This window comes from Cydia fagiglandana, chromosome 5, assembly GCF_963556715.1.
Source record: "Cydia fagiglandana chromosome 5, ilCydFagi1.1, whole genome shotgun sequence".
Lineage (NCBI taxonomy): Eukaryota > Metazoa > Arthropoda > Insecta > Lepidoptera > Tortricidae > Cydia > Cydia fagiglandana.
Window position 1 is genome coordinate 7,835,832 of NC_085936.1, and position 57,587 is coordinate 7,893,418.

Below are 57,587 nucleotides of genomic sequence, written 5' to 3' on the forward strand. Positions count from 1 at the left end.
ACCACATAATCTTGCATTGTCATCCGACTTCCATATGTATGCAAATTTTCAGCTTCATCAGAAGTCGGGTCAAATTTAACAAACAGAAAAACGGGACAAGCGAATCTAAATAAAAGCTTGTAAAAAATCGAAAAAGTGAAACAATAACATAGGTAGATTATGATTATTAATATAAGTACCTACATTACCTACAATAAATTGTATAAAAATATTTCTCATTTCTCAAGCTCTGAAAATCTCTTATTGTTTATCTATGAAACAGGCTGAAAGGGCTGGCTTAATGGCTCCTCTACACGATCGGCCAACGCCGACCACTCCAAGGGACGCAGCCATGTGGTAGAATGAGATAGCAATATCACTTGCTCCCTCTAACGCATAAATGCGTCCCTTGGAGTGGCCGGCGTTGGCCCATCGTGTAGAGGAGCCATAAGGGTTTCTGGTGAAAAGCATCCATTCTATTCTGACTCGAACTATTTTAGCTTTCACTTCGTTCGAGCGCCAAAATACCTTGTCAGAAATGGATGGCTTTTCAGCCCTTGTGTAACAATTTACCATTCCATGATGTTAATATCCAGAAATTAAAACGGGATTACGCTTTGTATGGTAAAACGGTCGTACACTATCGTTTAAAATAAGTGACATACTTATGTACAAATAAATAATAAATATTATAATGTGCTAAAGTTCCTTCTACTACGAAATCCTACTTTTCATTAACATGAAATCATAAATTCACAAGAAAAGGGTCATACCATATCTAATTAGGTTTAGGCATGGTTTAAGTACATCTTAGTCATAACCTATATTCACAAAGGAAACTAAGTGACCGAGTAATACCTACTTACAGTAATTTGAATGAGAAAAGTCCGTCTTGTCTACCTAGGTATAAGGAAAAAAGAATGATTTAATATTTAGTCGTTACTTAATTTTCAAATTATATTCACTCAGTATTACCTATTAGTTTAAAAGGACTAGTGACTGACATGAAAATATCATACTACTGTAAAGCGCAAATATTATTTTCACAGAGTTGTTTCTTATGATACTTACATTATTTATGATATGTTCCGCAAACTAAATATGTAAAAAGTAGGTATATACAGATAAGGAATATATATTTACACTTGATTCTACTGGTAGTTAAGTAGTTGTGTAGTCTTGTGGAAAAGTGACCAGCGTCTCTTGAAACTCAAAGCGCGCGTTACTTACTAGAGCAATAGAGTTAGACCAACGCAAGTCTGCGACGATTTTGATAGCACACGTAGTGCAAGTTTTATTTTAAACGTCAAACTTCTATAAAATTATAATATAACGTATAAATTACACTTGCATTGCGTGTGCTATCAAAATCGTCGCAGACTTGTGTTGGTCTAACTCTCTACATAACAATGGTTGCATTTACTTAATTAAACAGATTCAAGAGGAACTTTAATCTCAAAATAAATATACTACCTACCTTACCTACCTAGGTACTAGGTACCTACTTAAGCACAAAAGGACAGGATACCTTCTTATTTTCCAATAATTATGACTTATTTTAGTAGTAGTTAAGGTGGTAATAGTTATAGTTAGGTACTTTGTACCGTTTGTAAAGACCTTCATAGATCACTGTACGAGTATGTGCTCTATCGCTATGAATAAAACTGCCATTACCTTCTCATTTAGATAGCTCCTTCCTGGAACATCGAACGGGTTAATGCCTATCCACTTTTCTCATTAGGGGTTAAAAGAGATAACACTCAGAATAATTATGTTTACCTATTATCATCAGTAGGCATATCATCACGCCACCAGGAAAGATAGGGAACAGGGAATCTTCGGAGTCGGACCCCACTTGACTTTACTCGCAATTCAACGCGGTAACGCAGCGAGTGTGATGGGCACCTTTGCGCCGGGGGTAGCGCGGGGAGGCCTCTTTGAGTAGTTTTTATATTCCTTATTTTATTTTAGATATATTTAGGGTTGTAAGTTTTAATTTAGTATTATTTATAGATGTATTTAGTTCATAAGTTATTTATTTGTTTTTCTTTACTCGTATACATATAGGTAAGGATATACATACTTGATAAGGATCAAATTCTGATTTTAGTGGATTGGTTAAATCAGGGCTTGCAAATCGTGGTTTGTGGCTTGCATGTGGCTCTTTTAGTTTGCCAAAAATATAATGTTACATTGAGGCGGCTCTTTGAAATCCTTAAAGCTTATGATTTTGGCTCTTTCCTTAAATTTTTTACGACTTCTGAAATTGATTGACGTACGTTTTGACAACCCTACAAAATTAGTCAAAGTTTCCTGCGTTGTAAAATCGTCACAACAGACTTGTATGCATTACTCACTTACTGTTTACTCTAGATTATAAAAACACTACGGTGCGGTATAGTACTAAACGACTCGCAATCAAAATCACAGTCAACATTCAACACCGGCAAGCGACAGTTGTTGAAACAATGAATTTTTGTGTGTTTGTATTTTTTACCATAATCGGCTTAGCGCAAATAGCGCAATGCAAACGTACGTTGTTTTTATTTATTTGTACCTAATTAGTAATTAATTTTGATATTTTATTATAAAGAGGGCTCAAAACGAAATATTTTTTTTCCGTTCAGTTTTCATAATTTACCTAAACTTGAACTTGGGATAAATGGTTTGGACTGAACGGAATCGTTAATTCGTTAACTGTTTGTATGGGATGTCTCGAAAAATCGAAGCCGGTTAATTGACAACATCGGTCACATGAAGAAGACTTTACAATACATAATATTAACAATATATTTTTAATTTCAGTGCTAAATTTGTCGTGTCAGCAAATTCACAAATTCGTGGATGGTCACAATTCAAGGCGCCTCGAAGTGGCAAATGGGAAAATAAACAGTCAACCAAGCGCTGAAAAGATGAAGTCAGTGGTAAGTATATTTTTGCATGACTTTAGAAGTGTTATTTGAATATTTAACTATATATTACTTTGTATATACAATATTGAAGATTCGTTTCTTTTTCATTACCTATCGTTTGATTATATTGGACCTAACCAAACTATGTAATAAAGTAATAATAAGTCGCTTTAGTCGCTATCCAATAAAACAATTCTCGAAAATTGTGTGGGACGCTATTACAATTATAATTATTTATGAAGTTATTGACGTTATTTTTAAATTGTGGATCTTTAACCAATAGAGGGCTTTATGAGATATTTATTCAACTTTAGATTTGGAATCCTAGTTTGGCATATTAATTTGGTAATTTGAAGACAACACACAAGTAAACGTGAAGTTAAAGTTATGTAAGGTACTATCTCAGATTAGATCTAAGATGGTTTTATTAACGATTAATTAAATAGTATAGTACGTTTCGTGTCAATGTCTAGGTAATTATTTTATAGTCGGTACACCATTGCAATTGGGTCCTTATTTTCTTTTACGAGAATAACTCGTCCCCCACCTTGTTATTCCTTCGTTCTTATCGCTTATTTATTTCTAGCCTATTTTTATGGCACGTTTGAATATAGATCTTACTTTACAACTCACTGCAATTTTGTTTCCCTCGTCTTATACCTACTTCGAAACCCTTGCAATGCGCAAGATTCAACTTTTTGAACTAAGTACTCGCCTGTAGTTCGATTTTAATACCAATAATTTGCTTTAAGTAACCTTTTCATCTTAGCAAACAAGCAACAATTTGAATCAGAACTGGGGAAACGAAGGATATTATTTTTGTATAACACGTTGCATAGGCTGATTAGATCAAGACCAGATTCGATGTTAGATTAACCCAATAATGTATTAATAAATGATGTATTTAGCTTAATTTAGTAACTAATGACAATCACACTAACAGATTTGGGACGAAGAACTAGCCGCTAAGGCGGCGCATTGGGCTGCCAAAAACCCTTCCGGTCATAACCCTGATAAAACAGTTGGTGAGTATTTTGATGTTAATAGAAACGGCCCCTTTGGTACAGTCTGACCATATTGTCATTATTATCCTGCTATAACATATATTGACCAATTATTATCTTAGATATCAAATTTTGTGCTAATAGGTCTGCTCACGTCGATATTTTGATGGAAGAATCCAAACAACTATTATTAAGCAATTAAGTTATGGATGTTTTTGCAGTTTATTTTATTAAGTAGGTGTTAAGAATATTACAAGGCTCGCATGATAATAAACAAACGATCATTAGAGAGGATATAATTGAACAATAAATGTAAAAAATTTTTTTATAATGATTCAATTAAAAAAAAAAATTGTTGAGCCTTTCCCATTAATTCTCCCCCGAGACTCTTTAAATGCGTTTATGATTTTTATTATTTTTGTTCAGGATCCGGAAAGTACCAAACGGGCGAAAATCTCTACTGGTATATGACCACAGACAAATCGTACAAATTGAACGTGGATAACGCTCTAAAGTCGTGGTTTGAAGAGTACAAGGACTATACCTTCGGACCGCTAAAGGGGTCTGATTTTACAAGCAGCAAGCAGATTGGACATTACACGCAGGTGCGCTTTAGAAGTGTTAAAAATATCTGGCCTTAACGTTCTATTCATAAACTAAGAGATAAAAATTCTCTTTCTTATGACTATGTTTCTATACATATAGGTCCATACACCATTGAGGCGGTTCCTTTTTCACATTTTAACCTACTACCTGTAGGTAATTAGTTACAATTTCAATATGTAGGTATCTACTTCATATGTATTAAAGGAAAGGCACTACACGGGAGTCACAGTTAGTGACAAAACGACAATATTGGCTTTTATTATGATACAATGAAAAAATATATAACTTCTACAAAAGAAAACTGTGTAAAATTAGCGTTCTGGCATTTCAAAGAGCCACGCGTCACTAAAAGAGCCGCATTGCTGCTCGCGAGCCGTGGTTTGCCCAGCCCTGACCAAACCTACAGAGCGGGTTCTGTTTTGTCACATTCTTTATACTCACTTTGATATTAAGACGCCGTTGTTGTTGTATTGTTATTATTAGAGGCATAGATGATGTTATTGTCTTATTTATTAATATTCTTTCTAATAAATAATAATTTAAAATAAAATTGTTTACTTACAGATGATATGGTCCGATTCAACACACGTCGGTTGTGCAGTGTCACAAAATCACGACGGAGACTGGAATAAATTTACAGTTGTCTGCAACTACGGCCCAGCGTAATTATACTATTTTTTTCTTATAGTCTGGTAGACCGATTTGTCAGGACCCTTCACGACTGTATTAAAAAAATGCTTTTTTTTCTACTAACAAAGTTATAGCTAAGTGACAACCAAAACTCAATAATTAATTCCATAAAAAAATATTTAGGTAAGTACCGTAAAACGGGGTGAGTAGGTTTCGCGGGGACAGGTGGGTTATGAATGGGGAGAGAAGGTTTGAGAGGGGGGTGAGAAGGGATTTTAAGGCTACAGCTACAAAAATAATGTATTCCAATTTAAAATGGAGCTAAGTAATACGCATAATAAAAAAAAATCGATACAACAATCTTCCTAAATCACCTTTGTATGAAAACCCCTCTCACCCCAAATACGAGGCACTACGGGGTGAGGTGGGTTTTCCTCTTTATCGTCAAAGTTATGAAATGGAACTACCCAAAATAAAATAAAAACTAAAATACAAATGTCCGGAACACTTATTATATACACCATTCAGTTTTCATATGTAAAAATAAAATGTTATCGAGGTTTGAATTTCAGTTTTGACCCTACTCACCCCATTTTACGGTAAGCAAATCAATCTTGTTCTATTCATAGTGTGGTTCAATGTGGCTCTAAAGTTGTGGTAGTAATTACTGAGTTTTGGTTTATTTCCTCATTTATGTATTTTCCTGGTTGCATTTTAATGGAGTCCTGTGTTTTGACGAAAACTATTGTCATCGAGCCATATACCAAAGAGGGGATTCAAGCTTTGTTCTTAGGCCAGGTTTCCTCCTTAGTTTTCCTTTTTGGAAAATATAGTTTAATGTTTCCCCATACATAGGTATTCAATATTCATACAATTCCGATCGCACTACTCAACCAAGCCAAGCCAAGAATCGAACCTATCCTCCGCTTTGAAATGAACTTCAAACTACTGAACCACTCGGCAACCATTAGCTATTCTTAACCGCAATTAAACATTATATCTTTTATTTCTTAAACCAGGAAAATAAGATTATAAAGATCTTAATCTACAGAATATTTAGGAGGTTTAATTAAGTTGTAACCTTCTATTGATGACACAATTCCGTATTGTTATTGTTTTGATGAAGACCTGATAATAGTGGTATTATCTTAGAGAGGTAAAATAAGCACTTTATTGAAGAATAAAGTGCTTATTTTTTTACTAGATTAAGTTATGTTACTTCGCTTTAACATAACTTAATTTAAGTAAAAAATAAATGGCTTATTTAGGTAGTTTAAAGAGGTCCCAGTCATCATATTAAGGTGAAATTTTAGTCTCTAGCCATACTCTGCGTAATGACTTCTTTTATTTTTTCTTTGCATAATTTTTTTTTCAGAGGTAACTGGATAGGCGAAGCGCCGTACAGAAATGGCCACGGTAGCGGCAAACTAGTGTGCGGCGCCCGCGACTGCTCAAGACAGTACGGAAGCAAATGCTGAACGCTCATTGGCTAAAAGGACAACGCGATTTTATTGGCTGGTTCAGGGGTAAAGTAAAGTAAAGTAAAGTAAATTTTATTTGTAAAACACAGGTGATACAGTTCTTAAGTAAAAATGGGTAGTTACAGAGCTCTGTGTTTTGCCTATTGGCGTACAAATGTTATAAAACTTAAAAAACTATGGCGACTATGGTATTAATAAATTCTTACAATTATATTAGCATGTTATCTGAAACGAAAACAATTAACATTTAAGGTATTATTTATACATCATATTAAAGATACAACATACCGGGTGTGGCCTGTAATATGAGCAAAAAATTAAACCGTAAGCTGTACTTCTCATACTGACCAACATTTGTTCAGCGACATTTAAAAATAACTTGTGGATTGATTTTTAATACACTTTAAAGTTTATTATAAGACGTAATGTATTGCAAATTTTGTTATGTTTAAGGCATGACAAGCAACGTCAGTCACAATGATAATGGCGTGGCGATGGCGTCCATTGAAGATAATATTTATTTTGTATGAAAAATAGGGAGTCTAAATACTTCATAATTTTTAATAGTTGTTGAAGAAAAGTGTAACCGTTTGAGGAGTACAATCTATGTTTTAATTATTTGCTCGTGTTACAGGCCACACCAGGTATACAATTTAATATTCAAAACGCACAAACATTAAGTAAACAAAATATTGAAGTAAAGATTAAATCATTATATAGACTGGACAAGTTATAATTGGGTGTTTTATGTATCGCTAAGAAAATCATTTATTGAGTAGTAGCATTTATTTATTAAATATGATTTTAATTGTATTTTAAATTGATCAGTTGGCAAGGACTTTATACTATTTGGGATACTATTAAAAATTTTTGGGGCCATACCCAATATACTTTTGCCCAAGAAAGCAGTGTTGTGTTGACTATTGCAGATGTTGTTATGATATTGTATACGTACGGGTAGCCTGCGTTGTTGAGATACCATTTTGAACTGTTGCGGATTTGTTTTTATAAAATTTGCTAATTCATATATATATAGTGCTGGAAACGTTAATATTTTTAATGATTTGAAGAACGGAACACAGCTTTCTCTCATGTTTATTCCACAAATGGCCCGCACGCATCTTTTTTGGGCTATAAAAACAGCGTCTCTATGAACAGAGTTCCCCCAAAATAAAACGCCATATCTTAATATTGAAGCTACGATGCCATGATATGCGGTTAATAGGGCGTCTTTATTTACTATTTTTGAAAGTTGTAGTAATGCAAATGCAGACTTATTAATTTTCTTACAGACATATTCTACGTGGTTTTTCCAAGTTAGTTGATCATCGATCATAAGTCCTAAAAATTTTGTCACAGCTACTCTCTCTATTGTATTGTCAACATATTTAATATTCATATTAGGTACTGTTTGTCGTTGGTGAAAATGCATGATATTGGTTTTATTTAAATTAATAATTAAATTGTTATTATTGAGCCATGTTACCATTTCATCTAATACTAAATTTATATCATGTTCATAGTGAACATTTTTATTAAAACTTACAATTGAGGTACTGTCGTCGGCAAACATGATCATTGGATGGTGAACTTTACTTGGGAAATCGTTTATGTAAACTAAGAAAAGGAGTGGGCCAAGTACACTGCCTTGAGGGACGCCATATTGTATATTTAATTCATTTGAGATCTCTCCAAACTTTTTGAGTGTTTGTCAAAACTTTGCATTTAGTTTGTCTTGACAGTCACTGTAAGGAGCCAGGCTGTGTTTCCGGTAAACTGGTGTTAGTTTGATTCATGGGTTTTGATTGATCGTCATTTTTTGAACTAGAAGTAAATTGGTTTCTAATGCCGGGCCACACAAACGGAAAACGCCGTTGATTATCGCGATAATCCCAGTGTGAATGACAAGTGTCAATTATAGCGGTAATCAACTGCGTTTCCCGGCGTTTCCCGTTAGTGTGGCCCCGATATAACCGCTTCCATCGCGTATAATTATCTGTTAAGGTTGTCAAACACCTGAAATCGCATTCAAAAATCAATACTACCACACAAATCAAAGTAACCCCAGTTTACCCCCGACCGACCCGTAGTTTGGAAATCCCTGGATTAGTTTATCACTTTTTGACATAAGACATGTCTTATTTATCACCATACCTACTTAATAATGCGGCATTAAAATTTAGACCAGTAGAATTTAAATTCCAATAATTTTACTGTCGTCGATTGCGACTTTTGACTATATGGCACAATTTGGACCTTAGAAAACAGATAAATAATATGAGTCAACGACTTAAAAAATTGCCCAGTTTATGTATACCAACTTATGTATCTGTAATATAATAAGATAAAGAGGCTTAAAATAGAATACTTACCTAGAATACAATGAAAACCTATTAATTAGTATTATTAGTTACCTACAATACCGTATCTGTGATATCGGAGAGATGAAATTAAATTATACTTACTTAAATATTTACATGTGTTTAGAAATTATTCATTCCCCTTTAAAAGTGTACCCATTTTAATTTTACAATTCAATGAATCATAAGTATAGTAATTAGTATATTCCTTTATAATTATATACAAGCGATAATCGACAGGTCAATGAGCTGAGCATTTTTATTATCATTTCATTAAGACTTAATCTTCAATGCAAATATAATAGGTTATGGGCTACGTTGCCAACAAAAATCATTCGATACTTTAGCATTAACGTAAAATGGGGTGATTAGGAATTGCGTGGAGATTTGGGTTATGAATGGGGAGAGAAGGGATGCCAGGGGGGTGAGATGGTTTTTAAAGGCCTCTGCTACCTAAATAATGTATTCGTATTACGGATGGAGCTATATTGATATTCATAAGAAAAAAAATCGATCAAAGAATGAGACAAAATCACCTTTGTATGAAATCCCATCTCACCCCAACTACGAGGTACTACGGGGTGAGGAGGGATTTTGTGTTTATCGGTAAAGTTATGAAATGGAACTACCCAAAATCATAAAAAAAACTAAAATACAAACGTCCGGAACATTTATTAATATACCATTCAGTTTACATACATATGTAAAAATAAAATGTTATCGAGGTTTGAATGTCAGTTTTCTCCCTACTCACCCCATTTTACGGTACCTTACCTATTAATCGCTAGAAAGATACGAATATTTTTTGTGGGTAGTAAACTGCAGCAGCTATTGCTATAATATTTGATTGAAAAATAAGTCTCTCTCTCTCTCTCTATTCCGAGCTATATAGAGTCAGGCCTTAAAAAGTCTGCAGCGATTTTGATAGCCCACGCAGTGCAAGTGTCATTTTAAACGTCAAACTTCTATGAAATTATGACGTATACATAACACTTACACTGCGTGGGCTATCAAATCCGCTGCAGACTTTGTTTGGTGCGACTATATCCACATGGTGATGGGGTCAGCTTTCCGTGTTTTTTGCCTCCACTTCGCCCTATCCTCAACGTCGTTTTCCGACACTTTGCACTGAATCATATCTTTTAGCACTACGTTCTTCCATCTTGTTTTCGGTTTACCTCTGCCTCTTCTACCGGGGATGGAAAGTCGTAGTGCTAAATTTCCGACGTAGTCTGGTGGTCTCCTTCTAACGTGATTTTTTTTTTATTTTGATTGAAAAATAAGTAATAGAGAAATACTAATAGGTATTCCCTGTAATTTCTTAACCTTATCGTTTTATCATTGGCTTAGTTGGGTCAGTTTATCTCCTAATCGTTATGATTGATACATACCATACTAGGTCGATAGCGATAAGTATTGTTTAACTAAATATTCAACATTATCGGCGGCTTATGATATTATAATTAGTAAAATTTATCTAATACCAATAGTATCAGAATGTGTATGTGATTCTTACGGTGAAGTTTGATTAGCACAATGTATTTGGTAAGTAAATTAAATACCTACTACATAAATACCTACAGATACCTTAGCTCCTTATTGCATTTAGAAAAAGTTTGGTTTCATTAAATGTTTGTTGGTATTTAAATAACATACTTTACAGTGTACTATATGGTGCTACTTTACGGTAATTGAAGGGGCCCACTGATTAACAGTCCGCCGGACGGTATCGCCCTGTCAGTTGTTCGGAACTGTCAAAATTTTGTTCTGACAGGCCGATACGACTGTTAATCAGTGGGCCCCTTTACAGGAATAAAGTAAATAATTGAAAAACTAATAATTTTCATACATAACTGCCCATGCCTCATCAATTTATATTGGTTACAAGGCCTTCAAAGCACAACCCTATAATTTAAAAACAGCACCATACAATAATTAGGTTTAAACTCAACCTCGGCCTCGACTCGACTATGAGGCACGCAGGGTTGTATGGAAATTATCAGACGATAGTATAATTTACAGGCCTCGGGTAGTTATGTTTATTAGCTAGCCTTTATTGCTGATGCTAAATTTATTTCAAATAATTTTAGATTAATAACAAAATTATCATTGTCGGCCTGGGGGCCGATTTTTGAAATTCGACCGCTCGATTTCGTCACTCGAAAATCGGTGGAAAACGGCGAAATACTAATTTTTGAAATACGAGCGATGGAAATTTGGAATCTAGTGGTATTGACCACTCGATTTCAATTTTATTAGTAGAATTTAAACGCCTAGTAGTGGAGATATCATTTAACGAAATACACGAAATCGAGTGGTCGAATTTCAAAAATCGGCCCCCTGTCCTGTGCCACATAGACCAATCATTATATGAACCGTGCGCGTTGGAGGGTCTGCCATGTGGCCTGAATCGGAAAGATATGTACATTGCCAAAGCAAGTGCTACCATCTACCGTTCTCGTCGGTACTTTCCTTTGTGTATAGTAGGTTCTGCGCCATCTTGTGGGCTACATAAACGACTCAATTACGCCTCGCGCAAAAAATCTGACGGATCCTTATGCCTACTGCCCCCTATAGTTCATGCACGGGGCCTATTTCCTGTTGATACCTTTCCCTGGCCTTTCGGTTCCTCCGATATTTTCCGTGACATCTCCCCGTCGCTTAAATATCATTCCCGGGTTTGTAGCTTAGGCTTCGGTCACATGGACGCGGAGCCGCTGTATATATAAGCGAGATAGCGCTATGGCTTTTTTTCCTTTATTAAGGGGCTTTTTCCGAGTGAACGAATATGTCACCCCACTCGTCCCATAAAAACAGAGTTAATTATCAAAGTTAAATGAAAGTAAACAGCCAAATCTAGTTTGCGTACATCAAACATTTCTGTCCTTCAGACAGCACTTAATAACATTTACTTAATACCTTTTCAACTATAGTTACATCGGACATGGGGTTAGGTACCGAGGTCCCGTACGAGGTTGCAACACCACCGAGGCGCTCGGATCCGCATCCGTGTGACTGAACTGCAGTCGTATTCATCATATAATTATTATTCCAGTTATGGCTGTTTCTGATAGCAAGCGCCACTGCAGAAGTCATACCGGACCCGCGAGTTGTGGAACCCCCGCTGCGCTATGACATGCCGCCACCGCCGGAGACGGCTCGCATGAGCACCCGGAACGTCTTCGAGACCTACATCCGCATGCCACTGGACCACTTCAATCCGCAGAACTCGGACACGTTTTTGATGGTAACATATCCTGTTAGCAAGCGCCAGTGCAGAAGTGGTACCGGACCCGCGAGTGGAGGAGCCCCCGCTGCGCTATGACATGCCGCCACCGCCGGAGACGGCTCGCATGAGCACCCGGAACGTCTTCGAGACCTACATCCGCATGCCACTGGACCACTTCAATCCGCAGAACTCGGACACGTTTATGATGGTAACATTTCCTGTGGACTATCTTCTCCAATAGAGTCAGACCGTGAAAAATTTGCAGCGATTTTGATAGCCCACTCAGTGCAAGTGCCATTTTAAACGTCAAACTTCTATGAAATTATGACGTGTAAATAACACTTGCACTGCATGGGCTATCAAAATCGTTGCATACTTTTCATGGTCTAACTCTACAACCTAGGGCAGTGATTTCCAAAGTAAAGGGACCGTTCATATAATTCCGATCGAACGTTTTCGTTTGGTGTCTAATCGCATTGTGCGCACGAATGCCACAACGCGATTTGATGAGTTGAGCAGTCACTGTACGATTGGCTCGCTTTCGTCGCACAACACGATTTGACCGGACGATGTCCAGTTTAGTACAAGCTTTTAATCATTTGTCACCATTCTACTATCATGCTCAATCTTGATCGCGCGCGCGCGCGTTCGCGGATGACACGCTGGCGTTATGGCTCCTCTACACGATGGGCCAACGCCGGCCACTCCAAAGGACGCAGCCATGCGGTAGAATGAGATAGCAATATCACTTGCTCCCACTAACGCATAACGCATAAATAAATAACGAATAAAAGTGGCCGGCGTTGGTCCATTATCGTGTAGCCATTAGATCTAATACCTATTATCTGTATTTTGTTCTCCTCAGCGCTACATGTTCAACGAACAATTCTTCGCCGGCCCAGGCTCGCCAGTCTTCATCCTGGTGGGAGGAGAGTGGAACATCGCGGCGGGGTGGCTGCTCGCAGGCAACATGTTCGAGATGGCTCGCGAGAACAGCGGCTATCAGGTGTACACCGAGCACCGGTATTACGGCGAGACTGTGCCTTACACGTGCGTACACTTATACCACCCACAACTGTTTTTCATCTTTAGCAGAACTAAGAACCAGGAGACCTAGTTAACCAAGAGCTCACGTAATCTTATTAACTTAATTAGCTTCGCACCTACTTACTAAACTGGGCATAGATTTATAAATTTTATTAATGAGGTATAATTGGCTGGGGTTAAATCAATTACTTAGATGTTAAGCTACTAAAGCCAGCTGAAGTGTAAGTCAAAGTCACGCTTTACCTAACCCAACAGAATCATCAAATATAAAAATGTAGGTTACTTAATAGTCACTGATCTCTTTCAGCAGGTTCTGAGATAAAGTACACATAAAAGCTGTTGTCGTGTAGACTTTCCTTTCCACCTCAACAATCCACGTTATTTTTTACAGAAACTTCACCACCGAAAACCTACGCTTCCTAAACGTCGACCAAGCCCTGGCCGACCTCGCCTACTTCATCCAGAACATGAAGCAAGCGCCTCAGTTCGCTGACAGCAAGTTTATCCTCTACGGAGGCTCCTATGCTGCCAACATGGCGCTGTGGTTCAAACAGCGGTACCCACATTTGGTCGAGGGGGTGGTAGCTTCGAGTGGACCGATTAAAGGAGAAGTTGATTTTACTGGTAAGTATGTTAATCTTTATAAGTACTGTCCGTAGAACTCGCGTTCATCCAGAACATGAAGCAAGCGCCTCAGTTCGCTGACAGCAAGTTCATCCTCTACGGAGGCTCCTAAGCGGCCAACATGGCGCTGTGGTTCAAACAGCGGTACCCACATTTGGTCGAGGGGGTAGTGGCATCGAGTGGACCGATAAAAGGAGAAGTTGACTTCACTGGTATTTTTTTCTCAGCTCTTGTTTCTTGTTGTTTGTTTGTTGTGTGGTTTTTTGTTGTTTTGGTGTCTCTTTTGGTTTTGTGTTTAAAAAGTCAGATACATATTATAAGATTATTAAATTCCAGGATATTTGGAAGTAGTACACGACGCGTTTTACGCGGAAGGCGGCGAGCAGTGCATATCGACCATCAGACAAGGCATATTGGACACCGCGGAAGCTATTAAGACCGAGGAAGGGCGGCGTGAATTAGAACAGGCCTATAGGTACGTAATCCTGAATTACTCGGAGTAAAGGATTAAAGCACTGAGTTCATCACGTCACAGAGAAAATTCGCCATACATTGACGGTACGACCTTTTGCACTGACGAATTCCTCCTACTCGTAAACGATAACCTACTCCAGAAACTCTGAAACATTTTTCTCGCACCTCACCTCTTCTACCATAAATATTTAACCTTTTGTTACAGGTTATGTACGCCACTTCTAGACTACGATGACGTATACGAACTAGGGTACTTCTCCGGTCTGATCAGCTGGAGATTCTCCGGTAGCGTGCAGACGGCGCGGCCAGGCGACCTTCTAGCCATTTGCAACAACTTTGCCGGAGATATTTACGGTACGGAACCTGCGGATTGCCTACCGCGAACCACGTTTGACGTGTTGCCTCCCTGTCATACTTACAAGTGCGACAGAACGCCAACACGTCGAACGTGGTTCGCAGTAGGCCCTCTGAACAGTCCGTATCAAATAGATATCGAAACACAGTCTTATTTCTGTGGCAAAGGTGGTATATATATTTGGCCATTTTGGCCGTCACTATCCTCTTGGGGTTCAATGTCCTAATACTAGTACAAATTACCTCCAATGAAATTTAAATCTTAATGAAATGGAATAGAGTTTCTTTTATTTCGTTTCGTTCGATTTTACGAATTATTTTCTAATACCGTTGATTCAAATTCGAATGCCAATTTTCCTTGTATGGTGGGCCGCTAGAGGCTATATGTGCATATTTGATGCTATATGTGCGTACATATTTGAAAATTGCATGGTCACATTATGTATGAATTAATTCATAAAGTTAATTGTCATCCAATTTTATATATTAATTCAGGGTATTCAGGGTTGGGTCTAGTAGTCAACGGTAAAAATATGGGTGTACAAATCATTTCAAAAATATGTCCCATAACTCTTATGTCAGTGAATTAAGAACTATGGGACATATTTTTGAGTAAGTTGTCTACACCCATATTTTTACCGTTGACTGTACTAGTACCTACAGCGGTTATTAAGCAAATTAAAAGTGTGTCAACAGATGGAGCTGTTATTAACTAACGCAGTGTTTTTCAAACTTTTTCATAACGCGATCCCCTTAGTACGAACAAAATGTTTCGCTTATGTATTGTTTTAACGCATTCACTGCCAGGGGGCATGGCCTAGGAACAAACTTGTATGACGGTGGACGCACATGTGTGTCGGGGGCAGTGAATGTGTTAAGGCTTGCAGAGGCTTCCTCAGGGGTAGCGACCCACAGTTTGAAAAACACTGAACTAACGTTTAAACTTTTAGGCACCACCCCGATGCAGAAGATTGGGGGTTACATCGCCCAAACCGCTGGATTGCAGTCTTGCTGGATCATTGCATATTCTATACTGATTAATACCTACAGTAACCCTCGATCAAACTGTAAGTATCCATAACTAGCACTTTACACCATTTTTAATATTTTTTTCAAAAAAGTAACTTTGAAAAATTAATCTTATTAACTACCGAACCTGTTCACTAAATTTCACGATAATCGGTTAAGAAATGCGATCTGCAGAGCAGAACATCCGGACAGGAAGCATTTTTGCCCAAGCTGAAACGGATACCTTCGCTAACGTTAATTGTCATGAGCTCGGTCAATAAGGATAGTTCCTTAGTAGACTTTTTATCTTTTATATGCGACTCGCGTTTACTCGTACCTTCTAAATCGACGAAACTTCAGAGTATAATAAGTAAATGCCTTTCTGTTAATAATATTCTTATTCTACTTTTTAGCTCGAGCTTGGTACTACCAGACTTGTACAGAGTATGGGTACTACCAAACCGCACCCAGAAGTGGCACAGTATTTGATCCCTTAATATGGCTCAGCGTCGATTTCTACGTCGAAATTTGCAAAAAGGCTTTCACAGAGAGGTAAGAGTTTAATCCTGTTAACAAAAAGTACAGACGTAAAGTTGCCCAGTGTTTTAAGCGACATCTAGCGTTGGGTTAGTAAACTAAACAAAAATTGAAGGCGTCTGGGGTCATTATCTCAAGAAAAATCTTAATAGCGTGATTCAGGATTTTCACTAGACGGAACAGCGACATCTAGCGATGAATTTGTAAATTAAACAAAATTGTAGGCGTATGGGGTCATTATCACAAGAAAAATCTTAATAGCGCGATTCAGGATTTTCATTACACGGAACAGCGACATCTAGCGATGAATTTGTAAATTAAACAAAATTGTAGGCGTCTGGGGTCATTATCTCGGGAAAAATCTTAATAGCGCGATTCAGGATTTTCATTAGACGGAACAGCGACATCTAGCGATGAATTTGTAAATTAAACAAAATTGTAGGCGTCTGGGGTCATTATCTTGGGAAAAATCTTAATAGCGCGATTCAGGATTTTCACTAGGCGGAACAGTGACATCTAGCGTTCGATTTGTAAACTACACAAAACGTGAAGGCGTCTGGAGTCATTATCGGAAGAAAAATCTTAATAGCGCGATTCAGGATTGTCACTAGGCGGAACAGCGACATCTAGCGGTGCATTCGTAAACTAAATTTTACGCGACTGAAATAATTATCCCAGGAAAAAATTAAAGTATTCAGCATTTTAGTTAAAACGTGTATTTTATTTTTAAAAAATATGACCTAAAGATTTATCTAATTCAAACATAAAAGTATTTCAGTATCTAAGGGTGGTATCCAATCCAATTACTTTGTCGAGTCACTAGACAAAATGTGACTACTACGACTATGCAATACACACTACTCTAGTTAGTGTGTATTGCATCTCACATTTTGCTGAGTAATGAGAGAGTGAGACGTACATTGGACCAAGATATTGCACAGATGAATACCACCCTACAAACGTAATTGCCGTTGCAGATTCGACGAGGAGTTCGTATACGACGCAGTGGACCGAGTGAACCTGATGTTCGGCGGGCTGGAACCGAACGTGAACAACACCATCAACATCCACGGCAACTACGACCCGTGGCACGCGCTGGGCGTGCACGAGCACGATCTCAAGGAGAACTCGCCCACTATCACTGTGCCTAGGTGAGTAGATATAGTGCGACATACGTGGACCGAGTGAACCTGATGTTCGGCGGGCTGGAACCGAACGTGAACAACACCATCAACATCCACGGCCACTATGACCCGTGGCACGCGCTGGGCATGCACGAGCACGATCTCAAGGAGAACTCGCCCACGATCACTGTGCCTAGGTGAGTAGATATAGTGCGACATACGTGGACCGAGTGAACCTGATGTTCGGCGGGCTGGAACCGAACGTGAACAACACCATCAACATCCACGGCCACTACGACCCGTGGCACGCGCTGGGCGTGCACGAGCACGATCTCAAGGAGAACTCGCCCACTATCACTGTGCCTAGGTGAGCACATACTTTCAGTGTTCAGGACCTGAAGGACAACTTGCACCATCCCACTAACCCGGGGTTGACCGGTTAAACCTTGAGTTACCAGTACAATTTGACACTGGGTTAAAAGTTCAACCGCTTTACCCTGGGTTAGTGGAATGGTGCAAGTCGGCCTAGACGGCTGTGGTCCTCATCGGAAAGTCTTGCCAAGGGCGCCAACAACAGCTAGAGCGCCGTTAGCTTCGCCAATGCAATAGGGACTTACGCGGGACTCCGTAAAGTTCAATTTCGCTTAAATAATCGCGATCGCCTGGCGTCCGGGGCACCGCATCCTTGGCCGTCTGGCGTTCAAAGGGTTGAAGATAGAATCTCTCTTTGATTTTAAATTAATTTCTGATTTGATTGTATAGGACAAGTCATGAACAAATAATATAATATATTCACTTCTCCGACTTCTCCTATGAAAAAAGAAACTTGGAGAACTCGTTAGATGGCGTTACAATACTTACAAGCAAATATCAAGATAGCGTATACAAAATTATTGTATCGTACATTGACATTCGCTTGTAATAAATGTTATAATATTGGCATTCGCTTGTTTTGTTATAATACCATCTAGTAAGCTCTCCAAGCTTATTTTTCCAATAGGAAGCGTAATAGTAAGTCATCGACTCGTCATACCTAGATTAGTTCAAAAATGATACAACGCTAATTTAGAGATCAGAACTTTATTTTATATTTCTTTGTGCAGGGCATCTCATTGCTTCGACATGCAGAACTGGTTGGCCACCGACACCATCCGAATGACGCAGACGAAGCAAGAAGTGCGGCGCATCGTGGCTTCCTGGCTCAACTAGAGCCCTTCCTAGCACAACCCACCGCCAGTCAGATACGCTTTGCCATAGGGGATATTACTGCAATGTTCTGCCGCCAGAGTGCAGCACTACCGACTCAGTAAATTCATAGACTAACTTATACATACTGTGCCTTAAACTGTTTTTTTGACAAGTTTTCCGAGCCTACCGGTAAACACGAAAATCGAAATGTAGTTATCTGTCGGCCTAGCCAAGGTTACAATCGCTATCGCTTCGACAGCGAAAAGCTTTATGTCTCTCTATCACTCTTCCATATTAGTGCGACAGGGACAGATGCGTTTCGATCGCTACGGAGCGTAATCGATTGGCATCTTGTCTATGCGGCCTGCCTCTTTATCGCTCGAATATGCAAGAGTGATAGAGATTAGATAACGAAATTTCGATTTTCTTGTTTCGCGGTAGGCCATGTGATTGACGTCACGTGTAATGTGACAGTGTGGTTTGTTTACTGTATGTGCCACAAAGGTGCCACCTACGCAGAGCTTTGCCTAATATTCCCTATTGTGCCGCAAGTTTTGTGACGTGACCACGAAAATCACATGACTGGATGGATAAACATGACCATTTTGTATGCCACCACAATGCCAAAATTTATTTATGTCCTGTAGTGCGACGTAATCTCTAATACTCTTTTAGAAGTCGTAGTCGTATTAATGTTCAATATACAGAAAGAGTAAAAGTAAGTCTTGAATACACATTTCGGTGATCTCTTTGTGATTGACAAGTTTGTATTACATTAATCATAGTATTTGGGTAGCGTTTTTTTAAATATGGATCTTATTCTGATTTTATTAAAGTAGAAAATGGAATGGTTATACAACAATTTGTCAATCACAAACTAGAAATTTAATGAGTGATTACATCTTCACTTTCTAACTTGTTGTTTTCTTAAAAATAGTAAAATAAAACACCTTTTCAAATCCCGATAATGTGCCGGGAGAACACAATTTTAATATTAGTTTAAATTCCACAATCTGATAAATCGATATTCCACAGTAAGTCAATTAGAAACTTTTAACGGGTCGAAACAGATCAAAACGTATATAATCCACAATACTCACTAACCGACCTACGAATAGTTAAAATTCTAAATTCTAATGTCATAAAATGTACGGTTAGGATTGCGCCTAATTAAGCCTACCGGCGGAATCATCATAACGTGGTAAATGCACAGTGCACTACTGCCCTGGGCTTGTCGGTGTGTTTTCAAAATGGCTCCTTTCCTTTCCTTTTCGGAAACACAACACAAATCGTTCTGCGCGGAACGCCGCGCCAACAATAATTGGCTAAAATAATTCATGAATTAATAGCAGGCAGTTCACTGACACTTAAATTACATAGCTAAAACTTAATAATAAATGGCGAATACGCCACCGCGCAGAACTATATTTGCAGCAAGCAAGAGCTGACTTAGTCGGCCCGCGCTACACTGTGACGCGACCAGGGAAGTAGTCTACTCTACCGGCAATCATAGCACTTACATCATAAAGCTCACAATGAAAAACATTCGAGATTGTTAGGCAGTCCACCTTTTAAGTAGGTAATTAAAATAACATTTAAAAATCATTACATAGTTTGCACTGGCATAATTCATCAATTAGGTACGGGATACATAAAAATAAATCACAAATTCCTCAAAGGGGCCGATTTTTGAATATTGACCGTTCAATTTCGTGTACATATTTCGTTCAATACAATTCCGCTTCTAGACATTTAAATTATACTAATAGAATTGTAAACGGGTCGGGGGGTGGTCAATACCACTAGATTCCCAATTTATATCGCTTCTACCTCAATAATAGCATTTTGGCGTTTTCCACAAGCCAAATTGGCGTTTGCGTCCGCATGGCCGGATTTGATCGGACAATTTAATCAGATTGGCGAAAAATTGTCCCCGTCTGGACACGCCTTGATTTACGAGTGACGAAATTCGCGCTCGACCTTCAAAAATCGGCCCCCTGAAGCCAAAACTATTAATATTGTTATCTTAAATGATAGAACTGCCCGGTCGAACCCCTGAACTAACTCAAATTCAGATATGACGGCACCGTGTTAAACCTACGTGTCTAATGTGTCTAATCTAATGAATACTTAATAATTACACTGAATCCAGCGAGTGTAACCATCGCCGTTGGAACGCGGGTTCCACAGGCGAGATTAGAATCGCTCAAACATAAATCCTCTATAGAGAGACATGAGCGGTACGATCTCCGCGCCCTCGCTACAAAGACACACGTAGATTAAGTGTTATATGGTGGAATATGTACAATGTTCTAGAGCTCAGGTCCGAAGTCATTCTACGACGAGCGGCTTGGGATTCTCCCACGGGAAGCCCTCTCGGCCGAAGTGGCCGTAGGTGCTGGTCTTCTGGTATATCGGCGCTCTGAGGTTTAGCTCCCTGAAAACACACATAAATAATATTTAAAGCGCACGTTAATAACTACGTAAAATCACAACAGTAACAATCACATCGTTTTTATTTAAAAAGAATAATATTTTTATAAAATAAGTCATGCTAGGCAGTTTTAGTCCAAGTGGGCGATGTCAGGTTTTGGTGACATCAAAAACAATAGGTACACCGTCATTTTAGAAACCAGCAAATTGATTTAATTTATTTATTTAACCTTTATTGCACAATACAAGAAAGTAACAATGGCGGACTTAATGCCTTAAGACATCCTTTACCAGTCAACCATTGGGTTAAACAGAAACTTACAATTGGTGCGGAATTATTATACATATACCGGGTGTGGCCTGTAATACGAGCAAATAATTAAAACATAGATTGTAATCCTCAAACGGTGACACTTTTGTTCAACAACTTTTAAAAATTATGAAGTATTTAGATTCCCTATTTTTCATACAAAATAAATATTATCTTCAATGGACGCCATTATCATTGTGATTGACGTTGCTTGTCACGCCTTAAACATAACAAAATTCGCAATACATTGCGTGTTAGAATAAAATTTAAAGTGTATTAAAAATCAAACTACAAGTTATTTTTAAAAGTCGCTGAACAAATGTTGGTCAGTATGAGGAGTACAGCCTATGGTTTAATTTTTTGCTCATATTATAGGCCACACCCGGTATACACTTATGTATTTGCGTAAAAATTAGTTAAGTAATTTGTATGCGGAATCTTGATTACAGTGTAAAATCCCATATTGCCAGAGGCAAAATATCTATATATCTAATACTTTTAAACAAGCCATTTTTGTTTATTTACATCGGGGATCTCGGAAACGGCTCTAACCATTTCGATGAAATTTGCTATACGGGGGTTTTTGAAGGCGATAAATCGATTTAGCTTGGTCTTATCCATGGGAAAACGCTCATTTTTGGGTTTTTATATGTTTTCCGAGCAAAGCTCGGTGCCCCAGATATGTGATAATTAAAATTAAAAGCAAGACCAACTCACTTGACAATTTTGCCGGGCCGCAGGTCAAAGTTCTTCTGCACGATGCGAAGAAGCTCCTGCTGGGTCTTGTGCGACGTGCCGTAGTCGAACACCGTGATGGACAGCGGCTCCGCCACCCCGATGGCGTACGCCACCTGGAACGTTCAAATACCTCATTAGAATTTTGAGTCAGTCAATTTATTAACCCTGACGCGTGCGGCTACAGCCATAGAGTAAGTAAGACTTCCATAGCAATTAATGTAGCACCGACCGGAAAGTCTTATGTTGTTGAGATTAGAGTTTCCGGTCGGTGCTACATCTATTGTCACTTGACAGTACTACTACTACTACTGTACTGATAATTCTGCTACTCGATGCTAGATGTCGACTATGAAAGTTGCCATGGAAATACTAATGTTTCTGGGACCAAAACTGATCTATGGAGTGAGCACTCTTGTATTACTATATTTCTCTATGCTACAGCCCAATATCAAAGAGAATAGAGTGTATAGAGGATTGTCAAAGTAAATTATGTAGCTACTGTAAAAATTATGTAAATACAGTACACTGTAAATGTACTGTAGCTACATAATTTACCATGACAGTAACTCTCTATTGGGGCATTCCACGAGACTGTCGCTTACATAAGGCTTTTGCCTTGTATGGCAGCTACCTCAATAAAATACGTGAATCCCGAGAATATACTGCCAATTTGTTAGCCAAGTCATGAAATATTACCTGAGCCAATATCGCTTACTCAGTATTTCCAGAAGTATTAGAAGAATTGCGTTATGTAAGCGACAGTCTCGTGGAATGCCCCTATTAGGGTTCCGTACCTCAATAGGAAAAAACGAAACCCTTATAGGATCACTCGTGCGCCTGTCCGTCTATCAGACCCCCCCCCCCCCTTATCTCTGACTACTGGGCCTAAAATTTTGAAAAAAAAAAATACACAAAATAGTACTCTTTACCTATAGATGACAGGAAAACCTATTAGAAATGTGGTCCGACTCGCGCTTGACCGGCTTTTTTTTTCAAATTCTCTTTGCCAATATCAACCAGTGTCCATAGTGCATTCCAACAAGGTTCACGATGACGCACGATAAGCTTGGCTATCTAAGGGTTAATGGCGTGCGCGAAGGCTTTTCAAAACGCGAATGTGGTTTAAGTGTACCTTTAGAGAGCTTGAAGCCTATGAAGCATGGTACAATCTCGAATAAAATCAAATTGATTTACGATACGTAATTCGTATTAGGATCTCTATTTGACACACTTCCTTTGTATACAATAAAATCGTATATTTATACCTACAATAAAAAACTTTTTACTTTTAACAAACATATGTATCTGTCTATCTTAGATGTGATCTCAGTGATGCCTAAAGTATGAAGATTTGGAGATCGTCGTCGAAAACGTTTGGTACTGCGTATCTCAAAAAAATAAAATGATTTATGATACTTGATTAGTATCGGAAAATGTCACTCGTCTTCGCATTCAAATAGATATGATGAAATCTCAAAGTCATGACTGAAACGATAGGTATCTCAGTTTGCATTGTATACCAGTTGTGTCCATAACCTACGAAATTACATGTCAAACGAGTAGAATCGCAATAAATTTTAATTTTAATTGTAGGTAACACTGAAACTGTATGTAATTACAAATTCAATTTGCATGTCTCTTGCTGTTGTTACTATTCTTCGTCCACAAATAGATCTGCTTATCTTAGATATACATATATGATCTCAAAACAAAGTCATGGCTAAAATGTTATCGCAGTTTGCTTTGTTTACAAGCTTTATCCTTAACCTACGAAATTACGTGTCAAACAAATAGAATCGCAATACAAATGCAAATTCTATCTGTAGGTATCACTACAACTGTATGTATAATTACGTTTTTATATTGTTGTTGACTATTTATATGGGAGATGGGGCGGGTGTTGGTGTGGGACGCTACATGCGTCGATACACTGGCCCCGTCCCATCTTCATGGCACCTCCGTCTCACCGGGTGCAGCTACAGATGCGGCTGAGCGAAACAAAAGGCATAAGTACAGCCGCATCGGGCAAGAATACAGTTTTACCCCTTTTGGTGTAGAAACACTCGGCCCTTGGGGTCCCGGTGCTCTGAAATTTTTCGGCGCATTAACAAAGAGGCTGGTGGATGTAACTGGGGACCGTAGAGCTGGCAGCTTCCTCGCACAACGCATAAGCATTGCAATTCAGCGGGGTAATGCTGCCAGCGTCTACGGTACCTTGCCGAGGGGCGATTTTTTATTGTAGTTTAGGTTTGATTTTTATTCATTTAGTATAATTTTGGTTTATAAGTTTTTATACAACATCTATGTGTGCTTGTCTTTATGAGAATAAATTTGTTTATTTATATGAGAAACGTCGGCAACACCCATTGACACTTAGGTCGGGCGGCTTAAGGTAAGATGGTGTCATTTACGAAGACGCGTGCCTTGGTTCGTATTGTCATGTCGTTAAAGGTTAGATTTGTCAAATTCGCAGTTCATCGTGAATGATAATGAAAGTTGGAACCCGTGTGGCGACTGCAGACGTCGTGGCAACACGACTGGTTTCTATATATTTATATTTCTGTTCGAAGTCAGCGACACGAAGCCAGTAGCGCATCGCCGAGCGACGTGTCGTCCTACCGCAGATCAGTATTGCCTCTCTCTCTCACTCGGAACCGACTGCATATGGGGCTACGGTTCTGCAGTCGCGGTCGAAATTATCAAAGCAACATGACGCGAGTTCCCATTCTTACCTCCACTCTACTAGCATGTGAAGAAAGATACATAAATAGGAAGAATGTATAGTCAGCGGCAGAAGTTGCTAAGCGGGCCAGGTGTTCAAAATGATCTTGACAGGACTTTATTGTAAAGAGAATAAGAGAGTGTCAAGGTGATTTTGAACACCTCGCCCGTTTAGCAACTTGTGCTGTTGACTGTACATATGTAATGTATAATCCTTTGCCATCGTATTTTCTCAGAAACGTTCGCATTTATCATGTCATGCTACTTCAGCCAACCTCAAGAACTTTTTGTACTGAGACCGATTGAAATAGCATAACACGTTCGTGCGTTTCCGTGAAAACACAATGGTAAAGTATTATGCACTACATCTGTAAGTCACTCAAAATAAGAAGAATTTTTTAGTCTGGCAACGAAGTTCTGATAGTTTTGGCTTACAGGGTTGAAGTGATTTTTTTTCGATGTGGCGCGCGCACAGCTCTTGTGAGCAAGGACCCCGCTAAGGATACGGGCGAGCCTTGCTCATATGCATATCTGTCGCCAGTTTTCCTTTAGTCTCCTTCTACGACACCCACGGGACGAGATGGGGTGGTGCTATTCGTTTCTGATGCCGGCACCACACGGCACAGGGTTGAAGTGATGAGGTGATGAGTGCCGTACCTGGACCATGCAGCGGCGGCAGAGGCCGGCCTTGACGAGCGACTTGGCGACCCAGCGCGCGGCGTAGGCGGCGGAGCGGTCCACCTTGGTGAAGTCCTTGCCGGAGAAGGCGCCGCCGCCGTGCGCGCCCCACCCGCCGTACGTGTCCACGATGATCTTGCGCCCCGTCAGCCCCGCGTCAGACTGGAACCACAAGCACAGAATAAATAATACTACTACGTACAGAAGACTCACTCTCTAAAAAAACACGTCTGTTAAGATCAAGACAGATATGGCCGCTAGATGGCGTCAGCGCCACGCGCGGCTTATGGCTAGCCACCAAAATTGGTGTGGAACGGATGTACCTGTTGCAAAGCGGCGAAATCGCGGAGTGAGCCACGCCTGCCACAAGGGAATTCACCGTTTTAGCCCACTTCTGTTCAATTTTCTTTTTCAGATAGATGAATGATAAAGACGGGGACATACGGATATTATTGGTAATTTATCGAATGATAAACCGCTTGATGCTTGTATACCTATATAATATTTCTAACTTTAAAAGTATCCTTGCAGATAACTAGTTGTGTAAAAAAACTATCTACATCTAGACAAAACATCTAGAAAAAAAAAAGTGGAAGCACAGTCATGGGTTATCATAACATTGGCATTTCTGATAGGCAGATATTTTAAATTTCTATGTTATGAAATCATACACTGAAACGTTATATCACGTCCGGGTAGAAATTTATTATCAAATTCAAAACAAGTCAGCAAAACATGTTATTATATGTGTGATTTTTCATAACAATCAAATTCAACAATTTCGCGACCAACATTAAGCTACTTAGATATCTTCCAGATTCCTGACAATCAGTTTCATACTTAGTTTCACTAGATGAAATTCTACTAACAGCAACACACGTATCGAACTATTTGTAGACTTTATCACGTTGCAAGAAGAACGAAAATGGTCCTTGCGCCAAAAGCGATGGTTCCTAGTCCTAACCTTTACTTAGGTCTAGCCACCATTAGTGAAAAAAGATACCCATGTCGCTTCACCAGTAGGCATTTCGCGCGCACTTAAATTGTGTTATTGATCCATAACACTTCACTACTGTTCTACGAAATCAGTGTTGAAGATTACCTTTGGTCACAGAATAAATAATAGTACTAGGTACAGAAGACTCACTCTCTAACAAAACGCGTCTGTTACGATCAGGACAGATATGGCCGCTAGGTGGCGACAGCGCCACGCGCAGCTTTGTTGGCTAGCTACCAAAATTGGTATGGAACGGATGTACTTTTAGTTACCTGTAGCAAAGCGACGAAATCGCGGAGCCACGCCTGCTTTGGTCTCCTGGGCGTGATTCAAGGCTATAAAGAAAACGCTGTAATATTTCTTTCTATAAACTCCAACTATATTAAAAAGGTTACCTGTGGTCCTCCGATGATGAAGAGCCCGCAAGGGTTGATGTGCACGACGGTTCTCTCGTCTAGGTACTGGGCGGGGATCACTTCCTTGATGACCTTCTCACGGATTTCCTCTCGAAGCGTCTCCAGAGTTATCTGCACATTGATTTATCTTGTAAGCATCGTGATAATAGGAAAAGTGAAAGTTATTTCGTTGTTATGGTTGATTTTTATACACAATGCCAAATGTGAAACAACATACGTATTAGGGGTTGTGCACAAATCACACGACGTATTTTCGGCTACTTTTTGACCCCCCCTCCCCCTTGGTGATATTTGGTGAGGTTTTTGGCTACCCCCCCTCCACGCACGCAACCTCACGTGTATTTATTTTAATTTTTTTCATTCGACCTAATTTTAAGATAAATAGTGTTGTATTTAGAAAATATTGTTTATTTATCTATTTTCGTTAAAGATACTCGCTATTTTGAAGTGTAGAGTGGAGATTTATGTTTAACGAAACCGAAAAAAAGCATCTACTCATGTGATAGGTATTTTTTTCTTAGTTTCGTTTACTGTAGAAAAATACACGTGAGGTTTCCTTATACCCCCCTCCCCCAACGTGATCTATCGTGAGTTTTTCGTGACCCCCCCTCCCCCCATCGAACCTCGCGTGATTTGTGCACAAGCCCTTACCAGTTTTGCACCTTGTTATAATATTTATAATATTGTAATAAAGTATAAATAACTCAGTCGGTTTACAACATTTCATTTTCCCCCTAGGTGATCGATTGCAAAATTAAAGTAACCTATATCAATCACTAAATCTTTAGTTTTCTACATAATCTTAATTTAAAATCGGTCAGTAATTTAGTTGTGAAAAGGTAACAAAGTTAATTTACTTCATACAACATCGAAACGTATCTACCAGCGTTAAGGTCATCGCGCGTCAGACAAGTAAAAAAAAACATAATAAGACATTCTTATGTATCCTAGTTACGAATGTTATATTGTAAGTGCACCACGCCTGTTACTCAAAACAACGTAAAATTGCATTGTATATTACATTACCCGACATATTTTGAATACTAATTTAATTATTTACTGATTACTAAGTAGACACCCATTTGAAATAACAATGGTTCTAGTAGGTATGGTTACTATGTAAATATATACTACTGTTTTTCCAAGGACTTACATAGGACGTGGGGTCTATAGTTCGTTTTTTAGCATTAGAAAGAACTTGCAAGAAGGTAAGCCATCTTGACATGTCTTTTAATTGAAAAACGCTTTTTAAAAATCAAAAACTATTACTTATGAAAGCAGAAGAATATAAATGATCGTATTTGATTCATAATTGTTACATATTTGCCGTAACTTATTTTTAAAATATGTTTTTCAATTAAAAGACACATCAAGATTGTTTACCTTATTTCTAATGCGAACTATAGGCTAGGCAGGATAGACCATTTCACATAAGTTCTAATCTGTATCATACTAAACGGTTCATTTTGTTTACAGTTACATGGACTTGGACAATGAACATAATATTAGCAATTTATAAAATTACACCTCTTTAACCGAGTTGTTAATGAATTTTCTGTCCGGTTTGAAAATCTTGACGTTTTTAGGGTTCCGTACCCAAAGGGTAAAACGGGACCCTATTACTAAGACTTCGCTGTCCGTCCGTCCGTCCGTCCGTCCGTCTGTCACCAGGCTGTATCTCACGAACCGTGATAGCTAGACAGTTGAAATTTTCACAGATGATGTATTTCTGTTGCCGCTATAACAACAAATACTAAAAACAGAATAAAATAAAGATTTAAATGGGGCTCCCATACAACAAACGTGATTTTTGACCAAAGTTAAGCAACGTCGGGAGGGGTCAGTACTTGGATGGGTGACCGTTTTCTTTTTGCTTTTTTTTGTTTTTTTTTTGCATTATGGTACGGAACCCTTCGTGCGCGAGTGCGACTCGCACTTGCCCGGTTTTTTATTACAAGTATAAAAATGCTTTTAACCTCCTACGACTATGTTGTAAAGAGTATAATCAAAATAACTTTAACCTAAATAATTTTAAGATAAAATAACACATAATGTAAATTGATTAATTATGAACTATGGTACCTATTTATTTGACTTATAAATATGTTTTATTTATGAATAAATGATCTGAAATCTGGTATCTATAAGTTGACACGAGTTGAACGTGCTGATGTAGGATTGATACTTGAGGCAATCTAAACATACTCCCACGCCGTGGCACGGTTTAAACTGATGTCTGATAAGCCAAGAAACTGACGTAACAACATGCGTTAGAAACCTTATCTTTCACGTTATAGGCGTATGAATAATTGTTTATCAAGCAAGCCTAATCAATTTGTTTTAAAGGCTTGTTGAACTCATACACGCGCGCAATATCATTCGCGATTTAGATAGTCTCGCGTGTGACCATATAATTCGAAACAGGATAAGATTATATATAAATGATGATAATTTGACCTTACTATTTCGTATAGTTACGTAAAAATGAATCGTCATCCACTTAAAAGCGATAAAAAAGGGATCTTTGCATACATAAAAAATATTCCTGATAGATATATTCAATATTGGTATTAAGCGATAAATACACCTTGGGTTGAATGGATATTGTATTTTATTAAAGTCGGTACAAAACTATGTTATATTTAGCCTAGATCTAGACACGCGGCAGCGTGTCAAGCCAAGTTCAAGCAAAGGAACTGGCTAGCCAGCGCCGAGTGTAATATTACACGAACCACTTGGTGCCACTTTTGACCCTTCTATAACTCAAAACATCTTTGACGTAAACACATAAAACTACGTGTGTTTAATTATATCCATAAGGATATCTAGAAGCCCAAATTTCATGAAGCTAGCTCAAACGGTTATAAAGGTATGAAGGTCAAAAAGTCGTAAATTTTAAGACTGACTTATGACTTATAGTACCTAAACCTAACCTACTTCCAGATGACCTAGAAAGATGAAATTTGGAATCCAGCTCGGTTATTGTGTGTAACCGTAGGAAAAAATCTAAAAATAAAATAAAGTTTAAAAGTAGGGGGGGTCCCCATACAAAAAAAACATTTTTTATTGGGACTGACATATAAGTACCTAAACCTAACCTACTTCCAGATGACCTAGAAGGATGAAATTTGGAATCCAGCTCGGTTATTGTGTGTAAGCGTAGGAAAAAATCTAAAAATAAAAAGAAGTTAAAAAATAGGGGGGGTCCCCATACAAAAAAATATTTTTTTATTGTAGCGTTGGAACCGTTACAAGCAGATATTTGAAACTACCCCAATATATGTATTATTATATTTGCTATATTAAAATAAAGTTTAGTCAAAAAATAAGTGGTGTCCCCATACAAAAAACTCGTAATACGCTCTAAACAACCGGCCAACGGTGTGTCGTCGGCGGCGCGCGGCACCACATAATTATACAAAGAACAGAAGTAAAAACCATACAGCGGAAACACAAGAAAAAACATTAAATCTCAATACCTGCCTAGTTTTCTTTACAAAAAGTATTGATATCCCACCAAAAACATAAATGTAAAAAAGGAGAGCCAAGTTCAATACAAAAATTATGCTTGGCTGTGGGGCTCGCCGCAAAAAGAATGGAGATCTAAATGAGTGCCACTGCCAAGTTCTATGCAAAATCCAAATATGTATTTATAGGAACAAAATAACATTATAAACAAGTATTAAACTCTATTTCTTTGCTTTATTGGATACCTATAACAATTGCTGTTATTTAAAAAAATGTGAGATCTTAAAGTAGGTTAGATTTGGCTTGGCCAGGTTTTATCAGAATTACAATATATATAAAATGATTGATATAATGAAAACTGGCCAAGTCAAATCTAACCTACTTTAAGATCTCACATTTTTTTAAATAACAGCAATTGTTATAGGTATCCAATAAAGCAAAGAAATAGAGTTTAATACTTGTTTATAATGTTATTTTGTTCCTATAAATACATATTTGGATTTTGCATAGAACTTGGCAGTGGCACTCATTTAGATCTCCATTCTTTTTGCGGCGAGCCCCACAGCCAAGCATAATTTTTGTATTGAACTTGGCTCTCCTTTTTTACATTTATGTTTTTGGTGGGATTCTAATATAAGTTAGTATACCTACATATTTTTGTAACGATCAACTTATCAATTATCATGTTTTGGCAATGAAGTGATTTGAAATTTGAAGAATCTTACATTGCTTAAAATAAATATCAATGAAATTTAATGTACGTTTTAGATAAATTTAATCACCGTACATAAATTTAATAAAATTTATGTTGGCTCTTCTCAAAAGTTTGCCGATTTAATTTATCAGGGACATTTTATAACATTATCAGGAAGGTCAACCAGGCGCCAAGCTTCCGTATTACCATTGAGCAATTTTCATAATTCCAACAAGGTTTTACAAGTTGCAAGTAATTTTTATGATTAGTTGATTACACAACATTTCGTCATAATCATTACGAGTGTGTATGAAGTGCGCAGATTATTAATATGTACATTATTACTTAGGCTATGTATTAACACCATCGCTGCGGCAATTAGCGTAACTCGCAATTAACCATACTTTGCATGGGGTCTTACGACCCCCTACCGCAGTGACGGAACTATTTTAGTAATTCGAACCGAAATCGTTGAAAACATTGTTGAAACCTAATGGGATTACCAGGACAACAACTTCAGTTTAATGAGCTTCGTTTATTTAAGCCTTTATAAGGCGGAATATATTTCCCACAATGATTTTAGGCTCTATTCCCAAGTGATAGAGTTCAATTTTGCGTATTTATGATACCTTTATACCCGTTAAGGATTTCATATTGATTATAATAACATATTTAAGTGTTGAATGACAACACTTAAATATGTATGTGTTGAGTGTTTTATGCCCGTTAAAGATTTCATATTGAGTCGAGAGGAGATGGTAATTTATTTCCTTGGTCGAAGGATTTTCTCCTACGACCCAGACCAGTACAGATCGAGGGATGTCGCATGAGATTAAGTTTATTTATTTTTTCTTAACACATTTAAAGCCACCCGGCCAAACAAGACATCCGCGCCAGGCCACAAAAAAATTCGTCATATAAAGCAGTACCATGATCATAAAATGCCCGATAGTCGGGTTTCACTGAATGTGTTAAAGCCTAGTGAAGGCTCTACATAGGAACAATAACCCGGACGAGTAAGTGTTGCTGGAGTCTTTTGTTATGATTATGAGGTAAGGTAGAAATGGTTACCTTTTCGGAGTGCTGTAGAGAAACGACGACAGTGTGGACCCTCTGTGGCACCGTCGCGCCGCCGGCGAAGATGTATTCGCAGGTCACCTGAAAATTACTCTCATGTTTGAAAGAAGCCTCTGATTTTGATTAGGTATAATCAGTCAATTAAGAACTTATTTGCCATGCCCCAAAGTATTAAATCCAATGAACATTGACATAATATTTTTACAGATAATACGTAAGGGTACAGGCGAATAATCCGCAAGAAAAGTAATTACTAATTCTCTCGTTTGTGATTGGCAGATGGTTTTTATACATTCAATGTTGTACCTTAACTTTAACAGAATAAAGTCGATATGAAAAACAGCACAATAGTATGATGCTTATAATACCTATCCATCTCTCAATAACACCATAGATAAGGAATAGACACAGTAGAGTGATATCGAGCGAAAACTTAATAATGCTAATAATAGAACTGCATAAGAAGTAGATAAGAAAAGTAAAACAAAAAGATACCCGTGAAAGCAATTTTATCACTAAACTACGTCAAATGGCGTCGCGTCTCCTTCCAGACACGTCTCAAAAGGTTAACTAACAGTCAATTTAATGTTATACCAACAAATGGAGTAAAATTGAAACATGGCGTGTGGTCTTGTCGTCTTGTCCGCACATTAATTTGATCAACTCGAACGCTGGCAGACGGTGTCAATTTTATCACTTGCGAGCGTTATTGTTGAGACATAGTACCCGTGAACGATACTGCCGACGTGTTTTGTCATATGATCCCCTGGCAACGAGATCTCTCGGCAATAACTTTTAATATTCGCTTTTGAGCACATGCTCTAGTTGATAACGAATGATTTATGTACGATATTTTTAACATGAAGTACTTTATAGTAGAAGAGCCGGCCGCAAATTTTCTAACCGACTTGATACCACGATGAAATACACAATGGGAAACCATAAAAGTGATGCTAAGTCCGAATTCGATAGTCTGCCACGGCGGAACTTGCCGAAAGTACGAAAAAGAAGGCCACTTCCGGTGCGAAAAAAGGGGGCTGATTTAACCCATCTGATACCGAAATAATAGTTATGGCAGCAGTTAGAAATTTACATGTAGACACATAAAAGCGAAGTCTGCCAGTATTTTTTTTGCCGGAAGTGCTTGGCAGACGCTCTCAAAGGTGGCCAGCGGGACCCCTAATTTAACCCATCTGATACCACCATGAAACCAATTCCAGTCGGTAGGTATGAACCCTCATGTCAGGAATATATAAGTCTGCCAAGGCTTTTCCTGCCGAAACACCTTGGCAGACGAGATTATGTAAGCAAGGTCGGCATCGGTTACCCTACACTAACCCATCTGATACCACCATGAAACCAATTCCAGTCGGTAGGTACGAACCCCCATTTTAGGAATATATAAGTCTGCCAAGGTTTTTCCTGCCGAAACACCTTGGCAGACGAGATTATAAACAAGATGACCATCGGTTACCGTACACTAACCCATCTGATACCGCCATGAAACCAATTCCAGTCGGTAGGTATGAACCCTCATTTCAGGAATATATAAGTCTGCCAAGGCTTTTCCTGCCGTAACACCATGGCAGACGAGATTATGTAAGCAAGGTCGGCATCGGTTACCCTACACTAACCCATCTGATACCACCATGAAACCAATTCCAGTTGGTAGATATGAACCCCCATTTTAGAAATATATAAGTCTGCCAAGGTTTTTCCTGCCGAAACACCTTGACAGACGAGATTATGTAAGCAGCATCCACATACGAGGGATCCGTATTTTGGGATTATACAGATTACGGACATTATTAATAGCTGTAGGCTTATTTATTACATTATGCTTATACATATTTGTATATTATTATGTTATTAATAAAATATATTTATAGTTTATTAAACCTAAACTTAATACATTGGGAATTCATTACCTGCTTACGGCAGTAGTAGGGATAAGTGGGTCAGTTCTGGCTCACTGAGCCAGGCCAACAGTCCCTCCCCCTTTTTTCCCTTGTTGAGGCCCTGCAACCTTGCCTTGAACCCAAACTAATGTCATTGTAGCTCGAATCTAACCTAATCTATTTTTATTGCTTTTAGAATATTTCAATTATCTACTTTTGCAAAGTTAAAGGTTGAAATCTCTATTTCGCAAAATGGAATTTTAATGTGACTTTAATGTATGTGCAGTCTACTTAGTAATTGGGTTTAAAGATATAAAAACACACATTTATTTCCTATCCTAAGTATCCTATCATAAGTTTATTCAAATAATATTCTGAACATATATAGTAATTAGACTGGTCATATTTTTCATAAAATCTATTTCGCCTGGCAAAGCATATAACTTTTTGGCAACCGGGTTTTTTAACCTAATTAGATCCCGCTGAATCCGAATTTGCCGGTTGCTCGATCGAAATCTTGACCGGAAGTGAGATATTTGACATTAAAGGTCCCTTTTTTTCGTTTTTCGTAAATAACTCTTAAACGGTGGCACATAGCAAAAAATGTTCTATAACATAAGTATTCTGCATAAAATTGCCTACAAGAAAGATTCAGTACAATTTTTCGCTAGGATCAATATTCAAAGAGATTTTAACGCGGGAAATTTAATTATAATCACTTCTAAGGTCCCGTTTTTTAGGTTTTCATAAATAACTCATAAACGGTGGCCAATATCAAAAAATGTTGTTAGACGTTAATAATCTACACAAAATTTTGAACAAAAAAGATTCAGTATACTTTTCGCAGGGATCAATATTTAAAAAGATAATAAAGAGGGAAAGTTAATTATAATAAATTCTAAGGTTCCTTGTTTTTATTTTTTCGTTAATAATTTGAAAAGTATGACTCATAGCAAAATAAAAACTTATACATAAATAATAAACGTAAAATTTCCTACAAGAAACATGCAGAACACTTTTCGCTAGGATCAATATTTAAAAAGACAAAGCAGCGGGTAAGTTAATTATAATCAATTTTAAAGTCCCTTTTTAGTTTTTTGTAAATAACTCGTAAACGGTGTCCCATAGCGAAATAGGTTTTTAAGAATAAATTATCTACATAAAATTTCCTCCAAAAAACATCTAGAACACTTTTCTCTAGGATCAATATTTCAAGCGATATTAAAGGAAGAAAGTTAATTACAATCAGCTCACAGGTCACTTTTTTTAGTTTTTCGTAAATAACTCGTAAACGGTGGCCCGTTGCAAAACAATATTCTACATAAAATTGTCCACAAAAAAGGTTCTGTACACTTTTTCGCTACGATCAATATTTAAAGAGATATTAAAGGGGGTAAGTTAATTATAATCAATTTCCAGGTCCCTATTTTTAGGATTTCGCAAATGACTCGTAAAATAAGCCTCATAGCAAAATAAGTTCTTAATGTTCTTGTAAATAAATAATCGATATAAAATTTTCTACGAAAGACATATGGAACGCTTTTCTCTTTTTAGGGTTCCGTACCTCAAAATGAATAAAAACCGGCCAAGCGCGAGTCGGACTCGCCTTGCAAGGGTTCCGTACATTACCCAATTTTTAACAGTGTATTTTATATGTTAAACGCGAGTGAATTGCCTTTAAAAAACCTGTAGGGATCGGTTCAAAAACTAAGTAATGTCCGACTCGCGCTTGACTACATAATTCTAATAGGTTTTTCTGTCATCTATAGATTCTATTCTGTATATCTTTTCAAAATTTTAGACCCAGTAGTATCGGAGAGAAAGCCCCCTTCCCCAAAATAAAACATTAAAATACAAAAAAATACCCCCCCCCCCTTTATCTCCGAAACTACTGGGTCTAAATTTTGAAAATAAAATAAAATAAAATAGTTCTTTACCTATATAGACGTAAACCTAAAAATAGGGACCTGGAAATTGATTATAATTAACTTACCCCCTTTAATACCTCTTTAAATATTGATCGTAGCGAAAAAGTGTACAGAACCTTTTTTGTGGACAATTTTATGTTTAATATTTATGTAGAATATTGTTTTGCAACGGGCCACCGTTTACGAGTTATTTACGAAAAACTAAAAAAAAGTGACCTGTGAACTGATTGTAATTAACTTTCTTCCTTTAATATCGCTTGAAATATTGATCCTAGAGAAAAGTGTTCTAGATGTTTTTTGGAGGAAATTTTATGTAGATAATTTATTCTTAAAAACCTATTTCGCTATGGGACACCGTTTACGAGTTATTTACAAAAAACTAAAAAGGGACTTTAAAATTGATTATAATTAACTTACCCGCTGCTTTGTCTTTTTGAATATTGATCCTAGCGAAAAGTGTACTGCATGTTTCTTGTAGGAAATTTTACGTTTATTATTTATGTATAAGATTTTTTTTGCTATGAGTCATACTTTTCAAATTATTTACGAAAAAATAAAAACAAGGAACCTTAGAATTTAGTATAATTAACTTTCCCTCTTTATTATCTTTTTAAATATTGATCCCTGCAAAAAGTGTACTGAATCTTTTTTGTTCAAAATTTTGTGTAGATTATTATCGTCTAACAACATTTTTTGATATTGGCCACCGTTTATGAGTTATTTACGAAAACCTAAAAAACTGGACCTTAGAAGTGATTATAATTAAATTTCCCGCGTTAAAATCTCTTTTAATATTGATCCTAGCGAAAAATTGTACTGAATCTTTCTTGTAGGCAATTTTATGCATATTACTTATGTAATAGAACATTTTTTGCTATACACCACCGTTTAAGAGTTATTTACGAAAAACGAAAAAAACTGACCTTTAATGTCAAATATCTCACCTCCGGTCAAGATTTCGATCGAGCAACCGGATCGGATTCAGCGGGGTCTAATTAGGTTAAAAAACCCGGTTTCCAAAAAGTAATATGATTTGCCAGTCGCATCAAGAAGGAGAGCGATTTTGAATTTTTTTGTCTAGTCTAAATATCATTACTTATTCTGTGTACAGTGGAGAAAACGAATGAAATTATGCAATTTGATTTTGCTATTTTTAAATAAAGAGTAACTAAACAGTATTTTCCACAGTTGTTGGTAATGATACCATCTCTTACAATTTCTCTTCATGAACATTTTATGATACCTAACCTTCCAGTTTTCGCCCGAATTGATCAAAAAATTCACCAACTCCATTTACACCAACCAAATAGAAAACGGGTCCGTGTCCGAATTCGTGATCTCGAGTCCGGGTCCGCGTCCGGGTCCAGGTTCAGGTAGAAGTCGAATTCAAAATCTTGCTTGTTTTGCCAGTGGGGTAACTTGCTTAACAATCAATTAGAAAAAGACAAGTCGTCGAGGAGTTCCGTTCTGATCACCATCAGCAATACCACTTCATCAAATGCCACTGTTCTTAATGTAAATCCTTGTTTGCCTGATGAAAATACAAGAGTCACTATACAATGCCATTAAGATTTGTAGAGTTCCCTCGATTCCTTATGGATCCCATCATCAGAACTTGAGCTTCACGAAAATATGACTTAAAAATCTAACGTGCTTAACAAACATAACGAAGACACATCCCCAAACATGAGCTATGCGTCGTTGAAGAGTTCCATTCTGATCATCATCAGCAGTTTCACTTCATCAAATGTCACAATTCTGAATGTAAATGCTTGGTTTGTTTAAAATACACCAGTATCACTATATGTTAGGGTGGTTCAAAAAACATTTTTTTTTCCTAAGGGGCACCCCCTTATTTTGTTATACTTATTATGTTGATAAATTGAGATTATAGTTGAGATAAATTAAGAAACTTGGTGTAAAAGTTTCTTAATTTATCTCAACTTTACTTCGTTTTTTTTTAGCATTAGAAATTAGGTAAACAATCTTGATGTGTCGTCTGCTTTCATAAGTAATAGTTTTTGAATTTTGAAAAGCGTTTTTCAATTAAAAGACATGCTAAGATCGCTTACCTTCTTGCAAGTTCTTTCTAATGCTAAAAAAACGAACTATACAATGGGTAGGACATCAATTTTAAATGAGTTTGTATGAGTACCTCATTTTCTAAAATGAGGTGTTACAATGTCTTACTTCAAATGAGGTGAGGTACTAGCATATTTTCAGCGTCGACTATTCTATTAATCCAACGGGCCAATGGTGACAAAAATATTTAATAAATATACATATTAATGTATTCATCACTTCCTTTGTAAATTAATAAATAATAATAATTAAGGAGTGCAATTCTGGAGGTAGAAGGTAAGAATAGAACTAATAGGAGAAAGATCCCACATAGTAACTTAATTTGCTGCTTTTATGAAACTTTTTCTAATTTAGCTCTTTAGATTGTTAGATTGTTTTGTCCTCCTCCTTGCTACTTGATATAGTTTTAAGTATAATAATCACTAGCGAGAGCGACCCGCTCCGGCTTCGCACGGGTTAACAAATTATACATACACCTAAACCTTCCTGAAGAATCACTCTATTGATAGGTGAAAACCGCATGGAAATCCGTCCAATCGTTTTTGAGTTTATCGCGAACATACAAACAAACACACATACAGACAGACGCGGCGGGGGACTTTGTTTCATAATATGTAGTGATATATTTCATAACCATAAAACTACCACATTTTTAACAAACTAAGGAGAACAAATTCAATATTTTCACAAGTCATTATTATATAGAAGTGACTAACTTACCACTTCAGATAATTTAACAGTAATATCATCAATATGATATTAAACAAAGCACCATTCGCTCCGGCCGCCGCCGGCTACATTTACATTTCATTTTTTCATGCAAAAGGCACCAAGGAAGATCCGCGGGTAAATTTAATGGCGAAAACGATGTCCATATTTTGTTATTTTGGTATAATTATAAGAATTATCACTAGGTATTAGGTGACGTACGAACGAACAAAATAAATAAAAATATGTCACAATCATAATTTGTCAGTCCGAAGTCGTTTACAAATAATGTTAATAAAAAGTATTGCAAATTCAAATCGTTATAATTTACATCTACATGTTTATTTTACCTATGCAAATTATACTTACTTTTTATTTAATAAACTTGAAACTTATTGAAATGATCATATATTGTGTACGCTACAGTATTATATTTCAATAATATTTTAGTCACTAAAGGATTACTGTTTATAAGCAAGCTTCGTAAATGCCTGTCTGGTATACAGAGTGCGTACCGCGATCCATGTTCGTCATGTTGCCTCCCTGTCACACTTACGTACAAATTTACAAGTGCAACAGAGAAGCAACACGACGAACTTCCTTTTGGTGACTGATTTCTCGCGCCATTTTGACAAGTAAGTTAGGATCAAAAAGGCTTAAGATGTATGAAAGCTTGCAGCGCTTACGCTTGTTGTCTTTCGTGTTTAATTTTTAACGTATTTTCGGTGGTGACGCGAGGCGATATTGAAGTACGGCGCGTGTCTGTCTTACTCCCTCTTTGGGTATTTCTAATTCATTGTTTCATTTTGAAAGGATTTTTGAGGTGTTGACGTCACAGCGAGGCAGTGAATGGTACAAACTCAACGCATTTCTCGGTGGACCTTTTGTCGTTGCAATAAGGTTTGTAGTTCGGCAGTTGACAGTGTGGGCCATTACTCGTTTCTTCATTTGAGACATTTTGAATTTTCTATGTCGGCGAGCAGGCGAGCACCTAGCGCCTCGTGCCATCCAGGGACTCTTTTGCAAGTTGTGAGGAGCGTTGAGTTTTTGAGGTTCGCGAGTGAATTTGAAAGGATAAGAGTTTTTTTGAAATTTGAAGTGTGTGAATGATTTGTGTGGCAAGAGGTGTTTGTGATGCGCGCGAGTAAATGAGTAAAATGAATAGATGAGTAAGAAATTTTTGCGGTATGAAGTACTGCGACAAATTAACAAAATGAGTGGTACAAATGAGGTGCCTCGCGAGTGAGCGACTCAACACTAATTTCAACGTGGTTAAGCACCACCTTGTATAGTATACAAGGTGGTGCTTAACCACGTTGAAATTTTGTATGTTGTTTGAAACCCAACAAAAAGAGTAATTATGATTCAGAATTTTATTTAAAATATCTGGTTTCACACTATTTGCACATGTGATGTATAAGTTTTGAAGTAGAAAAACATTTTCTTTCAAAATAATATCTTATAAATCACACTTTCAAATAATGTGAAAACTACTACTTACATAAAAATCAAAAAAATAGTAACTTATTTATTTTTTTGATTTCATACAATTTGAAAAATTTCAAAGTGTTTGAGCACCCCCTTGTAATTAAGATTGCAAGATGCTTGGCGTATTTTGTCAACATAATAAGTGTAACAAAATGAGGGGGTGCCGCTTCTTCTAGCTAGAGTTTGAATTTTTCCCATACAAACGTGAACCACCCTTACAAGATTTGAAGAGTGCCCTCGATTCCTCATAAATCTCACCATCAGAACTGGGTTTTGACAAAGACGGAACCAATCTGTATGTATATACTTACAAGTTACAACTCAACTAAAAAAATATTTTTCAATATCGATCCCAAAATGACGGAGATATCAAACATTAAAAAACCGAATTAATATCTCCTTTTTAGGGTTCCGTAGCCAAATGGCAAAAAACGGAACCCTTATAGATTTGTCATGTCTGTCTGTCTGTCCGTCCGTATGTCACAGCCACTTTTTTCCGAAACTATAAGAACTGTTGAAACTTGGTAAGTAGATGTATTCTGTGAACCGCATTAAGATTTAAACACAAAAATAGAAAAAAAATACAATAAATTTTGGGGGGGACCCCAAAATTTATTGTATTTTTTTTTCGGAAGTGCTTGGCAGACGCTCTCAAAGATGGCCAACGGGACCCCTAATTTAACCCATCTGATACCACCATGAAACCAATTCCAGTCGGTAGGTATGAACCCTCATGTCAGGAATATATAAGTCTGCCAAGGCTTTTCCTGCCGAAACACCTTGGCAGACGAGATTATGTAAGCAAGGTCGGCATCGGTTACCCTACACTAACCCATCTGATACCACCATGAAACCAATTCCAGTCGGTAGGTACGAACCCCCATTTTAGGAATATATAAGTCTGCCAAGGTTTCTCCTGCCGAAACACCTTGGCAGACGAGATTATAAACAAGATGACCATCGGTTACCGTACACTAACCCATCTGATACCGCCATGAAACCAATTCCAGTCGGTAGGTATGAACCCTCATTTTAGGAATATACAAGTCTGCCAAGGCTTTTCCTGCCGTAACACCACGGCAGACGAGATTATGTAAGCAAGGTTGGCATCGGTTACCCTACACTAACCCATCTGATACCACCATGAAACCAATTCCAGTCGGTAGGTATGAACCCCCATTTTAGAAATATATAAGTCTGCCAAGGTTTTTCCTGCCGAAACACCTTGGCAGACGAGATTATAAGCAAGATGACCATCGGTTACCGTACAGTAACCCATCTGATACCACCATGAAACCAATTCTAGTCGGTAGGTATGAACCCTCATTTCAGGAATTTATAAGTCTGCCAAGGCCTTTCCTGCCGAAACACCTTGACAGACGAGATTATGTAAGCAGCATCCACATACGAGGGATCCGTATTTTGGGATTATACAGATTACGGACATTATTAATAGCTGTAGGCTTATTTATTACTTTATGCTTATACATATTTGTATATTATTATGTTATTAATAAAATATATTTATAATTTATTAAACCTAAACTTAATACATTGGGAATTCATTACCTGCTTACGGCAGTAGTAGGAATAAGTGGGTGAGTTCTGGCTCACTGAGCCAGGCCAACAGTCCCTCCCCCTTTTTTCCCTTGTTGGGGCCCTGCAACCTTGCCTTGAACCCAAACTAATGTCATTGTAGCTCGAGTCTAACCTAATTTATTTTTATTGCTTTTAGAATATTTCAATTATCTACTTTTGCAAAGTTAAATGTTGAAATCTCTATTTCGAAAAATGGAATTTTAATGTGACTTTAACAAGTTCACTGCGTTACGGGGGCTTTAAGCCCCGTACGATGTCATCATTCAGTGCGAAGTTAAATTTATTTTAGAAGTTAAAGGGGGAGAGGGTGCACACATTTTACCACTTTGGAAGTGTCTCTCGCGCAAACTATTCAGTTTAGAAATAAATGATATTAGAAACCTCAATATCATAAGCGATAAGACCGCCTGTTGTTACCTCTACTGTCTTTTTTTATGTTATTGTCCATTTATTGTAAACTAAGTGTATGTGAGGCGTGCAATAAAAAGTATTGTATTGTATTGTATCATTTTTGAAGACCTATCCATAGATACCTCACACGTATGGGTTTAATGAAAAAGACATTTTAAGTTTCAGTTCTAAGTATAGGGGACCCCCAAAATTTATTGTTTTTTTTTTCTATTTTTGTGTTTAAATCTTAATGCGGTTCACAGAATACATCTACTTACCAAGTTTCAACAGTTCTTATAGTTTCGGAAAAAAGTGGCTGTGACATACGGACGGACAGACAGACAGACATGACAAATCTATAAGGGTTCCGTTTTTTGCCATTTGGCTACGGAACCCTAAAAAGGAGATATTAATTCGGTTTTTTAATGTTTGATATCTCCGTCATTTTGGGATCGATATTGAAAAATATTTTTATAGTTGAGTTGTAACTTGTAAGTATATACATACAGATTGGTTCCGTCTTTGTCAAAACCCAGTTCTGATGGTGAGATTTATGAGGAATCGAGGGCACTCTTCAAATCTTGTAAGGGTGGTTCACGTTTGTATGGGAAAAATTCAAACTCTAGCTAGAAGAAGCGGCACCCCCTCATTTTGTTACACTTATTATGTTGACAAAATACGCCAAGCATCTTGCAATCTTAATTACAAGGGGGTGCTCAAACACTTTGAAATTTTTCAAATTGTATGAAATCAAAAAAATAAATAAGTTACTATTTTTTTGATTTTTATGTAAGTAGTAGTTTTCACATTATTTGAAAGTGTGATTTATAAGATATTATTTTGAAAGAAAATGTTTTTCTACTTCAAAACTTATACATCACATGTGCAAATAGTGTGAAACCAGATATTTTAAATAAAATTCTGAATCATAATTACTCTTTTTGTTGGGTTTCAAACAACATACAAAATTTCAACGTGGTTAAGCACCACCTTGTATACTATACAAGGTGGTGCTTAACCACGTTGAAATTAGTGTTGAGTCGCTCACTCGCGAGGCACCTCATTTGTACCACTCATTTTGTTAATTTGTCGCAGTACTTCATACCGCAAAAATTTCTTACTCATCTATTCATTTTACTCATTTACTCGCGCGCATCACAAACACCTCTTGCCACACAAATCATTCACACACTTCAAATTTCAAAAAAACTCTTATCCTTTCAAATTCACTCGCGAACCTCAAAAACTCAACGCTCCTCACAACTTGCAAAAGAGTCCCTGGATGGCACGAGGCGCTAGGTGCTCGCCTGCTCGCCGACATAGAAAATTCAAAATGTCTCAAATGAAGAAACGAGTAATGGCCCACACTGTCAACTGCCGAACTACAAACCTTATTGCAACGACAAAAGGTCCACCGAGAAATGCGTTGAGTTTGTACCATTCACTGCCTCGCTGTGACGTCAACACCTCAAAAATCCTTTCAAAATGAAACAATGAATTAGAAATACCCAAAGAGGGAGTAAGACAGACACGCGCCGTACTTCAATATCGCCTCGCGTCACCACCGAAAATACGTTAAAAATTAAACACGAAAGACAACAAGCGTAAGCGCTGCAAGCTTTCATACATCTTAAGCCTTTTTGATCCTAACTTACTTGTCAAAATGGCGCGAGAAATCAGTCACCAAAAGGAAGTTCGTCGTGTTGCTTCTCTGTTGCACTTGTAAATTTGTACGTAAGTGTGACAGGGAGGCAACATGACGAACATGGATCGCGGTACGCACTCTGTATACCAGACAGGCATTTACGAAGCTTGCTTATAAACAGTAATCCTTTAGTGACTAAAATATTATTGAAATATAATACTGTAGCGTACACAATATATGATCATTTCAATAAGTTTCAAGTTTATTAAATAAAAAGTAAGTATAATTTGCATAGGTAAAATAAACATGTAGATGTAAATTATAACGATTTGAATTTGCAATACTTTTTATTAACATTATTTGTAAACGACTTCGGACTGACAAATTATGATTGTGACATATTTTTATTTATTTTGTTCGTTCGTACGTCACCTAATACCTAGTGATAATTCTTATAATTATACCAAAATAACAAAATATGGACATCGTTTTCGCCATTAAATTTACCCGCGGATCTTCCTTGGTGCCTTTTGCATGAAAAAATGAAATGTAAATGTAGCCGGCGGCGGCCGGAGCGAATGGTGCTTTGTTTAATATCATATTGATGATATTACTGTTAAATTATCTGAAGTGGTAAGTTAGTCACTTCTATATAATAATGACTTGTGAAAATATTGAATTTGTTCTCCTTAGTTTGTTAAAAATGTGGTAGTTTTATGGTTATGAAATATATCACTACATATTATGAAACAAAGTCCCCCGCCGCGTCTGTCTGTATGTGTGTTTGTTTGTATGTTCGCGATAAACTCAAAAACGATTGGACGGATTTCCATGCGGTTTTCACCTATCAATAGAGTGATTCTTCAGGAAGGTTTAGGTGTATGTATAATTTGTTAACCCGTGCGAAGCCGGAGCGGGTCGCTCTCGCTAGTGATTATTATACTTAAAACTATATCAAGTAGCAAGGAGGAGGACAAAACAATCTAACAATCTAAAGAGCTAAATTAGAAAAAGTTTCATAAAAGCAGCAAATTAAGTTACTATGTGGGATCTTTCTCCTATTAGTTCTATTCTTACCTTCTACCTCCAGAATTGCACTCCTTAATTATTATTATTTATTAATTTACAAAGGAAGTGATGAATACATTAATATGTATATTTATTAAATATTTTTGTCACCATTGGCCCGTTGGATTAATAGAATAGTCGACGCTGAAAATATGCTAGTACCTCACCTCATTTGAAGTAAGACATTGTAACACCTCATTTTAGAAAATGAGGTACTCATACAAACTCATTTAAAATTGATGTCCTACCCATTGTATAGTTCGTTTTTTTAGCATTAGAAAGAACTTGCAAGAAGGTAAGCGATCTTAGCATGTCTTTTAATTGAAAAACGCTTTTCAAAATTCAAAAACTATTACTTATGAAAGCAGACGACACATCAAGATTGTTTACCTAATTTCTAATGCTAAAAAAAAACGAAGTAAAGTTGAGATAAATTAAGAAACTTTTACACCAAGTTTCTTAATTTATCTCAACTATAATCTCAATTTATCAACATAATAAGTATAACAAAATAAGGGGGTGCCCCTTAGGAAAAAAAAATGTTTTTGAACCACCCTAACATATAGTGATACTGGTGTATTTTAAACAAACCAAGCATTTACATTCAGAATTGTGACATTTGATGAAGTGAAACTGCTGATGATGATCAGAATGGAACTCTTCAACGACGCATAGCTCATGTTTGGGGATGTGTCTTCGTTATGTTTGTTAAGCACGTTAGATTTTTAAGTCATATTTTCGTGAAGCTCAAGTTCTGATGATGGGATCCATAAGGAATCGAGGGAACTCTACAAATCTTAATGGCATTGTATAGTGACTCTTGTATTTTCATCAGGCAAACAAGGATTTACATTAAGAACAGTGGCATTTGATGAAGTGGTATTGCTGATGGTGATCAGAACGGAACTCCTCGACGACTTGTCTTTTTCTAATTGATTGTTAAGCAAGTTACCCCACTGGCAAAACAAGCAAGATTTTGAATTCGACTTCTACCTGAACCTGGACCCGGACGCGGACCCGGACTCGAGATCACGAATTCGGACACGGACCCGTTTTCTATTTGGTTGGTGTAAATGGAGTTGGTGAATTTTTTGATCAATTCGGGCGAAAACTGGAAGGTTAGGTATCATAAAATGTTCATGAAGAGAAATTGTAAGAGATGGTATCATTACCAACAACTGTGGAAAATACTGTTTAGTTACTCTTTATTTAAAAATAGCAAAATCAAATTGCATAATTTCATTCGTTTTCTCCACTGTACACAGAATAAGTAATGATATTTAGACTAGACAAAAAAATTCAAAATCGCTCTCCTTCTTGATGCGACTGGCAAATCATATTACTTTTTGGAAACCGGGTTTTTTAACCTAATTAGACCCCGCTGAATCCGATCCGGTTGCTCGATCGAAATCTTGACCGGAGGTGAGATATTTGACATTAAAGGTCAGTTTTTTTCGTTTTTCGTAAATAACTCTTAAACGGTGGTGTATAGCAAAAAATGTTCTATTACATAAGTAATATGCATAAAATTGCCTACAAGAAAGATTCAGTACAATTTTTCGCTAGGATCAATATTAAAAGAGATTTTAACGCGGGAAATTTAATTATAATCACTTCTAAGGTCCAGTTTTTTAGGTTTTCGTAAATAACTCATAAACGGTGGCCAATATCAAAAAATGTTGTTAGACGATAATAATCTACACAAAATTTTGAACAAAAAAGATTCAGTACACTTTTTGCAGGGATCAATATTTAAAAAGATAATAAAGAGGGAAAGTTAATTATACTAAATTCTAAGGTTCCTTGTTTTTATTTTTTCGTAAATAATTTGAAAAGTATGACTCATAGCAAAAAAAATCTTATACATAAATAATAAACGTAAAATTTCCTACAAGAAACATGCAGTACACTTTTCGCTAGGATCAATATTCAAAAAGACAAAGCAGCGGGTAAGTTAATTATAATCAATTTTAAAGTCCCTTTTTAGTTTTTTGTAAATAACTCGTAAACGGTGTCCCATAGCGAAATAGGTTTTTAAGAATAAATTATCTACATAAAATTTCCTCCAAAAAACATCTAGAACACTTTTCTCTAGGATCAATATTTCAAGCGATATTAAAGGAAGAAAGTTAATTACAATCAGTTCACAGGTCACTTTTTTTTAGTTTTTCGTAAATAACTCGTAAACGGTGGCCCGTTGCAAAACAATATTCTACATAAATATTAAACATAAAATTGTCCACAAAAAAGGTTCTGTACACTTTTTCGCTACGATCAATATTTAAAGAGGTATTAAAGGGGGTAAGTTAATTATAATCAATTTCCAGGTCCCTATTTTTAGGTTTACGTCTATATAGGTAAAGAACTATTTTATTTTATTTTATTTTCAAAATTTAGACCCAGTAGTTTCGGAGATAAAGGGGGGGGGGTATTTTTTTGTATTTTAATGTTTTATTTTGGGGAAGGGGGCTTTCTCTCCGATACTACTGGGTCTAAAATTTTGAAAAGATATACAGAATAGAATCTATAGATGACAGAAAAACCTATTAGAATTATGTAGTCAAGCGCGAGTCGGACATTACTTAGTTTTTGAACCGATCCCTACAGGTTTTTTAAAGGCAATTCACTCGCGTTTAACATATAAAATACACTGTTAAAAATTGGGTAATGTACGGAACCCTTGCAAGGCGAGTCCGACTCGCGCTTGGCCGGTTTTTATTCATTTTGAGGTACGGAACCCTAAAAAGAGAAAAGCGTTCCATATGTCTTTCGTAGAAAATTTTATATCGATTATTTATTTACAAGAACATTAAGAACTTATTTTGCTATGAGGCTTATTTTACGAGTCATTTGCGAAATCCTAAAAATAGGGACCTGGAAATTGATTATAATTAACTTACCCCCTTTAATATCTCTTTAAATATTGATCGTAGCGAAAAAGTGTACAGAACCTTTTTTGTGGACAATTTTATGTAGAATATTGTTTTGCAACGGGCCACCGTTTACGAGTTATTTACGAAAAACTAAAAAAAGTGACCTGTGAGCTGATTGTAATTAACTTTCTTCCTTTAATATCGCTTGAAATATTGATCCTAGAGAAAAGTGTTCTAGATGTTTTTTGGAGGAAATTTTATGTAGATAATTTATTCTTAAAAACCTATTTCGCTATGGGACACCGTTTACGAGTTATTTACAAAAAACTAAAAAGGGACTTTAAAATTGATTATAATTAACTTACCCGCTGCTTTGTCTTTTTAAATATTGATCCTAGCGAAAAGTGTTCTGCATGTTTCTTGTAGGAAATTTTACGTTTATTATTTATGTATAAGTTTTTATTTTGCTATGAGTCATACTTTTCAAATTATTAACGAAAAAATAAAAACAAGGAACCTTAGAATTTATTATAATTAACTTTCCCTCTTTATTATCTTTTTAAATATTGATCCCTGCGAAAAGTATACTGAATCTTTTTTGTTCAAAATTTTGTGTAGATTATTAACGTCTAACAACATTTTTTGATATTGGCCACCGTTTATGAGTTATTTATGAAAACCTAAAAAACGGGACCTTAGAAGTGATTATAATTAAATTTCCCGCGTTAAAATCTCTTTGAATATTGATCCTAGCGAAAAATTGTACTGAATCTTTCTTGTAGGCAATTTTATGCAGAATACTTATGTTATAGAACATTTTTTGCTATGTGCCACCGTTTAAGAGTTATTTACGAAAAACGAAAAAAAGGGACCTTTAATGTCAAATATCTCACTTCCGGTCAAGATTTCGATCGAGCAACCGGCAAATTCGGATTCAGCGGGATCTAATTAGGTTAAAAAACCCGGTTGCCAAAAAGTTATATGCTTTGCCAGGCGAAATAGATTTTATGAAAAATATGACCAGTCTAATTACTATATATGTTCAGAATATTATTTGAATAAACTTATGATAGGATACTTAGGATAGGAAATAAATGTGTGTTTTTATATCTTTAAACCCAATTACTAAGTAGACTGCACATACATTAAAGTCACATTAAAATTCCATTTTGCGAAATAGAGATTTCAACCTTTAACTTTGCAAAAGTAGATAATTGAAATATTCTAAAAGCAATAAAAATAGATTAGGTTAGATTCGAGCTACAATGACATTAGTTTGGGTTCAAGGCAAGGTTGCAGGGCCTCAACAAGGGAAAAAAGGGGGAGGGACTGTTGGCCTGGCTCAGTGAGCCAGAACTGACCCACTTATCCCTACTACTGCCGTAAGCAGGTAATGAATTCCCAATGTATTAAGTTTAGGTTTAATAAACTATAAATATATTTTATTAATAACATAATAATATACAAATATGTATAAGCATAATGTAATAAATAAGCCTACAGCTATTAATAATGTCCGTAATCTGTATAATCCCAAAATACGGATCCCTCGTATGTGGATGCTGCTTACATAATCTCGTCTGTCAAGGTGTTTCGGCAGGAAAAACCTTGGCAGACTTATATATTTCTAAAATGGGGGTTCATATCTACCAACTGGAATTGGTTTCATGGTGGTATCAGATGGGTTAGTGTAGGGTAACCGATGCCGACCTTGCTTACATAATCTCGTCTGCCATGGTGTTACGGCAGGAAAAGCCTTGGCAGACTTATATATTCCTGAAATGAGGGTTCATACCTACCGACTGGAATTGGTTTCATGGCGGTATCAGATGGGTTAGTGTACGGTAACCGATGGTCATCTTGTTTATAATCTCGTCTGCCAAGGTGTTTCGGCAGGAAAAACCTTGGCAGACTTATATATTCCTAAAATGGGGGTTCGTACCTACCGACTGGAATTGGTTTCATGGTGGTATCAGATGGGTTAGTGTAGGGTAACCGATGCCGACCTTGCTTACATAATCTCGTCTGCCAAGGTGTTTCGGCAGGAAAAGCCTTGGCAGACTTATATATTCCTGACATGAGGGTTCATACCTACCGACTGGAATTGGTTTCATGGTGGTATCAGATGGGTTAAATTAGGGGTCCCGCTGGCCACCTTTGAGAGCGTCTGCCAAGCACTTCCGGCAAAAAAAATACTGGCAGACTTCGCTTTTATGTGTCTACATGTAAATTTCTAACTGCTGCCATAACTATTATTTCGGTATCAGATGGGTTAAATCAGCCCCCTTTTTTCGCACCGGAAGTGGCCTTCTTTTTCGTACTTTCGGCAAGTTCCGCCGTGGCAGACTATCGAATTCGGACTTAGCATCACTTTTATGGTTTCCCATTGTGTATTTCATCGTGGTATCAAGTCGGTTAGAAAATTTGCGGCCGGCTCTTCTACTATTAGCTTAGGTATATTTTTAGTGGAGACTGTTCATCTCTTTCATCATTTTGTTAACTATAATGAGATGAATAAATACCATTTAAACAACAATTTTATATGTGATTTACCGTTATTGCATTTCTTATCAAGTATACTCAATTCATCACGATAAGTTTAAGCTTATACTATCTAGAGTAAAAGAATTTAATTTCCTACCCATTTTGTACTTTGACACAGTGACAATAGAATGAGGTCTCTAGCGACTTTCATATTGATTGTCAATGTGACAAGGTACGAAACAGGTAAGAAATTTAATTCTTTGACTGTAGTTTACGATTTAAATTCAAAATGTTTCCGATAATTTCAACTCAAATAAGGATATAAAATGTTACCTGAGTTTTGGAGTCGGGGCGAGCCCACCAGAATTCTCCATTTCGTCTCAAGTCTGCAATCTTCTGGTTTAGTCTGTGTGCCAGCACCACTGTCAGTGGCATGCATTCTTCTGTTTCATCTGTCGCATAGCCAAACATTAGGCCCTGTATAATAAAATACATAGTTTTAAAATGTGTTTGCAAATTTGTAATACAGCTGTAATTCAATGAATAACATTAATATTATTGATTTTTGATTTTACAAATTCTATATAACACAATACAACAGATGAGATTGAGAACATCAGAGATATTATTAGTTATTACTATTGATTGATTTATCAAAACATGAAAACAATTGGAAAACAATATTATAAAAAAAAGGTTTTTAGTAGTTTTATCACATGCCAAACTTATTATTATTAATATTTGCAATGGCATCAACTATTTTTCTCCTAAAATTAATGTTTGACCCAGAACTTACTAATGTGGATGTCATAATGAATGTTATTAATCGCAATTATAATCAATTACTGAAGTAACCATGGTACTAACTGAAACGAGTGGTCATAATGCTGTATTACTCTAACACTTGCTAATCCCTGGTAACAGTGAGAGAAATTTCATCACATTTATGGACACAGTAAACTGTTAGTATGGCAAATACTGTAGATTTTAACTTGTAATGAGGTGAAAAGTGCAAGATCATGAAAATGAGACCAGGTGAAAAGGAGAGGGACAGTTACCTGATCACCAGCTCCTACTTCTTCGTCATTTCTGTTCTCATGCACTCCGGCAGCAATGTTCGGAGACTGCTGGTCTAGCGCCAACATGACACTGCATGTCTTGTAATCAAACCCTGGTCCCAACATGCCCATTAGTATAATATTTATGATATTTACTACATTACTCGTACATACTTAATTATTTGTTCTGATTTAACCTGCCAAATGTAAGTTTCCCAAGTATGATGAAATAAGTGAAAATGCTAATATTCATCTCATTTTTCTGATGCAATCATCCAAATTATGAGTCACAATGGAAAGTACCATTTTGATGAAATTTAAACTTTCTAGTAGGTTATAATTGTAGTATTTTTTAATGTAGAATTATGAAATATGTAATGTTCAGGCAAAAAATTGCCACTTTGTTGGTTATCAAGAAATTGTTTTGGTAAATTGGATATGATAAATTAATAATATTGTCCTTATGACAACCAACAATGTGATACCTTTTGCATGGAACCTCACAAATGTTTTAGTATGCACATAATACTAGCCAATTTCTGGTAGTCCAGCGTTCAGTTTGAAACCCATAATTCTTTCGTGCAACAGGCTCTAATAGAATTTATACCTGATCTCCTGCCCCAAGATCAATTTCTTCTCTATCTTCAAATGCTTTTGCAATATTTGGACTTTGTTCCTCAATAGCCAGTAATAAGTTTAGTGTACGCCAATCAAAACCTATTGTGCAGGAAATAATAGTTCAGGTTTCAAATATAAACATACAGTTTTTTAATGACAGTCTAGATTTTACTGAACAGTTAAACGTCTTGTTCAGTATCTGGCATGTTGCCAGCTTCTAGATGTCTGCTTATCACTATAATGACAATATTTCAAGGATAATGAAGATGTATGCTTACCTTTAGATGAGTCATCGTAGCCGATATGCTTGACGGTTTCTCTGACTACCTTCTGATAGTCTACATTGGCTTTAGAGGTGATTTCGCCGCACAGCAAGACCATCCCAGTTTTTGTCACAGTTTCTGTTAAATGTAGCACTTGTTAGTAAACATTCACAGTACTTCAAACAAACACTGCAAAAATCGATAATGCACTCACCGCATGCTACTTTTGCGTCCGGATCTTGTCTTAAATGCGCGTCAAGTATCGCGTCACTTATTTGATCGCACATTTTATCTGAAACGAAACCAGATCAGTTGTAAAATCCATGCTGTTATAGTTAACCAGCAAATTAATAGTCCATTTCATCATTGTTTGGCTCGGACCACGTGTTGCGACTATTTTGACAAATGTAATCGTCTGCCGCCCATGATGTAACATTGTAATCGACAGGAACCGTGGAACCCAATAGCAGTCTTAAAGTGGCTGAATCGTATTTAGCATGTTTCTAGCCAGCACAACATTGATATTTCGTAAATTATCTGCGCACATGCCTAAGGCGGCCATCTTTCGAGTAACATGATTCCTGCAGCATTTGATATTGGAGATTTGAAACTAACCTGGATGACCCTCACCAACCGATTCGGAGGTGAAAAGGAACACTGATCCATCTTCCATATCATAACTGTGTCCGTTAGTTTTTGTGTATCCATTCATTTTTGAAGTTTCCGGCATTCTGAATAAGAGTTAGCTCACAAAATAACCCGACTAAAACCCCCTGAATTAACACTGTGGAAAAGAGGTCCGGCGCGAGTTCGCGCTGATATTTATAAGGTCGGAGCGGCGCGACAGAGACGCAAATAATGACCAATAAGAAGCGATGACGCGCTTAGTACAGCTGACAGATTCAAGCGTTGTTATTGGCCAAAATGGTTTGTTTTGACTTTTATGAAATGTTCTTCTAGACCTGTAAGCAAATGAAAAGCAACAAATTAAAATCAAAAAATTGCTATATTTAAGTTTATACGGTAATTATTATAAAAAAATCTCATTATTCAGTACATCTTTAATGTGTATGATGAATATAAATCCATAACTTTTATTTGAAGCCCTTCTTATTTGTAAAAACGCCACAGATAATTTTGACGTATCTGTTTCATGAAAAAGGGCGGTCTTCTTAAATAAAAAAATTCAGGAATAAATGGGAAAAAATACGAATAATCTCTGAAATAGGTACTCTAAATACCTACTCTAAACTAAAGTTGAAAAGGTTTATAAAAGAATTGACAGCTTAGTACAATATACCGTGTTGGTTTAGTTTTAAACACATTTCTTTTAAAATTTACAACAACATCTTGCTCAGATATATAGAGAAAAGATTAATCATTTCTTTATGTACCCGAGCAAGAAGTTATAACTAAGTTTAAGCTAAGAGTACTCACTCCCTACATAGAGATAAACCCAATAAGTTTTAAGCGAGTTTTATAAGTACCGTAAAAGTATACAACTTTGCCCTTTCAACATAACTTTGCCCACCGCGTCACAGTTCAGTAAAAGCGAAATAACTTAAAGTTACAGATTAACTTAAAATCAGATAGTTATAGGTAATAAGCTTTTTAAAATAAGTAAGTTATTTAAGCGAGTTTTGAGAAAACTTATTTGTTTACTACAAATAAGTAATAAGATGGCTTAATAAGTATGAACTTTTCAGAGAATTATAATAAACTTTTTTTAACACGTTTTATTACCATACCTCAGATTTAAATAAGGAAACTAATGTATGGAGTGAGTACTCTTTAGCTTACTTATTTCAGTTGTTTTTCTATGTCAGCTGGAACCGAAAACTTACCTTATTATTTCTTTAAATGTTGTATCACATGCAAATAAAAGAAACCTTGTAAATACTTCAAAAAGTTTCACTAATAATATTATTGTATGTTCACTAGCACCAAAATCGAAAGCATTTATTTTAGGTACACCGCAAAGAAACCGTACGCGTTGCGGTGACAAACTTCAACTGAAACCGTTGCGATTGCATCGATTCATTTAAATAGGTGTCCTATAGTAGGTACCTATCGTGCTTTTAGATAACATCGTGCATATTTTGTTAAGATATAAAGCATAGGCCAAGATCGAGTTCAACGCTTAATGTTTAGCCTAGCCTAAGATAAGATGCGTTAAATCTAAGAGAATTTCGTGCTTCGAAATGTATACGCGAGATGGCTCTGTATAGCTCCATATATTTTTCGGTAACTCTGATCACAGAATAAATAATAGTACAGAGTCAGTAATGACACTTCCTACAAAACCGATGAACATCGAACGAACGCTTCAGGGACGAATCATGCTGTCCCTTTCTAATGTATGGCACTATCCCTTTCAGCTATTTAGGGGCTACTAAAGGCACGTTTTTTTCTTAGATTTACCTCTCTATATTACAATAATTCTCTTTGGCCTAGCCTAGGTATTTTTAGAAATTGGCATTATCTATGAAAAGGGACCTTATTGTCGATGGCGCTTACGCCGCACAGCATTGTGAGGCATTGTATTTATATCGGAGCATCGTTAACAATGGCATAAGCGCCATCGTCAATAAGGTCCCTTTTCATAGACAACGTCACAAATACAGATTATAATAATTTAAATTTGTAAAATCAACATTTGCATTTTTTTAATATTGAGATTCCACTCTCACTGTTCCCATTGTATTTCTTTTATAGAGCTAGTTGGACTTTCAAAGTAGGTAAGTAGAGTTAGACCAAGAAAAGTCTGCAATGATTTTGATAGCGTGTGCTGTCAATACCTCCACTTTTATGAATCTACAGGTATTTTGTATATACGATGTAATTTAATCGGTGACCAGGAACCAATTTTTCTAATTCAGTAATCAATGGCGATAGTTGGCTTATCAAATTTCGTACCTTATCAATGCCATTCAGCAATTACGAGTATTTTGTGGTCTTATTTACAACGTATTGTATCCGGCTCGAAGGACTCAAATTAAATACACGTTATAAAACAAAGCCCCCGCCGCGTCTCTATGTATGTTCGCGATAAACTCAAAAACTGCTGAACGGATTTTCATGCTGTTTTCACCTATCAATAGAGTGATTCTTGAGGAAAGTTTAGGTGTATAATTTGTTACGGTTTTGTGTAACCCGTGCAAAGCTGGGTCGGGTGGCTAGAGACAAAAAAATTCAGTTCGTTAACGTCATGGGTCGACTTCTAATTTTAACGATCAAATTTATTTAATAGATACTTTTTAATTATGAGTAATTTGACGCTCTTTATAAGTAGTCCTAAAATAGTGTGGACAACCTCGTATCACGAATCTACGATCATCATGAGATAAACTTTGAACTTTTGCTAGCGAGAATTCGCCATAGTGATGACACGGAGTATCATAATGATTGGATCTTCCCTAGTTTCTCAAGATGACGCAACTATTTGCGCGTCTTGAACCGTCATCTTGTTTTACATTTCGTTATCTTAACAAAGATTACAACTTGTAGTTTTGTGAAGGTTACCATTACCACGTCATTATTCGTGTAGTAAGTTCTCCACCCTTCTAGAAGTCTACCAAATATAGCTTTTCATTAGAGCAAGGGTCAGCAAACTTTTGAGAAGTAAAGCGAAACACGGTCCAGACTGTTCAGTCTCTTCCTCTTAGCCTGCGAAGTCAGTCATCCGATTTGCCTTATGATCCGATTTACTCGGTCTACCCTGTTAATTTTTTTGAGTGACTTGAAGCCGCAATTGTACCTCCAAAGACCGAGCGTGTGGCTTGCGAGAATAGCGAGCCCCGGTTTGCCGACCCCTACACTATACTTATTTCTGCAAAGAGAAACATAAATATAAACATAAACATACTGTATTTTTACAAGCTTTTATTTAACTTAGATAAAAACGGGTTTCTTCAGTAGGTAAAAGTTATTATTATCAAAAATTGCATCACTTATAAATAATGTTATCAAGTTATATGGCTTCGCTAGCATATTTATTGTTATTAGGGTTCCGTAACCAAACGGTAAAAACGGGAACCTAATTCTAAGAGTACTAAGACTCCGCTGTTTATCTGTCTGTCACCACTGTCACCAGACTGTATCTCAGGAACCGTGATAGCTAGGCAATTGAAGTTTTCTCAGATAATAATGTATTTATGTAATATTTAAGTGGGACTCCCATACAACGAACGTGATTTTTTTGCGTAGGTAATGGTAGGTAGGGAACCTTTCGTGCGCGAGTTCGATTCGCACTTAGCCGGTTTTCTTTTGATTGTCTTAGGTATATGCTTCATGACCATTTTGTTTGTCACGTTCTGAACTTAAATGTTATTAATATCAGTCATTACATTATAAAAGTAATAATGATATACATTACCAGAGGTCAATTGTGAGATATCATGGCATCTACATACCTACTTGGTTCATTCGATAAGTTTTAAGGCTCGCAAAAACGATTCTTATCTACCGTCTAAGATAACAAATACATATGTACGCACAGAATTATGAATGGTAATAGACGATGTGGTAATATAATATAATTTTGCATAGTGATTCCTTAGAACCCTTAGATCATTTTAGGAAGGGGAGCCACCTTGATTATTGGCGCGTTGGGGGAGGCGATTTGTCCCTTAAATACTAGTCCATGATTTCTATAAATGATTTTTTTCCCTTCATTATTACCTAATTTATAATAACATTGACTCCAAACTTAATGCAGAAACTTGAATCCTTTCATAATATATTTGACTATTATAATTTTCAGAATATGATGTTACTACTTATCCGGTTTCCTTGTACTTTTGCATAGCCAATATAGAATTTATACATACATATGTATAAATTCTATATTGGCTATGCAAAAAAAAATAGTTCTGCGTTGTAAGTAATGTATGTACATTACTTACAACGCAGAACTATTTTTTTTAATTCCAATTATCTAAGTAAGTAGTTAGGCATTACGTGAGGCCTGGCGAAGCGCAGGCGCCGATAAGAGATGGATAAAAAGGTTATAAAAGCTAGCAGAAACCAGATTTTATCTACAACCAGGTCGTACGAAATAATATTTTTAATATAATAATAAAGGGTTGAAATTTGAGACAGTATTTGAAGCGAGTACTTAACAGAAAAGTGACTACAGTTTGCTATAGTTTTCAGTGAAAGTCTTTATTAAGCTCTATAGTCCGTGTTTTTTAGCATTAGAAAGAACTTCGCAGAAGTAAGCTTGTGGTTTCAAATCCGGCACTTTTAGCGGTAATAATTTGAAGTAAATTATATGTATTGACCATGCTACATTAGATAATTCAATAATTATTAATAATTAAAGAGTCTGATAAAAACTGCACGCTTGCTTCTGTGGAGTTCTTTCTAATGCTAAAAAAAACGAACTATAGGTACTT

At 36.7% G+C, this 57,587-nt stretch overlaps 3 protein-coding genes across 5 annotated transcripts; 2 read left to right on the forward strand and 1 right to left on the reverse strand.

Moving 5' to 3' along the window:
* Positions 1–2,256: 2,256 nt before the first annotated feature.
* LOC134664806 (venom allergen 5.02-like) lies at positions 2,257–7,625 on the forward strand. Its single transcript, XM_063521546.1, has 6 exons — positions 2,257–2,511; positions 2,785–2,903; positions 3,835–3,916; positions 4,322–4,500; positions 5,066–5,163; positions 6,507–7,625. The coding sequence occupies exons 1-6, from the start codon at positions 2,448–2,450 to the stop codon at positions 6,607–6,609; spliced, it is 645 nt and encodes a 214-aa protein (XP_063377616.1). The 5' UTR covers positions 2,257–2,447; the 3' UTR covers positions 6,610–7,625.
* Positions 7,626–12,052: 4,427 nt separating this feature from the next.
* LOC134664393 (putative serine protease K12H4.7) lies at positions 12,053–19,490 on the forward strand. 2 transcript variants are annotated; one of them, XM_063521015.1, is made up of 9 exons: positions 12,236–12,409; positions 13,067–13,251; positions 13,640–13,872; positions 14,209–14,347; positions 14,552–14,700; positions 15,651–15,767; positions 16,122–16,260; positions 17,223–17,396; positions 18,473–19,490. In XM_063521015.1, exons 1-9 carry the CDS (start codon positions 12,299–12,301, stop codon positions 18,576–18,578), a joined length of 1,353 nt encoding a protein of 450 aa, XP_063377085.1. In that variant the 5' UTR covers positions 12,236–12,298; the 3' UTR covers positions 18,579–19,490. The 2 variants fall into 2 exon arrangements, with proteins under 2 accessions (XP_063377084.1, XP_063377085.1); XM_063521014.1 differs by lacking the exons at positions 12,236–12,409; positions 18,473–19,490 and adding an exon at positions 12,053–12,219 and having other exon boundaries at positions 17,223–17,418.
* An 18-nt stretch (positions 19,491–19,508) lies between these two features.
* Positions 19,509–53,144, reverse strand: LOC134664394 (S-adenosylmethionine synthase). 2 transcript variants are annotated; one of them, XM_063521017.1, is made up of 10 exons: positions 52,807–53,144; positions 52,406–52,483; positions 52,207–52,329; positions 51,918–52,027; positions 50,586–50,729; positions 32,084–32,170; positions 26,830–26,961; positions 25,417–25,599; positions 22,018–22,151; positions 19,509–20,994 (listed from the first exon to the last, which is right to left on the reverse strand). In XM_063521017.1, the coding sequence occupies exons 1-10, from the start codon at positions 52,919–52,921 to the stop codon at positions 20,889–20,891; spliced, it is 1,212 nt and encodes a 403-aa protein (XP_063377087.1). In that variant the 5' UTR covers positions 52,922–53,144; the 3' UTR covers positions 19,509–20,888. The 2 variants fall into 2 exon arrangements, with proteins under 2 accessions (XP_063377087.1, XP_063377086.1); XM_063521016.1 differs by lacking the exon at positions 51,918–52,027 and adding an exon at positions 51,311–51,423 and having other exon boundaries at positions 52,807–53,140.
* Between the last annotated feature and the right edge of the window lie 4,443 nt (positions 53,145–57,587).

Bases quoted from the DNA above. Each gene is read 5' to 3' on its own strand.
- LOC134664806 (XM_063521546.1), top strand. From the start codon at position 2,448: ATGAATTTTTGTGTGTTTGTATTTTTTACCATAATCGGCTTAGCGCAA. The intron at 2,904-3,834 runs GTAAGTATATTT...TCACACTAACAG, and splicing joins CTGAAAAGATGAAGTCAGTG to ATTTGGGACGAAGAACTAGC. The intron at 3,917-4,321 runs GTGAGTATTTTG...ATTTTTGTTCAG, and splicing joins TAACCCTGATAAAACAGTTG to GATCCGGAAAGTACCAAACG.
- LOC134664393 (XM_063521015.1), top strand. From the start codon at position 12,299: ATGCCGCCACCGCCGGAGACGGCTCGCATGAGCACCCGGAACGTCTTC. The intron at 14,701-15,650 runs GTACGGAACCTG...TTAAACTTTTAG, and splicing joins CTTTGCCGGAGATATTTACG to GCACCACCCCGATGCAGAAG. The intron at 16,261-17,222 runs GTAAGAGTTTAA...TTGCCGTTGCAG, and splicing joins AAAAAGGCTTTCACAGAGAG to ATTCGACGAGGAGTTCGTAT.
- LOC134664394 (XM_063521016.1), bottom strand. From the start codon at position 52,921: ATGCCGGAAACTTCAAAAATGAATGGATACACAAAAACTAACGGACAC. The intron at 25,600-26,829 runs GTAACCTTTTTA...TTGTGGTTCCAG, and splicing joins TCATCATCGGAGGACCACAG to TCTGACGCGGGGCTGACGGG. The intron at 20,995-22,017 runs GTGAGTTGGTCT...GTGTGTTTTCAG, and splicing joins CGGCCCGGCAAAATTGTCAA to GGAGCTAAACCTCAGAGCGC.